Raw genomic sequence first — 72,089 nt, 5'->3', positions numbered from 1 at the left:
TGGAATGGGAGTGTGCTCTGCATTTTACTGATTCTAACCTGCACATCTGCTGCATGAGTTAGTGTGGAGTGCCAAGCAGAAATGAAGAAAGTGGCAGTAATTTGCCAGGCACATTTAACTGTAGACATTGGTGATAGCATTCACAAGTAATTATACATGAACAAAAAAAGCAAACTGCCGGATGAACTCCGCAGACCAGGCAGTATCTATGGAGGAAAATGGACAGACAACGCTTCTTCAAATAATGCAGTAGTGGTGAGAAAACTGGTACAGAGTGGTGAGAGGAAGGGTTGGGGAAGGCACTGTGAGATCAACTATAGCAGAAAGTAATGCAATAACCTCTGACCCCCACTTCCTCACCCAACCTCCATTTCAATGTCTTCATCGTTCTCCTCCTGCAGCAGAGCCAAAGGCAAAAGCTATTTCCTCATGATGCTAAGATTATACACGATCCATCTTACAAAAAGTAAGCTTCCAATCCTCTCTGGAGAACATTGCAGGAACCTCTCGTGGGGATCCCTGGGCTTATTTGTCCTGTCTCTTTCAAGTAATACACCTAACATGACCATCACTGTAGCAAAAGGGTAGTATTTCTAAAATTGCCTTCTCCTTATTTAGAGTCACAATGGAAGCTCGCAGCACCCTTCTGAATTTTTGACCAGCTGCAGGTTTGCCTGCAGCCGGGTGGAGAAGTGTAATATGGCTGAGCTTCCCCAGGGCTTTCTCCATCGCTGCTCCCACCCTCTGAAACTCACTACCCCAAACCGTCAGAGACTCCTCCTCACTCACCACATTTAAAACATCACTGAAGTCTCACTTGTTCAACACCGCCTTCAATCATTGACCGTCGCTCCACCTTATTCATCCTTTTCTGTTTGTTTATTTATTTATCTTTATGTTAGATCTAATATGTAAAGCGTCTTTGGATTTCTAGAAAAGCGCTATATAAATGTAATGCATTATTATTATTATTATTATTATTATTACATAGTGCAGCCGCGCTGCATGGCATGCAATAAATATGCAGCTGGCTGTGCACTCCAACAAGTTTTCTACTTCAAAGAAATGAAACCCTACTTAACCGATAACATTTGAAACAGCATTGCACAATGAATGATGTATGCCAAGCTATATCTTAACATTTGTAAGTGCTGGAACACTTTGTATTGGAGGCGCCAGATCTGATCTCCCAAACTTTGCGATTCTCACATAACGACAGTGCTTTCGCAATTTACTCACAACACATCAATGTTCAGATGATTGTGTTCAGAATCAAAATGCTACTCGATCCAACTTCTAGGGATTTGGCTCACAAATGTTCAAGGAAACTAACACTGCTTGTTCTTCAAGCAAAAATGTGGAGCAAATATATAGAAGGAAGCCAGCAGATTTCAGGTTTAGTTTTACACACAGCTCATACAAATGTAACTTGATTAATATACTACACATCTGAACAGACGTTGTCCATTGACTATGGCAATATTTAACATAAAATGTTTGTAATATTACTGTATGTATCAGACAACTGATTAATAAATTAATCATGAGCACACATGGTTGACTTTGTGTTGGTGGTTGTACAACTTTCCAATCCACCGTCCTTTTATTGCACAGGTTGTTTCTTCATGTGCTAAAGACATCACATTTGAACATCGACTAAATTACAGTGCATTCAGAAAGTATTCAAACCCTTTCACTTTTTCCACATTTTGTTATGTTACAGCCTTATTTTAAAATGGATTAAATTCTTTTTTTTATCATTAATCTACACACAATACCCCATAATAAAAAAGCAAAAACAGGTGTTTAGAAATTTTTGCTAAGTAATTAAAAAGAAATAACTGAAATATCACATTTACATAGGTATTCAGATCCTTTTCTCAGTACTTTGTTGAGGCACCTTTGGCAGTGATTACAGCTTCAAGTCTTCGTGGGTATGACACTACAAGATGGCACATCTGTATTTGGGTAATTTCTCCCATTCTTCTCTGCAGATCCTCTCAAGCTCTGTCAGGTTGGATGGGGAGTATCGATGCACAGCTATTTTCAGACCCCTCCAGAGATGTTCGATCAGTTCAAGTCCGGGCTCTGGCTGGGCCACTCAACGACATTCACAGACTTGTCACGAAGCCATTCCTGCATTGTCTTGGCTATGTGCTTAGGGTCATTGTCCTGTTCGAAGGTGAACCTCTGACCCAGTCTGAGGTCCAGAACGTTCTGGAGCAGGTTTTCATCAAGGATCTCTCTGTACTTTGCTCCGTTCATCTTTCCCTCAATCCTGACTAGTCTCCCAGTTCCTGTTGCTGAAAAACATGATGCTGCCACCACCGTGCTTCACCATATGTATGGTGCCTGGTTTCCTCCAGACCAGAGTTCAATCTTGGTTTCATCAGACCAGATAATCTTGTTTCTCATGGTCTGAGAATCCTTTAGGTGCCTTTTGGCAAACTCCAAGCGGGCTGTCATGTGGCATTTACTGAGGAGTGGCTTCCGTCTGGCTGCTCTACCATAAAGACCTGATTGGTGGAGTGCTGCAGATATAGTTGTCCTTCTGGAAGGTTCTCCCATCTGCGCAGAGGAACTCTGGGGCTCTGTCAGAGTGACCACCGGGTTCTTGGTCACCTCCCTGACCAAGGCCCTTCTCTTCCGATTGCTCAGTTTGGCAGGGCAGCCAGCTCTATGAAGAGTCCTGGTGGTTCCAAAGTTCTTCCATTTAGGAATCACGGAGGCCACTGTGCTCTTCTGGACCTGCAATGCTGAAGAAATTGTTTTATACCCTTCCCAGATCTGTGTCTCAACACAATCCTGTCTTGTACAATTCCTTCATCTTCATGGTTTGGTTTTTGCTCTGACCTGCCCTGTCAACTGTAGGACCTTGTATAGACAGGTGTGTGCCTTTCCAAATCATTTCCAATCAATTTAATTTACCACCAGTGGACTCCAATCAAGTTGTAGAAACATCTCAAGGATAATCAATGGAAACAGGATGGACCTAAACTCAATTTTGAGTGTCATAGCAAAGGGTCTGAAACTTATGTAAATGTGATATTTCAGTCATTTCTTTTTAATTACTTTGCAAAAATTTCTAAACACCTGTTTTCACTTCTTCATTCTGGGGTATTGTGTGTAGATTGATGATAAAAAAATGAATTTAATCCATTTAAATGATTAAAAAATGAACTTAATCCAACGACAGGAACACCAAAGGTTCTTAGGTGATCTAGGAAGAAGATTGCCACCCTTCCTGGCTCTCATGGCTGACTTAACAAAAAGGTGAAAAGACTGTTTTACTTCCTAGGTGTCTGCTGACATTGTTCTGTGATTTGTTAATGGAACCCTCAGCTGATAAAATGTATAACATGGTTCTGATGAGCCTGCTCCCTTCTCATCAAAAAGCACATATTGATCACTCCAGCAACTTTCAAACCCGCAGCTCAATTGTCAATTTCTCGAAAAACCAAAGTATTCCTCCCGCTATTGCTTTCCACAGGTTGATTAAGTTCATGGGGAAGACTGAGGTAACAGCTGGTTCGCTGCTCGACCATTTTCATCTTTCATCTCTCCCCCTCTTTCCCGAATTCCCAGAGTCACTGTTACCTGTTTTGCAGGCTCCTTTGAATTTCACTACCTTTATAAAAGCCATTTCTCAAAAATATGTGTCCTCTTCCTCCCTCTGCTGTTATTTTTGGATTAAGACTCGTTTGTATGAACATTTCTCCTAAAGCCCTCCTGGAATTTTCAAATGATGGCCTCCATTTTCAGATAATCTGTCCTGCTACAAACTATTATAATTGAAGCCTGAGCTTGGATTAACATAATTGCTGTTTCATATTTATTCCATCATATTTTCTATTTTTTTTAGTGTAATGCATATTTTGGATGGTTATAATAACACCATTTTAAAGATACTTAGACAGATACATGGATAAGAAAGGCTTGGAGGGTTATGAACCAGGCACAGGCAAGTGCAACTAACTCAATTAGGCAGAAAGTGCTGGAGTAACTCAGCAGGTCAGGCAGCATCTCTGGAGAAAAATGATGGGTGACGTTTTGGGTTGGAATCCATCTTCAGACTGAAAGTAGAGAGAGGGGTCTGGAGGTAGGAAAAGGCCAGAGCCTTCTCTTACATCCAGTCCCCCCCCCCCCCCCCCACCCAACCCCTCTACTTTTAGTCTGAAGAGGTGTTCCGACCCGAAATGTAACCCATCCTTTTCTCTCCCAGAGATGCTGCTTGATTCGTTGAGTTACTACAGTGCTTTGTATCTATCTTCAGTATAAACAAGCATCTGCAATTCCTTCCTACACATAGCTCAATTATACAACTTGCTCAGCATAGATGACTTGGGCTGAAGGGCCTGTTTCTGCATTGTATGATTCTATGACACTAACATACTGTATAGGAACCACCTAAAATAAATTATAAAGAGCTTTGGAGAACTGCTAAATGATGTGCATTGTATTCATCCCCTTTTCTCCCACTTCACTGTACATTTGTAGTTACATTATACAAATATATAATGCATTTATATGCACTTTATTTAACTTGGGTATTCTCTTCCATCATTACCCTTTGGATTACCCAAAGAAAAGCAGTAATGTATTGGTGGGAAGCAGCAGTTTTAAAAGACCAATTTGAATTGTAGTTCTTGATCACTGCAAATATTAAAATAATTTAGATAGTTCTCATTAATTTTGTTGTCAAATGAGGTACAAGATACTAAATTTATTCCAATTATTTTTATTAATGTTCTGAACCATATCTGCTTTTATGTTAATTTATTTCTATAGGACAAGTGATCTGATACCATCATATTATGTTTCAATCAATCCAATATATTTAAAAGTTTAAGAACATAAGGAATACAATTGGTAATTCAACTCTCAGAAGGTCATAAATGGTCATAAGTGATAGGAGTAGTATTAGACCATTCGGTCCATCAAGTCAACTCTGCCATTCAATCATGGCTGAACTATCTCTCCCTCCTAACCCCATTCTCCTGCTTTCTGCCCATAACCTAGGACACGTGTACTAATCAAAAATCTATCTATCTCTGCCTTAAAAATATCCACTGACTTGGCCTCTAAAGCCTTTTGTAGCAAATAATTCCACAGATTTACCACCCTCTGACTAAGGACTCTCCTGCTTATTCAGTAAGATCATGACTGATATTTTACCTCAGTGCTATTTTCCTGCACTGATGCCACATCCCTTGGTTCTCTTATTATCAAAAGATCTATTTATCTCTGTCTTGAATATCCTCTGGGTAGAAAATGCAAAATATTCACCACTATCTGGGTAAAGAAATTTCTTCTCAACTCTGTCCCTTACTTAGGGACTATGACCCCTGGTTCCAGACACCCCAGCCAAGGGAAACTCCAAATCCACGTCGACCCTGGAAAACCATTTCACCTTTCTGTAAGTCTCAATTATATCACGTGCTTTAATCCAGTTACTGACATTTACGTATTAGGTTAATGTGAATGGTATTAATGCATTAATTTATTGCCAGCGATCTCACTTCATCACACCATGACTATTTCAAAGATTGAAAGCTGCAATGTTCACAACTTCACTGGTATCTGGAAATCATTAATTCCACACATTTATTCCCGGAGGTTGGTTGAAATTAATCTCAGAAGTGTATTCCTTTGAAGCCATTAGATGAATCTTTTCACTGTTTTTCAGTGATTTTAATGAATGTGTAGAAATGGACATAGTCAATAAAAATATTTTTATTTGTGAAGAAATTAGATCTTGAGGGGTGATGTGGGGTGATCTTATCAAAACATATAAGATCCCTAGGTGGCAATGACAAGGTAGATGTCAATGTGTTTCCACTGGTAGGGGAATCTCGAACGAGAGGATGTAGTTACAAGGTCAGGAGGCAGTCACCGAACACAGGGTCGTCTTATAGAGGATGGAAAATCTCTGTACCCCAGAGATGTGGAAGCAAGACATTTAAAGATGAAATAAATACATCATTGCAATATCATGGTACATGGGAAACTGACAGGCTTGAGGAGTGGAAGCTTGGGACAGATCATTCATGCTTGGGACAGATCATATTGAAGAGCAACTCCCTGGTCCACTCGTTCCTTCCTACCCAAACCACCCTAACCCCGGGCACTTTCCCTTGCAACCGCACGAGATGCAACACCTGTCCCTTCACCTCCCCCCTCAACTCCATCAAAGGACCCAAACAGTCTTTCCAGGTGAGACAGAGGTTCACCTGCACCTCCTCCAACCTCATCTATTGCATCCGCTGCTCTAGATGTCAACTTATTTATATCGGCGAAACCAAGCGCAGGCTCGGCGATCGCTTCGCTGAACACCTGCGCTCGGTCCGCATTAACGCAACTGATCTCCCGGTGGCCCAGCACTTTAACTCCCCCTCCCATTCCCAGTCTGACATCTCTGTCATGGGCCTCCTCCAGTGCCATAGTGAGGCCCGCCGGAAATTGGAGGAGCAGCACCTCATATTTCGCCTGGGCAGTTTGCAGCCCGGTGGTATGAACGTCGACTTCTCCAACTTCAGATAGCTCCTCTGTCCCTCCCTTCCCCTCCTCCTTCCTAGATCTCCCTCTATCTTCCTGTCTCCACCTATATCCTTCCTTTGTCCCACTCCCGACATCAGTCTGAAGAAGGGTCTCGACCCAAAACGTCACCCATTCCTCCTCTCCCGAGATGCTGCCTGACCTGCTGAGTTACTCCAGCATTTTGTGAATAAATCAATTTGTACCAGCATCTGCAGTTATTTTCTTATAATATTGAAGAGCAGGGCAAGCCTGACTTCGTGCAAATCTAGTGACCTTCTACAGATTCCATTTTCTTAAGCCCATTTTCAATTTCTTTAGGCATAGAATTTTCGATGTACAGAGTAGTACAGCATTGAATAAGGCCCTTCGACCCAATTCATCCATACCAATTAAGTTGCCTATCTGAGCAAGACCCGTTTGCCTGTGTTTGGCCGATAAACCTCTAGACCTTTTCCATTTACATACATGCCCAAATGCCTTTTAGTCAATGTAATTAGAGCTTTTAGACATACAACGTGGGAACAGGATCTTCAGCCCACCAACCCCACACCGACCATCGATCATCCGTACACTAGTTCTAGCAAAAACGGGCAATTCACAGAAGCCAATTAACCTACAACCGTGCATTTCTTTGGGATGTGGGAGGGAACATGCGGTCATAGGGAGAAAGTACAAACTCTGCAAACACAGCACCATTAGTCAGGATCAAACCCGAGTATCTGCCGTTGTGAAGCGCAAACTCTACCGTTGTGCCACTGTGCCACCCCTAATTGTACCCACTTCTACCACTTCCTCTGGAAACTCATATCAAAACCCACCAGCATCTGTGTGAAAAGGTGCCCCTTTAAAATCTTTTCCCTCTTATTTTTAAACTTTCCTCACCAGTTTCAGACTTCCTACTTCAAAACCTTATTGATGCCCCTCCTAATTTAAAATACACTGTAAGGTCACTCCTCAGTCTCCTATGCTCCAGGGAAAAAAGCCCCAATGTATCCTCCTTATAATTCAAGCCCTGCAGTTCCAGTATCATCCTCATCAATCTTTTCTGCTTAATGACATCCGGCTTTTATCTAGGCAACCAGAACTGTAAACGGTACTCCCAAAGTCGTCCCATCAACATCTTGTACAGATGCAACATGACCTCCCAATTCCCGTACTTAGTACCCTGACCGATGAAAATAATCATGCCAAACGCCTTCTTCACCACCCTGTCTACCGGTATCGCCAATTTCAGGGAACTATGTGCATATATTTTAATAACACTCTACGAACATGAAACTGCAGATGCTGGTTTACAAAAAAAGACACAAAGTGGTGGAAAAACTTCAGTTTCATTTTCATTTGAAAAACATTCTTGATTTATATAAGAGTGGTCAAGTACAGTTTTATTAACCTGAATCTAAAATCAATCTGAAGAAGGTTCAGGACCATTGAACATTGAGAAAACTATTCAGTTTTATGAGTTTTCAAATTCTTTGGTAACATTTATGTGGAGAACCTTTACATGTTTGATGTAATAAAACTGTATACTTTAGGCTTATCATCACAAAGGATCTTTTATGTTCATTTGCATGTCTGGCTTCACTCTTAACTACATATAATTGAACTCTGGATACCAGAGATACTCATTTCCACTTTATCAAACAACAATGTTGGAATTGGTAAAAGAGAATACAATATGAGTTTTAGATGCAATACTTACTATTAACTCAATAGTTCTGTCCATTTTGGAGAACAGGGGATGGAGTTTCATTGCATATGTTCCAGATCACCTACTGGAATTAATCTGATTTGTATTCATACACAGACCCAAATTTTGTAGAATAAGATCAAGTTAAAGAGTCCAATATTTTGCAAGCTCTTCTGAGTGGTCATTGCCCTTTTAAATCTCGATTATTCTGGTACATTTGAGAGAACAGCATTTCTCCCATCCATAGAATTATTTGGTAGTTCTCCTGCATGCTATTCTCTGATTTAAATTATTACTTCCCTTCCCCAGTAAATTTCCTTAAGTATTGCTTTATTTCAATTGTCCCTTTACTTAACCCACACATAAACCTCTGGACCTCTGCACTTATATTCAGTAAACGAGCAGTTATTGTTCCCTTCAGCTAGCACAATATCGTCAAATGAAAAATAGATAGGAAAATAAATAATCTGTAAAGTAAGTTACAGTTGCAATATCAAATAAATAATTCTGGTTCATTCTAAGGTCATGTCAAATTAAAATATGGTATTTGAAGAAGCCAGCGGTTTTTATACATCAATGGCTCAGTAAATCAATGAGATGTATGAAAAGTTTGGATTTCTCAGCTCCATTGAGCATCTGTTCTCTGTCTGAAAATATAATGTCAGCCTTATTTGTCAATTTGTAGCAGAAGTAACTGTTGTCTTTAGATTTGAAAATATTTAAAAGTATTCAGGAACTTAACACATCCACGTGGACATCGTGGGGCCGCTGCCGCCTTATCGGGGTTTCACCTACCTCCTGACTATGGTGGACCGTTTCACGCGGTGGCCGGAGGCAGTTCCACTGCCGGACACGTGTGCCTCTACTTGTGCCCGTGCCTTGGCGGCACATTGGATTGCCAGGTTTGGGGTTCCGCTCGACATTACGTCCGACAGGGGGCCGCAATTCACCTCCGAGCTGTGGTCATCCATGGCCCAACTGCTGGGGGTTAACCTGCACCGCACCACAGCGTACCATCCGCAGGCGAACGGCCTGGTGGAGCGTTTCCACCGCCAGCTCAAGGCCGCTCTGAAGGCCCGGCTCGTTGGCCCGGACTGGGTTGACGCGTTGCCGTGGGTTTTACTGGGTGTCCGCAAGGAGGACTTGGCCACCTCCTTGGCGGAATTGGTGTACGGGGCTCCGCTGACGGTGCCCGGGGAGTTCGTTCCCTCCGCCCAGGGTCAGGCAGAACAGCCCTCGGCCGCCCTGCAACACCTTTGGGAGATGGTGGGCTCGCTGGCGCCAGTGCCGACGTCTCGCCATGGTTCGGTGCGGTCACATGTCCCTTCCGCCCTGCAGGACTGTCCTTTTGTTTTCCTGCGTCGGGATGCCCACCGGACACCCCTTCAGCGGCCTTATGAGGGACCGTTCAAAGTGCTTGAGCGGGGCTCTGCCACCTTCGTGTTGGACATGGGGGGTCGTCCTGAGACGGTCTCTCTTTCGCGGTTGAAGCCGGCGCACGTAGACGTTAGCCAGCCGGTTCTACTGGCGCGGCCTCACCCTCGGGGTCGTCCCGCGTCCCGGCCCTTACCCCCGGAGTTCCCGCGGGTGCTTTCCCCTGGCGGGGTGGTTCCGGTTCCTGCGCCCGCCGTGGCGCGCACGCGGGCTGGCCGTTTCGTCCGTGCCCCTGTCCGTTTCGTGCCTTCGGTTCTTGGGGGGGGGGGGGTTCTGTGGCGGCGCCCGGGGGCTAGGCCACTTCCTTGGTCATTCCACTCGGCATTCAGTGGACGGGAGGGATTAGGTCACTTCCTGGGTCAGTTCCCTTGGGTCAGGTGGTCTGGGACTATAAAAGGTTTTGGGTGTGTCGACTCACGAGTTCTTTAGTGCGGTGTATGTGTTTGTTGCGAAATAAAGTATAGCTACTACTCACCTGGCGTCTGGCCTGATTTCCGCGGCGACCATACCCACTACAATATCACAGTTCATCTACAGAATGAAAGTTGTGGGAATTTGTAAACCATCTGCACTTTGCAATTGATTGTTCAGAATGGAGTATTAACGTGTTGTCTCAATTTGTGTCATAGTCTAACTTTTAAAAAAATCTTCAGATCACATCATAATTTCTTAATGTTGTATTGACAAAAAGGACAATATTATTTTGCAATATATTCTTTCTATTTCCATTGCAAATACCACACCAAATAATTTACCCTTTATTGAAACCAGTTGCTTTTTTTGTCAACTACAAAGGGCTGTCTTATTTGATCACAGAATTTATCAAGTTGAGGAAATAATAATGATTCAACAGAATTGTCAAATTTGTTTTATTTTATTTTATCTGTAAACAAATCATTAAAAAAAAATGATTACACTTACAAGCTGTCTGATTCAAATGATGAATATGTGTGTGTAAATAATGACAGACTAATAAATATTCTAGGGCATGTGATGGAGGTCTGGGATCTGGGCTGTCAAATTCTGCTTTATGATTGTTCACCATAATACTGATGCAAGTGCCGAGCACTTCAATACTGGAAATATGGAGACACAAGGAACTGCAGATCCTGGAATCTTGAGCAAAAAACAAAGTATTGGAGCAACTCAGTGGGCCAGGCAGTACCAGTGAAGGGAATTGACGGACAATGGTTTGGGTCAAGACCCTTCTTCAGACTGATTAGACTAGGGGAGCGAAAGCTAAAGAGAGAGGTGAAAGTGAGACAAAACTTGAGAGGTTATAGTGGGTACAGGAGTGGTAGGAGGGGTGCTGATTGGCAAAAGAGTGGCTGATGGTTAGATTAAGTGACAGAGGGTGTCAGATAAGGAAGTATAAGGAGGAGTGAAATGTAAGGGTGGAGGGAGGGATATTTGTGGAAGGGGAGAGGGGATAGAAAAAATGTCAATTAAATATCCCAATCCCCACTTTTCATCGGCCTTCCTCAGCATGCATACATTTCTCTCACCATCTCCCACCATCTCGTCAAGCCTCGCCTTACCCGCTCCATCGGTTCGGTCAGCTCCCATCCACGAGTCCCACATTTCTCCTTTATTGTCCATTTTTTCCTCTCGCCCCCAGTGCGTGTTACCCTTTCCACCTGTTCTGGATTCTTCCACCCGACACTGATGATTCACCATCTGCAGGTCCTCCAAGTACGCTAAACTCCAACTCAGAGACACACACACCCAAAGTTTATAGCTGAGCCTCTGCCTGTGTGTGGTGAATCCAGTAATGGTTTACCTTAATCTTCACAATCTTCTTGCCCCTCTCCCGCATCTTGGCCAGGCTGCAGTGCAAAAGTGAAAGGCACAGGTGCAGAAAGGCAAAAAGAGATGGGATAAGAAGAAATACAAGCCAACATCACATTCAGCTTGTAAAACAAAAGAAGAGGGAAGAGGAGGAAGTTCCGGAAATTTCCGGAATGAGTGTCGGCCGCCGATGAGGGCAAAACTCTGACCTCTGCTCTCGTGTTCACGAGAAAATGCCGCCCCGTATGACGATCCCAGGTGTAGAGGCGGTGTAGAGGGGGCCAGTAGCCACTACTGGCGGCCGGCCAAGGTGTTTCCCGGAATGCGTGCAGGGTGGTCCACATCGGTGGGCCACGGAACGCCATCTTTGGTTGTAGTAGCACCACGTACCTTTGCTGGCATTGCTCGTGTCCAGCTTCACCGCCGCACCTTCAGTGGAGGCTGGGCCCGGTCACATGACCTGCCGAGGCATCGCCGCCACCCGTCTGATGGTGGCGCCGCCCTGCTTTTCGCATGACACAGCACGTCTGCATGGGCTGCTAGCCGTCGAGAGTCAGTGAAATCGTCATCCACGAGGAGCTGGCAAATGTCCTCAGGCATCTGCTCGAGGAAAACCTGTTCGAACAGGAGACAGGACTTGTGTCCGTCCATCAAGGCGAGCATTTCATCCATAAGGACGAACGGCTTGCAGGAGCCTAGGCCATTCATGTGCAAGTGTCTGGCTGCCCTGTCGCGGCGGCTGAGACCGAAAGTGCACATGTGGAGCGTTTTGAGGCCCTCGTACTTGCCGTCAGCTGGTGGCTGGCGAAGGTAATCGATTATGGGCCCGGCGGTGTCCCGGTCCAGCGCACTGACCATGTAGTAGTATTTGGTGACATCGGCAGTGATCTAGCAGATGTGGAACTGGGCTTCAGACAGTTGAAATCACACGTGGGGCAGTGATGTCCAGAAAACAGGCAGTTTGATCGTAACTGCGATCTGCTGGTTTGGGCTGTCGGCTGCAGACATGATACAATCCAAAATAAGCCGTTTTGGATCGTCGGGGCCACCAGGGTAGAAATCCTCGCGTGGTGTAAACACTCCGTTTAATCATTAACCAAATACACTTCCGTCGCTCACCCACGCGTGCCCGAGTTCAAATCCTAACTGCCAAATCCTTTGTTCTCCTGGCACACGACGGCCCACCCCCGTTTGATTGGTCGGCCCAGATCACGTCCGGTCCACGCAGGAGTTCGAGCCCGACAAACGAAAGTTCGATACCAAAGTGGCTCAGCCCGCCACAGAATATAAATCAAGTCTCTCATGCATTATAAAAGATAACCTATTATATTCTGCCTGGTTCCAGGGCAAACAGTAGCTCTTATCTTTATTTACACAGCTGCACAACAATTACAGATACTTTGCTGAGCATCTTTGAAGCCATCATATTTTGACACATTTGAATTATTATGTATGAAAAGGAGCATTTTTAATTGGAAGGCTTTGATTTATTTTCGATATCGTACATAAATAATTCTTAGCATGGGTTCACTGCATTTTCTGTGGGCTGTATTCAGTCACAAAGCCATTCAAATGCTGCCTTTGGGTCTTTCCGTTCAATGTTATGAGGAAATGATTCCTAATGTTGGCTCAAAGTGACAGTGGATTGGAATTTTTGAAGTACTGAGCTGTGGCTGTCACAAGACAAAATATCCCATTCTTGCAGGAGAACGTCAGCATCAACACAACTGTTTTACACAAAACATCTTCATTAAAAAGCTTCTATACTTCTCACTGTGACTATGTTGTTTGTACATTGCATTGATTTGTCTTTAATAAAAAGTGCACGAAGTTATGATGAGAAATTGGCTTTTATTTGGTACTAGACCAAGTGGACTCGTTGGGCCCAAACCTCTCCTGCATTCGTGCAGCACCTTTTCCTCCCCTACCCTCTCCCCCTCTCCCCCTCCCTCCCCCTCTCCCCCCCTCCCCCTCTTCCCCTTCCCCCCCTCCCCTCCCCCCTCTCCCTCCTCCCTCCCCTCCACTCAATCGCCCTCAACTCCCCTTATCCTCCCTCCTCCCCACTCCCTCCCTCTCCCCTCCCTCCATCCCCTCTCTCCCTCCCTCCCCTCCCTCCCTAGGAGATAGAATTAAACTTTAAAATGTGAATAACTTTAAAAATATAGCGCCGATATCAATGAAATTTCTTCCATTAGCACCAAAGGGACGACGGTGAGTAAGGTGGGCCTAAAATTGTAGTGGTATCGTGTACCGTTTTGGCTGTAGTTCAGGAACAAACAAACAAACAAACGAGAGTTTTAGTATATAGATGATATAGTAAATACATACAATTGTAAGATGCAAGGCAGCTTTGTTTGCTGCTTTCATTGAAACATACCAACTAATTATTTGGAAAAATGTAAATAAACAAACATAGTAAAATTAAGTATGGGCCATTACAATGGTAGCTAGTGAAATTATAGATCTTTTCACTTCTATCCCCTCTAAAATATGTCACAGTTGAACTGAAGCAAATACACCATTGCAAAAGGCACGATCAAAGGGCCTGCTGTAATTCAACAGGGACTCCTTTCCAGATCAGTGATCAGTGACTGGTGTTAAACTCCTGTGATCCACGGCTGTTGTTTTACCTTTTGTATCTTTCTTTGGAAATTGTTGACGGTTCATGGAAACTCTGGAGATCAGAGCTGCCCTCAACTTCAGGTAGTTCATCATCTAATCCATATTCAAGAGGATTCTTCAATAGACTAGTGAGATTGTAGCAGTACATCTGCAGTAAGAAGTGTTTTGCATCTACAACCTATTAAGTTCTGTACAGCCCTAGTTCCTGTTGGTTCACAGGGTGTATTGCACCAATCTATTAGAGCTATTAGTTCAGAAGCCTTTTAACCATTTTTTAGCATTTAACGCATATCTATTCAGTAGTGGACATATGATGATGTCACATGTTGGTGATTCCATGACTTGACAAACACAGGAAGATTTACGGACATATATGGAGTCCTCTTATCTCCCCCTGATAGTTGTTCCCCAATGTTAGTAACTAGGATGCCTGGTATTCCAAATCTAATAATTTTGCTAAGCATTTTATCTCTCATTCCCATTCTGACCTTCCAGTCTTGGGCCTCCTCTGCAGCCAGATTGAGGCCATGTGAAAAATTAAGGAATTGAACTACATGTTCCATTTGGGTAGCTTACAAACCTATTGGTATGAACATTGAATGCTCTAATTTGAGGTAACATCACCCACTTTTCTTCCCCTCTCTGTCCTGTGCCTTTTCCCCCCACCACAGTGAGCACCCACTATCCTGACCCCCCCCCCCACCGCCTCCCCCCCCTCCCATCCATCTACTTCTACCTATATTTTATTCACTCTGGCTATACATATCTCGTCTTCTTGTCTAATACCCTTTTGTCATCTTGCCTCCTTTTTGTCTTCATTTGTCCCCTTTTGTCTACTTTGTCCACCCATCTGTCAATCAAAACCCCCTTCACCTGTATCCATGTATCACTTGCCAGACTTTGTCCTATCCCCACCCCTTTTGCAGCTTTCTCTCCGATATTACCATCAGTCAAATAAAGGGTCCCAACCCAAAACCTTACCTTTCCATGTCCTCCAGAGATGTTGGCTGACCTGCCGAGTTACTCCAGTTCTACACAAGATTCCAGCATCTGCAGTTCCAAGATCTGCAGCATCTGCCTCTTCAAAAACTTTACTGTTATGATCACATGCAACCATGTACAGCCATGTAACTCAGTAAGATCAGCACAGCCCCTGTCTGCAGCTCAGCCACAATGCTGTGCTGAAGTAAAGGTACCTTTACTTGGCAAAGGTCAATTTGCCAAATAAATGTCACATTTTCAAAAGTTTTGTTTAAGCTCAGATCTCATCCACAGTCGATAAATGCAATCTCAAACTTCTGTGTCAATTTGTGTTAAACAAGCAAGCAGCAATCATTCTGAATGTGATACAGCTGGTGCCACAAGTTGTCTGAATGGTAGATTTTCTTGGACCGTTAATTAATCTAAAAAATCAACGTAATTTCCAACTTATTTTTCTCCCCTCCTGTTTTCATTAATTTTCTCCTATTCACATCTCTTCCAGACCGATCACTTGTGATTAACAAGCCCACACAATTCCTTTTCTCCAGAGATGCTGCCTGATATGCTGAGTTTCTCCTGCTTTCTGGGTCTATCTTCCACAAAATCTTCTCTCTGATGGCATCGTCGCCTTAAGGACAATTCAGACTCTCGGTCTCCAGGCTATCAGAGGAATTTTATTTCCCACAACTGCTCCCCATTTTGGCAACTTCAAATGTGCTTATTTTTCTCATTTTTCTCAGTTCATTGATTGTGTTCATCCCTTCAAATATTCTGCCAAACCCACTGAATATTTCAGTATTCTCTGTTAGTAAACATGTAGATTTTCAGACACCTTTGATCATGACGTTGGTGAAACTTGCTGATTTTTATCTCACAGTTGCTTGTGAACTGGATCATCTGCAGCTTGATGATTAAAATGGAGAAAAAATGAAAATGCAGATGCTGGAATATTGAGCAAAACACAAAGTACTGGAGTGACTCAACGAATCACGCAGTTTCTCTGGTGGACATGGACAGGTGATGTTTCGGGTCACGATCCTTCTTCAGACACTTTCTTCAGTTTGAAGAGGGATCTCAACTCAAAACATCACCTATCCATGTCCCTCATAGATGCTGCCTGACCTGCTCAGGTGCTCCAGCACTTTGTGTTTTGCACAATTAAACTGTTCCCAATGAGCATTTGCAACCAGAGGTGTTTCACTGCGATCAGTTTCTTAGTTTGTGTGTACCTTCACAGGTACAAATACTCAGAAGGTGAGCCCTGCTCATTATATCAATAACATATTTCACCCTTTTTTCAAAGAAACCCCTGTAATCTCAGCAGCATTCTTTAATGTCTCTTAGACACATTATTTAATGACTTGAAAACAATTGCTTTGAATGCTCAATAATCTGTTTCAACATTTACCAACTCCTGTTAATAAGTATACAGTTCAAGCTTGTTCCTGGCAAACACAATTACTGAGAGTTCTGACAAAGGGTCTTTAACAGTGCAGAGAAGATTTAAGAGGATATTGCCAGAACTTGAGGGCCTAAGCTGTAGGCAGGCTAGGACTTTATGCCTTAGAGCACAGGGGGCTGAGGGGGTGATCATATAGAGGTGCATAAAATCATGAGTGGAATAGTCTTTTACCCAAAGCAGGGGAATCAAGGACCAGGGGACATTAGATAGAAGTTGATAATGGAAAGATTTAATAGGAACCTGAGGGGCAACTTTTCACACAAGGGTGGTGGGTATATTGAAGAGGTAGTTGAAGTAGGTACTATAACAAAATTTGGACAGGCACATGGAAGGTTTTAGAGGGATATAGGCCAAATGCAGACAGGTGGGACTAGTGTAGAGGAGCATCTTGGTCGGCATGGGCAAGTTGGGATGAAGGACCTGTTTCCATGCTGTAAGACTCTATGACTCTACCACTCACCAACATATTAACCTTGTTTTTTTATCCACTGATGCCGTCTGACCTGACGTGTCTCCAGAATTTTCTGTATTTGCTTAAGAAGTCTTCTTCTTTCTTTGTTCATATTTTATCTGTACCTGCTAATACATTTTACACTTGGACAACTTGCTGTCCATTCTTCACGTTTCCTCCAAAAATCATTATATCTAAGTAATTATGTATTTGTAACAAATCATTTCAGCGCTACTTCTTGGCAGAATCACCACAAACTCTGATATTTTTTCATGAGTGCTATCAACATGTCTGAGAGGTGACAGAAAGGGACCAGGTCTCAAAATCATTTCACAAATTATATTTGGCATTTCCAAAATCGTTATAACCTTGGTTAGATCCACACAACATACCTTGGTCTTTACTGGTATGTCCAATGCACGCATATTCTTTGTCCCAGGTTTCACTCTCTCTTTGTTGACAGGAAGACTAGCTTCACGATAAGCTAAAATCACATTTCTAAGTTGTTCATCTTTTCAAGTTTAAAATCTCTTGCTGCTTCTTGAATAAGTGAAGAATTATATTACATTTAGCTCCTTTTTGAAAACTCAAGTAGTTGGCTGACTCTAATTCAAGCATTATCCAAAGCATTCGGGCTGACCTGACTAGCAATAGAAAATGTTGTTGCTGATTTTACATTCATTGTAACAATGGTTTATGTGAGGATAATGAGGATAATTCTTTTCCGGTGCGTTTCCTTAAAAAGTAATTTTTTTTCACATATTCCATATTTTACTAAAAACAAGAACAAATTCTCTCCTGTGGAATACAATTTTCCTGTTGCCATTCCAACACCCTTTTGTCCATTTCTTTGGCTTGATGTACAGCATTTTTTCTCTGCAAGCCCCAGGGATTGCCTTGCCCAATCTGGCCTGTTGACTTACTAATTACTCTATGCCGCTTAATAAACCTCATCTGTTGTCTCTAAATTTCTTGAAGCAATCTTTCTCTCACCCTTGAGTCTGCAATTACAATTAAAGTATGCCTCTGCCTGCAGTGTGATTCGATGAAATTCACAACCTTCAGAGAATGTACTCTGAAGCAGTGTGCACACTCAGAAGCATCTTGTCTTCTTCTGCTAAATATGTAACTCTCAAAGGGAATATTCTTTTCACAGTTGGCACCAGTGAGAAAATATCCTCAATTCTTTCCAAAAAGGTAATACTGGTAGTTTATGTTATTTGGGATGAGCTTTGTGTTAGAGGTTTTCCAAAGGCCAACTACCTTGCATCATTTTTTGATCCAGGCTGTCCAAGTGGAATACATATTACTGACACTTGACACAGTAAGAAATGTTCTTACCAAGTCCTACCCCTTTTCCTAATCCAAAGCAATAGCATAATTCTGCCAGGTTAACTTAATTGCCTTCCCCTGTATTTCACATCCTGAAAATAACACACTTACAAGTTACAATGAGTTACAATGAGATCAGTCACCAAAACAAAGCGTGAGTCATTTACAATGATTACACTCACTCATGCCACAGTATAAAGTTCCCCCTTCATAATAAACACACCAACAAAGAAAAATTGACCTTGATTTATAAAATGAAACTAGGAAAGCCAAGCATTTACCAGATTGATTTTTATGCTTCTTTTAGAAACACACCCAATGAAGAAAAAACAAATCTAGTGATGTGAGCTCATCAACATTGCAACATTGCAACTACAATTAGCACTCAGCATCACCCATTACCACAGATTTCCTGATATGATCAGATGGTAACTGTACTTCTTGGTAAATTTAATGTGTGTAAAGAGATCTATGACTTCACTAAGAAAATGCTGACTTCACTAAAACAAGTTTGTGGCTTCGTTCAACGCTTCTGATATTGACAGGAGTGTGTTTTCTGAGGGCCACCTAGATGTTGGAGAGTAACCAGGCAGGCGTGTTGATGCTTCGTTGCTGAATCTAAATGTGCTTGGGGAGTGTTAAAAGCAGTGTTACTTGCATCTGTTTCTCCAGTAATTTCAGTGCTTCGGTGGAAAGGCTGCAGTAACTGGCCAAAGGCGTTCGCTAGTACTGAGTTACCAGCCCACCGGCTATTCCCACTGCCACCAATTTGCAGGCTACGTTCCCACAAACAACAATGCACGAATGACCAGATGATGTGTTCTGTGACATTCATTGATATTTAAACATTATTTTACGATTGGGGATGAGTCTGCTGCTCTTCTTTATAATTGTGCCATAGCATCTTTGGTGTTAAGCTGAGGACTCAGTTTAAAATTCCTAGCTGAAATACTATGCAAACAAAAATCATGTTATTTTTTTAAGAGCAGGCTAAGTAATCACAATCTACAATTAACATCCGTTGCATCTGATATTTACAAAACACCAAACATTTGCTGGCTTCTGATTGATACAATTCTAGTATACAGGCGATAGACACATAAAGCTGGGGTAACTCAGCGGGACAGGCAGCATCTCTGGAGAGGAATGGGCGATGTTTCGGGTCAAGACCCTTCTTCAGACTGCTTTACTAGTATACAGGCAATACTGAACATCTTGCCTTAGCATGGCTTCTGATATTATGTCAGGACCAAGTCAACTCAAGTCAAGTCAAGTTTATTTGTCACATGCACATACACGATGTGCAGTGAAATGAAAGTGGCAATGCGTGCGGATTGTGCACAAAAAAGAATTACACTTACAGCATATAAATAAAGTTAATACAGTTAATACAGAGAAGACAACATTTAGTCCCTGGAGTTATAAAAGTTAACAGTCCTGATGGCCTGTGGGAAGAAACTCTGTCTCATCCTCTCTGTTTTCACAGCGTGACAGCGGAGGCGCTTGCCTGACCGTAGCATCTGGAACAGTCCATTGCTGGGGTGGAGATTTCAATAGGGTAAATCTCAAAAAGGTCATGCCCAACTTCTACCAACACATCACGTGTGTCACCAGGGGGGATAGAACTTTGGACCACTGCTACATGCCGTTCAGGAAGGGCTACAAGGCCGTTTCTCTCCCTCCTTTTGGAAAATCTGACCATGCTGCCATTTTCCTGCTGCCGAAGTATAAACAATGGATAGTGCGGGGAAACGACAGTGACAAGGGACGTAAAGAGGTGGTTTGACCATTCAGAGGCCATGCTGCAAGATGCACTGAGCGAAGTCGACTGGAACCACCAGTTAAAATAGCTACAATTTTTACATTGAGCTGCTGTCTCTTAAAATTTCAAAGCCCAACTTTAAGGTCAGTGAATGCATCTTCAGATGGTATATTTCAGTTAGTGAATCATTTGACCAAATGCCCAATGGGCCACACTCTATGACTCATTCACTACATCAATCTCTGTCAATCTAGACTCGCACCTAACATTGATAAGCCTCACTGCACCCTCACAAAAACGCAGCACCTAGCAGTCCCCAGTCCCTCCTCACACAACAGGTACAAAACCTTCTTGTCTTCAATCATAGAAACCATGTACCCAAGACACATGACCACTGAGGAAAATAAACAGTTACATCATCTCATTTTGAGTAGATGGCATGTCTGCCATCATTGGAACAGACATTAACACGCCTGTGGCCAACGGCAAATGAAACCATAGAAGATAACAACTTCCTTTATTCCATCTTCCACTTTCATCGCCCTCCCACTGATTTGCAAGGCCGCACTTGGAGTAAGCATTTAGAGTATGCATTTAACAATTTCTTCCCCTCACAAACCCTCACTGCATGAAAAATATTTGTGGATTTCTCTGACTCTTGCAGATCAGCATAATAAATCAACTGACAGCTGTCTTTATCAAACTTGATCGCTCTTTTAATTGACTGGTCTTGTCGGTAAAATAGGGAGGTCCAACTTTGGATTTGCAGCAGAATCTCAGCGACTACCATAACAGCAAGCAATGTTTTAAAATATTTATGTGTTAATTTTGCAAGAAGATACGAGATGGAGCTGAACTGACAAGTAGTATGAACACAAAATTTAGTGTGTTTCCCCGAGACTGAGTGCTGGCTTACAGAAACATGTCCTTAGAAACTCAGATAAGGATCTTTGATGCACATGCAGTTGTCATTTCCAAGTTAACCTTTGCTTCAAAGATGCTGCAACCTACCAGAAAATCCACTTAATGTCAACATCTTGCAGTGAAATGTTTGTGCCAGCTATGAAGAATAAGTGCCAGGAACTGTCAAGCTATTCCTCATAAAGCACTGACAACCACTCAGCCATTGCATGTTGTGACGAAAGGAGGCTACAATAGTTGGCTGTGCTGAGAGCAAAGAAAGGAAAGAATATGAGGGCCTATTAAATCACAACTCATTGAAAAACATCCAAGAAACAGGCCAAGAATAAAATGGCTGGATGTGGCAGTCAGTGATAGCAAGATTTCTGGGGAAACTATGAATTAATATATCTGGAGAAAGAAGATAGTAAGACTGTTAGGGAAACTCTAGACTAATGGATTGCAATTTTTATAGGCATCTGAAAACTCCAAGGAACATCAAATCCTGAAGGATAGAATAACATAGAATAACATAAAACTAAAAATACAGATATTAGTTATCCATAAATTTTATGACATTAGGTTTAGATTTCCAACCTTAAATAACCCAATAATAATTTTAAATTTAGATGGAGCATACCACTGTGCCATTGAGAACCATAGGCTGAGTTTTGAGTGTAAGGAACTTGTCTCTGACATCACAACTGTGCATTGGAAAGCAATGGTCAAGAAAGAGTTTTGGGGTGAGATGCTAGTACTACGTCCAGAGATGAAAGTTAAATACTCTGGGCTGAAGGGTCAGATAAGCTTTCAACCCACTCCTTCAGTTTTACGCAGGGCAGACATATTAACATCACACAAGAATCAGTTCACTGTCTTAGATTTAATTTTTTCTTTATACTACTTAATCTCAGTGTTTTTCATTAATTTATAGAAAGTAAAGGATATTAAATAAATATACTATTTTAATCCCTTTTTAATTATTTAAATATTTTGAAGCATTTCTAAATATCTCCATCTTCACAGCCATTTAAAGATAATTCAACAGCCACCTCAAAATACAATCATGTGGAAATTATTTACATACAATGGCTTTAGTAGGTTGAGATGGCATTGTGGATAGGGCCACATCATTGTGAATTATGCCCTTATCAGACGTGCCTACATGCCCTTATCAGACATGCCTACATCCCCATAAGCAACAAACAGCAGCAGAAACGAGGACTTGAATTAAAGGGGTTATCATCTCATTAATGTTAGTACAACTTTCTCAATTGTTTTCAACAACCAGGGAACTAAAGTATAAAACTTCTTGAAACCAAGCTTCTTTGAAATCCACACAGGTAGAATGGATGCAGTCTCCCTCTATGTAAGGACATTGTTGTACTGCCCAATTGTTCAGGGAGTCAATTCGGTAAAAAATAATCATTAAACTACTCCTAAGTTGTTCAAATACATATGGGGAAAAAAAATCATCCCCTTGAAATAGAATTGTTTATTTTTCATGGATCTTCTGTTTTGTTGAGACACCTGCTTTGGATGCTGAATTATTGAACTAGCCGTTAAAAACTGACAGTTTCTCTTTCTGGCAGACAGTATGTCAACACAATCCAAGAAATCTTTTTTCTACCTTCTGATCTGAAGGACAGTTTCTTGAGTAAAGCAAAAGTCCGCATATCATCTCCATTCAAGTCAATACAGTAAACAGCAACCCCAAGTTCAAAACAGCTATATTACACAGATAGGGATGTTCTAATTGGTCAGACATTCATAAACCACTATGTATTGACTTTGAAATGATTGATAGAGCGAAATCCTGAAAACAGTAAAAACATATTAATCAGGTTTATACTTGTCAGGTCTGTGGAACCATGATAAATGGCAGCACACTGTTGATGGATGCTGAATCAGCCAATAAATTGTTTGCAATAGTTTGTGTCCAGATATGCACTGACCTTCAGTGTGTTCTTGACAAGCTCAGTTATCACATTCCAGCAGTCTGGCCGCTCCGCACATTAATACAACTCTCAGACTGTGGTGACTTTCTGGATCCATAAGAAAGGGTAGTCGGATGTGTCAGTGCTACAGCTGCGGCTGTGATCTGTCAGCACGACTGCTGTGGCCCGTCTCAGGGAAGATTTCTGCCTGAACTTCAAGGGTTGTCTTTGAGGCTGGATGCAACTTCCACATCTTATCACATTGCACAGGCAGAGAGCCCAGCTCACTGTTTAGTATCATTTTAAGTAATGAATAGCACTGAAACAATTCATAAAATAACACTGAATTGGAAAAAAAACTGTTGCTAAATTTTATGGAAATTTTTTAGTTTCTGTAATTATCAATATGGAGATTTTAAAGAAATTACATGATTATTCCAGCGTTAACGGCCTGAGATGGGGCTTTTCAAGTTAAACAGAAGAAAAAGAATGAACCAGGTATTGTGCCTACCAATTAATCAAACAAAATGTTTATCACAATGATAATGTAAAGAATAGTTGATGTGCCATACAGTCATTATATATTTTATCCTTTGTGGTGAATTAGTTCTTGAATCAACATAATCTGTGAATGATTTTTAATCATCTAAAAAATGCATCTAGTATAAGCATCTGCCAGGCATTCTGCTGTTGTTATCAGGGTGCCATCAACTTTCAGTCAAGCTGCATGCTGAAATGTGCCATTATGGGGAAGAATACTGACAAGGCCAATCTGTTGAGCCATGGGTTTTTGACTTACTTCCCAGATGGAAAATTTATATGGATGTGCATAATTCTTCAGAGAAAGAAATAAACTAAACAAAGTTAAAACAAAATATGATGAGCCCATTCGTAACTCATGTCTCATCATTAACATTAAGCAAGACTGAAGTCTTTAGGTGGGGTGGAGTGATGATGAGGGAGAGAAACCTTCTTTAATGTAAATGATATGAGGTAGAAATCTTTTCTACTTGGCTAGTTGTGAGCTTTGAATCAGCACATATGCAGGGTACTTAAGGAGGTGGCTCTAGAAATAGTGGAAGCATTGGAGATCATTTTTCAATGTTCTATAGATTCAGGATCAGTTCCTGTGGATTGGAGGATAGCAAATGTTATCCCACTTTTTAAGAAAGGAGAGAGAGAGAAAACGGGTAATTATAGACCAGTTAGTCTGACATCAGTGGTGGGGAAGATGCTGGAGACAATTATAAAAGACGAAATTGCTGAGCATTTGGATAGCAGTAACAAGATCATTCCGAGTCAGCATGGATTTATAAAGGGGAAATCATGCTTGACAAATCTACTGGAATTTTTTGAGGATGTAACTAGGAAAATTGACAGGGGAGAGTCAGTGGATGTGGTGTACCTCGACTTCAGAAAGCCTTCGACACAAGGTCCCACATAGGAGATTAGTGGGCACAATTAGAGCACATGGTATTGGGGGTAGGGTACTGACATGGATAGAAAATTGGTTGACAGACAAAAAGCAAAGAGTGGGGATAAATGGGTCCCTTTCGGAATGGCAGGCAGTGACCAGTGGGGTACCGCAAGGTTCGGTGCTGGGACCCCAGCTATTTACGATATACATTAATGACAGATGAAGGGATTAAAAGTACCATTAGCAAATTTGCAGATGATACTAAGCTGGGGGGTAGTGTGAATTGTGAGGAAGATGCAATAAGGCTGCAGGGTGACTTGGACAGGTTGTGTGAGTGGGCGGATACATGGCAGATGCAGTTTAATGTAGATAAGTGTGAGGTTATTCACTTTGGAAGTAAGAATAGAAAGGCAGATTATTATCTGAATGGTGTCAAGTTAGGAAGAGGGGATGTTCAACGAGATCTGGGTGTCCTAGTGCATCAGTCACTGAAAGGTAGCATGCAGGTACAGCAGGCAGTGAAGAAAGCCAATGGAATGTTGGCCTTCGTAACAAGAGGAGTTGAGTATAGGAGCAAAGAGGTCCTTCTACAGTTGTACTGGGCCCTGGTGAGACCGCACCTGGAGTACTGTGTGCAGTTTTGGTCTCCAAATTTGAGGAAGGATATTCTTGCTATTGAGGGCGTGCAGCGTAGGTTCACTAGGTTAATTCCCGGAATGGCGGGACTGTCGTATGTTGAAAGGCTGGAGCAATTAGGCTTGTATACACTGGAATTTAGATGAGGGGGGATCTTCTTGAAACAATAAAGATAATTAGGGGATTGGACACATTAGAGGCAGGAAACATGTTCCCAATGTTGGGGGAGTCCAGAACAAGGGGCCATAGTTTAAGAATAAGGGGTAGGCCATTTAGAACGGAGATGAGGAAGAACTTTTTCAGTCAGAGAGTGGTGAAGGTGTGGAATTCTCTGCCTCAGAAGGCAGTGGAGGCCAGTTCGTTGGATGCTTTCAAGAGAGAGCTGGATAGAGCTCTTAAGGATAGCGGAGTGAGGGGGTATGGGGAGAAGGCAGGAACGGGGTACTGATTGAGAGTGATCAGCCATGATCGCATTGAATGGTGGTGCTGGCTCGAAGGGCTGAATGGCCTACTAAGGGCTGAATGGCCTACTACTGCACCTATTGTCATAGAGCCATAGAGTCATAGAGTTCTACAGCACAGAAAGAGACCCTTCGGCCCATCATGTCCGCGCCGCCCGTTACCAAACACAGTCTAATTTTAATCCCATTTTCCCGCATTTGGACCGTAGCCCTGAATGTTGTAGCATTTCAAGTGCCCATCCAAATGCCTCTTAAACGTTGTGAGTGTTCCCGCCTCCACCACCACCCCAGGCAGTGAGTTCCAGACTCCAACCACCCTCTGGGTGAAAAAGTTCTTTCTCACATCCCCCCGAAACCTCCCTCCCCTTACCCTGTATCTATGTCCCCTCGATGTTGAACCTTCCACCAGTGGAAGAAGTTCCCCGCCATCTACCTTATCTATGCCCCTCATGATCTTGTACACCTCGATCATGTCCCCTCTCAGCCTTCTCTGCTCCAGGGAAAACAACCCCAGTCTGCTCAGTCTCTCCTCATAGCCGAGGCCCTTCATCCCTGGCAGCATCCTGGTGAATCTCCTCTGCACCCTCTCCAAAGCTATCACATCCTTTCTACTGGAATTTTTTGAGGATGTAACTAGGAAAATTGACAGGGGAGAGTCAGTGGATGTGGTGTACCTCGACTTTCAGAAAGCCTTCGACACAAGGTCCCACATAGGAGATTAGTGGGCACAATTAGAGCACATGGTATTGGGGGTAGGGTACTGACATGGATAGAAAATTGGTTGACAGACAAAAAGCAAAGAGTGGGGATAAATGGGTCCCTTTCGGAATGGCAGGCAGTGACCAGTGGGGTACCGCAAGGTTCGGTGCTGGGACCCCAGCTATTTACGATATACATTAATGACAGATGAAGGGATTAAAAGTACCATTAGCAAATTTGCAGATGATACTAAGCTGGGGGGTAGTGTGAATTGTGAGGAAGATGCAATAAGGCTGCAGGGTGACTTGGACAGGTTGTGTGAGTGGGCGGATACATGGCAGATGCAGTTTAATGTAGATAAGTGTGAGGTTATTCACTTTGGAAGTAAGAATAGAAAGGCAGATTATTATCTGAATGGTGTCAAGTTAGGAAGAGGGGATGTTCAACGAGATCTGGGTGTCCTAGTGCATCAGTCACTGAAAGGTAGCATGCAGGTACAGCAGGCAGTGAAGAAAGCCAATGGAATGTTGGCCTTCGTAACAAGAGGAGTTGAGTATAGGAGCAAAGAGGTCCTTCTACAGTTGTACTGGGCCCTGGTGAGACCGCACCTGGAGTACTGTGTGCAGTTTTGGTCTCCAAATTTGAGGAAGGATATTCTTGCTATTGAGGGCGTGCAGCGTAGGTTCACTAGGTTAATTCCCGGAATGGCGGGACTGTCGTATGTTGAAAGGCTGGAGCAATTAGGCTTGTATACACTGGAATTTAGATGAGGGGGGATCTTCTTGAAACAATAAAGATAATTAGGGGATTGGACACATTAGAGGCAGGAAACATGTTCCCAATGTTGGGGGAGTCCAGAACAAGGGGCCATAGTTTAAGAATAAGGGGTAGGCCATTTAGAACGGAGATGAGGAAGAACTTTTTCAGTCAGAGAGTGGTGAAGGTGTGGAATTCTCTGCCTCAGAAGGCAGTGGAGGCCAGTTCGTTGGATGCTTTCAAGAGAGAGCTGGATAGAGCTCTTAAGGATAGCGGAGTGAGGGGGTATGGGGAGAAGGCAGGAACGGGGTACTGATTGAGAGTGATCAGCCATGATCGCATTGAATGGTGGTGCTGGCTCGAAGGGCTGAATGGCCTACTAAGGGCTGAATGGCCTACTACTGCACCTATTGTCATAGAGCCATAGAGTCATAGAGTTCTACAGCACAGAAAGAGGCCCTTCGGCCCATCATGTCCGCGCCGCCCGTTACCAAACACAGTCTAATTTTAATCCCATTTTCCCGCATTTGGACCGTAGCCCTGAATGTTGTAGCATTTCAAGTGCCCATCCAAATGCCTCTTAAACGTTGTGAGTGTTCCCGCCTCCACCACCACCCCAGGCAGTGAGTTCCAGACTCCAACCACCCTCTGGGTGAAAAAGTTCTTTCTCACATCCCCCCGAAACCTCCCTCCCCTTACCCTGTATCTATGTCCCCTCGATGTTGAACCTTCCACCAGTGGAAGAAGTTCCCCGCCATCTACCTTATCTATGCCCCTCATGATCTTGTACACCTCGATCATGTCCCCTCTCAGCCTTCTCTGCTCCAGGGAAAACAACCCCAGTCTGCTCAGTCTCTCCTCATAGCCGAGGCCCTTCATCCCTGGCAGCATCCTGGTGAATCTCCTCTGCACCCTCTCCAAAGCTATCACATCCTTTCTACTGGAATTTTTTGAGGATGTAACTAGGAAAATTGACAGGGGAGAGTCAGTGGATGTGGTGTACCTCGACTTTCAGAAAGCCTTCGACAAGGTCCCACATAGGAGATTAGTGGGCAAAATTAGAGCACATGGTATTGGGGGTAGGGTACTGACATGGATAGAAAATTGGTTGACAGACAGAAAGCAAAGAGTGGGGATAAATGGGTCCCTTTCGGAATGGCAGGCAGTGACCAGTGGGGTACCGCAAGGTTCGGTGCTGGGACCCCAGCTATTTACGATATACATTAATGACTTAGATGAAGGGATTAAAAGTACCATTAGCAAATTTGCAGATGATACTCAGCTGGGGGGTAGTGTGAATTGTGAGGAAGATGCAATAAGGCTGCAGGGTGACTTGGACAGGTTGTGTGAGTGGGCGGATACATGGCAGATGCAGTTTAATGTAGATAAGTGTGAGGTTATTCACTTTGGAAGTAACAATAGAAAGGCAGATTATTATCTGAATGGTGTCAAGTTAGGAAGAGGGGATGTTCAACGAGATCTGGGTGTCCTAGTGTATCAGTCACTGAAAGGAAGCATGCAGGTACAGCAGGCAGTGAAGAAAGCCAATGGAATGTTGGCCTTCGTAACAAAAGGAGTTGAGTATAGGAGCAAAGAGGTCCTTCTACAGTTGTACCGGGCCCTGGTGAGACCGCACCTGGAGTACTGTGTGCAGTTTTGTTCTCCAAATTTGAGGAAGGATATTCTTGCTATTGAGGGCGTGCAGCGTAGGTTCACTAGGTTGATTCCCGGAATGGCGGGACTGTCGTATGTTGAAAGGCTGGAGCGATTAGGCTTGTATACACTGGAATTTAGAAGGATGAGGGGGGATCTAATTGAAACATATAAGATAATTAGGGGATTGGACACATTAGAGGCAGGAAACATGTTCCCAATGTTGGGGGAGTCCAGAACAAGAGGCCACAGTTTAAGAATAAGGGGTATGCCATTTAGAACGGAGATGAGGAAGAACTTTTTCAGTCAGAGAGTGGTGAAGGTGTGGAATTCTCTGCCTCAGAAGGCAGTGGAGGCCAGTTCGTTGGATGCTTTCAAGAGAGAGCTGGATAGAGCTCTTAAGGATAGCGGAGTGAGGGGGTATGGGGAGAAGGCAGGAACAGGGTACTGATTGAGAGTGATCAGCCATGATCGCATTGAATGGCGGTGCTGGCTCGAAGGGCTGAATGGCCTACTCCTGCACCTATTGTCTATTGTCTATTGTCTATTGTCTATAATGTGGTGACAAGAACTGTACACAATACTCCAGCTGCGGCCTCACCAGTGTTCTGTATAATTCCATCATTACCCCCCTACTTTTATATTCGATGCCCCGGCTAATGAAGGCCAGTAACCCATATGCCTTTTTAACCACCCTGTCCACCTGTCCTGCTGCCTTCAAGGACTTGTGTACCTGTACTCCAAGGTCCCTCTGTACCCCTGTCTTCCCTAGGGTCCTTCCATTCATGGTGTACTCCCTCTCCAAGTTATTTCTGCCAAAGTGCATCACCTCGCACTTTTCAGGATTAAATTCCATCTGCCACTGCTCCGCCCATCTGACCATCTCATCTATATCTTCCTGCAGCTTGCAGATCCCTTCCTCGCTATTCACCACCCCCCCTACCTTTGTGTCATCTGCAAACTTGCTGATCATGCCCTGTACGTTGACATCCAGATCATTTATGTAGATTACAAACAGTAAGGGACCCAACACCGATCCCTGTGGCACCCCACTGGACACCGGCCTCCAGTCACAGAAGTTCCCTTCTACCATCACCCTCTGCCTTCTGTCACTAAGCCAGTTTTTTATCCATTTTGCCAAGGTGCCCTGGATCCCATGGGCTCTTACCTTCTTGACTAGTCTCCTGTGTGGGACCTTGTCAAAAGCCTTACTGAAATCCATGTATACCACATCCACTGCACTACCCCCATCTACCTCCTTGGTCACCCCTTCGAAAAATTCAATCAAGTTAGTCAGACACGACCTTCCCTTAACAAAGCCATGTTGACTATCCTTAATTAACCCTCGATCCTCCAAGTGAAGACTGATTCTGTCCCTCAGAATCTTTTCTAGCAGCTTCCCCACCACCGATGTCAGACTCACCGGCCTGTAGTTCCCAGGTTTATCCCTACTGCCCTTTTTAAATAATGGCACCACATTAGCTATCCTCCAGTCCTCCGGTACATCCCCTGTTGCAAGAGAGGCTCTGAAAATTTGTGCCAGAGCCCCCGCAATCTCCTCCCTTGCCTCTCTCAGCATCCTGGGATACATCTCGTCAGGGCCCGGAGACTTATCCACTTTTAAGCCTGCCAGAGCCTCCAGCACCGCCTCCCTGTCAATAGCAATATGCTCAAGAACATCACAACCCTCCTGCTCCATTTCTAAGTCCGCATCGCCCTCCTCCCTCGTAAAATCAGATGCAAAAAAATCATTTAAAACATCTCCTACATCCTCTGGCTCCACACACAGCTTTCCACTATGGTCCCTGATGGGCCCCACTCTTTCCCTCGTTATCCTCTTACCCTTGATATACTTATAGAACACTTTGGGATTTTCTTTTATTTTGCCCGCTAGTGCTATCTCATGGCCCCTTTTTGCTCTCCTAATTTCTTTTTTAAGAACCGCCCTACACCTTCTGTATTCCTCTAATGATGTCTGTGCCTTAAGTTCTTTATGCCTTCCAAAAGCCCCCCTTTTTTTTCGAATCAATCCTACTATATCGTTCGACATCCAAGGTTCTTTGGACTTGTTTGTCCCACCCTTAAACTTTAGGGGAACATGCTTCCTCTGTACTTTTACAATTATTCCTTTGAATAACTCCCACTGTTCTGATGCGGTCCTCCCCACGAGAAGCTGATCCCAGTACACCAGGGCCAACTTCTGCCTTATCAGATTAAAATCGGCCTTGCCCCAATTTAGAAATTTTCCTCTTTCCTCTGGTCCCTCTTTATCCTTTTCCATTACCACCTTAAATATCACTGAATTGTGATCACTGTCACCAAAATGCTCTGCCACTGACACTTCAGCCACCTGTCCGGCCTCATTTCCCAAGATTAAGTCCAATACTGCCCCCTCCCTTGTTGGACTTTCAACATATTGGCTCAAAAAGCTCTCCTGGATGACCCTTAGGAACTCTGCACCCTCAGGGCCCTTGACACTTTGGCTATCCCAATCAATATTCGGGAAGTTGAAATCCCCTACTATTACTACCCTGTTGTTTTCACACCCCCCCGAGATTTGCCTACAAATATGTTCTTCTATTTCCCTCTGACTGTTTGGGGGTCTGTAGTATACACCCAGTAAGGTGCATGTCCCTTTTCTATTTCTCAATTCCACCAAATAGCCTCATTTGAGGAACCCGCTAATATGTCATCCCTTCTTACAGCAGAAATAGATTCTTTGATTAATACTGCAACACCCCCTCCCCTTTTTCCCTGCTCTCTGTCTCTCCTGAAGATTCTATATCCTGGAATATTGAGCTGCCAGTCCTGCCCTTCCTTCAACCATGTTTCCGTAATGGCAACAATGTCGTACTCCCATGTGTTCAGTAACACCTTCAATTCATCCCCCTTGCTTCCAATACTCCTTGCATTAAAATAAATGGCGTTCAGACTTGCCCTACCCCATTGTGCTGGGGCATTCTTGTTCTGCCTCCCAATCTGACCATTTTTTTCCTCTATATTTTCCTTCTCCTCACCCCCTATACTAGCTCCATGCTGTATCCCAACCCCCTGCCAAATTAGTTTAAACCCTCCCCGCCAGGATATTGGTCCCCCTCTGGTTAAGGTGGAGACCGTCCGGCCTATACAGTTCCCACCTTTCCCAGAAACAGGCCCAATTATCCAGAAAAACGAATCCCTCCCCCCTGCTCCAACTCCTGAGCCACACATTAAACTGCTCTATCCTCCTATTTCTATACTCACTAGCTCGTGGCACAGGGAGTAATCCAGAGATTACAACCTTAGATGTCCTACACTTCAATCCTCTACCTAGTCCTTTTTTTAACTCTCTTCCTAGCCCCCTAAATTCACCTTTCAGGACCTCTTCCCTTATCCTACCTATATTGTTGGTACCTATATGTACCACGGCCTCTGGCTCCTCTCCCTCCCCTTTCAGGATATCCTGGACACACTCAGATACATCCCGGACACCGGCACCAGGGAGGCAAACCACCATCCGGGTCTCCCGACTGCGTCCACAGAATCGCCTATCTGACCCCCTCACTATAGAGTCCCCTATCACTATCGCTCTCCTCTTCCTTTCCCTACCCTTCTGAGCAACAGGGCCGGACTCCGTGCTATTGTCTATTGTCTATTGTCTATAAATTTCTAACTTGTTTTTTTTCTGTAAAATGCTGGGATATACCACAGTTAAATTCCAAAGCAGAAGTTATCATCATATTTTCGTAGGGAAACAAGCTTCTCAGCCCATCAATGCCACGCAAACCATCAACCACCTATTTATAATAATCCTAACTGAACCATTTCATTCTCCAAAGAATTCCCATCAACTCTAAAACTTTCTATTCATCTGCCAGCCCATTTATCTTTGAAATGGGTGGGGAAATCAAGCATCGAAGGAAAATCACACAGTCACAGGAAGAATATAAAAATTTCGTGGCGCAGTAGTAGAGTTGCTGCCTTACAGCGCTTGCAGTGCCAGAGACCCGGGTTCAATCCCGACTACGGGTGCTGTCTGTACGGAGTTTGTACATTTTCCCCGTGACTGCATGGGTTTTCTCCGAGATCTTCAGTTTCCTCCCACACTCCAAAGACGTACAGGTTTGTAGGTTAATTGGCTTTGTATAATTGTAAATTGTCCCTCGTGGGTGTAGGATAGTGTTAATGTGCGGGGATCACTGGTCAGTGCGGACTCGGTGGGCCGAAGGGCTTGTTTCCGCACTGTATTTCTAAACTAAACTAAATTCCACACAAACAGCACCTGAGGTCTGTAATGTCCACTGTAAGACCCTGTTGTGGCTAGCACAATGAATATACGCCTGACATCTTGTAAGAAGGTTTTAATAAAAATCCTTCACCAGGAAACTTCCGGAAGGTCACCTGACCTCAGTCACGAGGCACAAGCACATTGGCCAGCTTCTGCTATTGGCCTCAAGGGGGCACTGGCATTTATATTACATATACATCGCATCTCCCCCTTTACTTTACTTACATCACATCTCCCCCTTCAACGTTGGGGTCAAAACTAATAACTTGAAGCTTTAATCAATTTAATGTGGATGAAACACCACAAATAGCACAATGCTCTTCAAACTACAAAACTATCAATTTTACATAACATGCCGAGCCGGGGGTTTGGACAATCACCCACTTCTCGTGCAAGTTGTATTTCCAACCCGTTCTGTGTGGTATTTATGTTGTATGCGTGTGTGGCTTGGCACGCTTTGAGCCGGTTCCCCCACCACAGGACCTTGTGATGCGGCCTGTGATAGTTCTCTTGAATCTGGGAGACTAGCTCCTTCTAGGAGAGGGGCTCCTCCGTCTGGTTGACTCTCTGTCTAGTCTGGGAGACTAGCTCCTTCTAGGAGAGGGGCTCCTCTGTCTGGTTGACTCTCTGTCTAGTCTGGGAGACTAGCTCCTTCTGGGAGAGAGGGTCCTCCTTGTGGGAGATTGCTTGCGCTCGTCTGCTGCGTGTTGCCAGGGCATTGCTCAGCTGCTTCGTGCACAGGTCGTATTTCCTTCCTGTTTCTGCGGAACTCAGTATCGCTTGGTGTAGAGATGACGTAGCTCCGAAGGGATAGGTTTTCTCTTGCAATGCGGCCACGTTGCCACCTGGTTGGTTTGGCACAAAACCACACCTGTTGTTGTTGTTCCAGGCTCAGCAGCGGCTCGGCACTTGCCTTCTCATTGAAGTATGCTGCCTGTTTTTCTTGCCGGACCACCAGTTATGGTCCCATGGGAGGGACATGATGTGGCAGTAAGAGCGATAGAGGTGACGGCAATTTGCTTCTTAACAGTCTACTGTTCAGTAACTGTGAGGGGGCATAGCCGCTGTGATGTAATTAAAGTAAAGGGGGAGATGTGATGTAATTAAAGTAAAGGGGGAGATGTGATGCAATTAAAGTAAAGGGGGAGATGTGATGTATATGTAATATAAATGCCAGTGCCCCCTTGAGGCCAAGAGCAGAAGCTGGCCAATGTGCTTGTGCCTCGTGACTGAGGTCAGGTGACCTTCTGGAAATTTCCTGGTGAAGGATTTTTATTATATATACATCACATCTCCCCCTTTACTTTAATTACATCACATCTCCCCCTTTACTTTACTTACATCACAGTCAACATTGAACACAGGTCGCTGGAGCTGTGAGGCAGCAGCTCCATTAGCCATGCCACTGTATCACTCTTCAAGGAAGTTTAAAGGAAAAATATTGTAATTGGTTTAAACATATTTTATCCAAGAACACATGAATCACCGTTTCTCCATTCAACTAACTTTGGATGCCCATTGTACATAGGTGAAAGGTGAAAAATACTGCAGAAATGCAGATTATTATCTACTTTAGTCCTACATTCAAATAGTCTATACTTCGTAAACCTTTCACTGTGAATTGCAAACGTACATCTGCAATAATAAGATATAATAAATATGCCTAGATTGTCAAACCTACTGTTAAAATTCCAGCAAAAAATTTGTGTTGATTTTGTGATCAACAATAAACAAACAACACTCGCTCTTGCGAGAAGCAGGTTTAGGAGATGTCTTTTCCCTAGAACTATTATTTGGATGTGCTACTCTCTAATGCTGACATTTTAAAATTATTCTTTAAAGAAATGAGCATGTGTGCTCATCCATCTGGATGATCATCCATCTGGAACTGTTATAGTCCGTGATGCTGAAGGATAGTCTGAGCATGGAAAGTTCTAGAATTTTGGTTCAGCAACAAAGAAGGAATGACAACATTTATACGGTTCAAAGTGGCATGCGGCCTGGAGGAGTATTCAGAGTTTAGCTTTTTTACTCTTTTGCAGCAGTGATGACTTTCAGAAGTGCTGCTCAAATTGTCCTATGAGTAGCTGATGTAGATGGTAAGCATTATCCCCATGGTGGATGGAAAGATGGCACAGGAGTCGGGATTGCTGCCGCACAGCTCCAGTAGCCTGGGTTAACTCTTGACTTCTAATGTTATGTGAGTGAAGTTTGCACCTTCACTCTTTGATCATGTGGGATTTCACCCCCAGCCCCCCCCCCCCCCCCCCCCCCCATTCCTGCCAATTGCCGCTTGCCAAAAGCTTGTAATTTTGTGGGTTAATTGCCTACTTTAAATTGCCCTGAGCCTGTAGGTGGAACCTGGTGGAATGATTGGGCATAAAAACAGAAAATTCGGGAAACACTCAGTAGGTCAAGGCCACACCGTGGAAAGAGAAACAGTTAACCTTTCAGGTCCGGGATCCTTTGTCTGACTTGTAACGTCAACTGTTTCACTTTCCACAGACGCTGCCTAACCAGGAAGTATAATTAAGAATAATATATTCACTGCCAAGTCATGTACAGAAATAAAGAAAGAAGAGTCAGAAATAGAAAGCTGAAACATCTTTTTCAAAGATATTTACAAATTAAAATATGGAGTGCAAAAGCACCATTTTAAAATGGTAGCAAATATTAAAAACCACTGAAAAATTACCCACAAACACACTTTTCCTGTTCGGTTCAACTGAACCAACTGGGACTGTATTCTTTGGAGTTTAGAAGAATATGGGGTGTTCTTAATGTAACATAAAAGATGCTGTACTCATTAACAGCAGAAATCAAGAAATAGACTTATTTTTCTCATATTTTGGTTCTGATAAAGGCCTTCAATTTGAAACATTAACCATATTTTCTCCTTCTACAAATGTTGCTTGAGCCATTGAGTATTTCCAGCATTTTTACTTGGTGTTAAAAGTTGTCGTTAATCATCTCTTGGCACAATATATGCTCTCACCCACAGCAAGGATTCTAGGGTATTAACTTTAACCAGGTTGCCGAAGGAGGGAAGATAAAGAGTACAGAAATCCAGCCCAGGTGTTTGACTGTCCTCTGTGCAAAGTCATCCTGTTGTTATTTCATTAACTTTCATAATGCCCACTCATCATCCAGGTATTTAGGCAATATGTGAGCTTCACTTCGCTCATTTTCTTATATCTCATTCTAAATCGTAGTTACAGTTGGCTGATAAAGGGGACACGGATAAAATCCTGTTCACAATGCTCGTCCTCTGCTTTAACCACCCTGACCAGTAAGGATAGTTGCAACAAATATGACATTCTCTTCCAAAATCTGTAAGAAATCGGTAGATTTTTAGAAGGAGAGTTAAAAAGTGCTTAGATTGTCTAGTGAACTGGAAACAATTTTCAAACCAGATTTGTGACTGTAACAAATCTGCTCTCCTTGTTTCTAATTTTTCCAATGACATGGAAAGAGGCTTTTTGGCCTTTCCAGTCAGTGTACACTCGTAGCAATCATCCATCCCATGTCCCCATTTATTTCCCTGCAATGTATTCTCACTTACAGGTCCCATTATCCCTATCCTGATTCCCCTACCACCCATTTACACCACAAATAATTTGCAGTAACCGTTAAACATTCAACAGCATAGGAAGAAACTGTAGTTGCTGGTTTACACCGAAGATAGACACAAGATGATGGAGTAACTCAATGGGAAAGGCAGTATCTCTGGAGAGAAGGAATGGGTGAGGTTTTGGGTCGAGACTCTTCTTTAAACCCAAACATTCGGCAGTCTTTGGAATGTGGGATAATTCTCGTAAACTTCCTCTAGACCCTCTCCACACCAGCACATTCTTCCTCAGATATGGGGCCCAAAACTGTCCACAATATTCCAAATGCAGTCTGACCAGTGTCTTATAAAGCATCAGCATGACATCCCTGTTTTTATATTCTAGTCCTCTCAAAATAAATACTAGCATTGTATTTGCCTTCCTTACTACCAATTCAACTTGCAAATTGACCTTTTGGGAATCCTGCAGCAGCACTTCCAAGTCCCTTTGCACGTCCGATTTCTGAATTTGCCTTCTGCCATCCAGCCAACGTGCCATCAATGCTAATATTTTCCCTCTGATACCATGGGCTCTCATCTTCTTTAGCAGCTTCACATGTGACTGACTCTCCCTTGTGTATCCTGCTATTTACTTCCTCAAAAAATTCCAACAGGTTTGTCAGTCAAGATCTTCCCTTCACAAAACCATGCTGCTTCAGCCTTCTTGAACAACAGAGATATATTTGCAAGTTTCCAATTGACTGAAACCACTCTTGATCCTTGAAAGAACACTACTAATGTCTCCACAATCTCTAAAGCCACCTCTTTCAGAACATTGGGATCCAGGTGACATCCACCTTCAGACCTGTCAGCTCCCCAAGCACCTTCTCCTTAGTAATAGCCACTCCACTAACTTCTATCCACTGACTGTTTTGAATTTCAGGTACATTGCTGGTGTCTTCCATTGTGAAGACTGACGCAAAAAAACATATTTAATTTATCTGCCGTTTCTTTATTCCCCATTATCACTTCTCCAGCATTATATTCGAGCAGTCCAATGTCCATTCTTGCCTCTTTCTTACTCTTTATATATCTGAAGAAACTTTTGTTATCCTCTTTTATATTACTGGCTAGCTTTCTTGCATATTTCATCTCAAAGGTGTTTATTCACAAAATGCTCTAGTAACTCAGCAGGTTAGGCAGCATCTCAGGAGAGAAGGAATGGGTGATGTTTCGGGTCGTTCCCATTCCCAGTCTGACCTTTCTGTCATGGGCCTCCTCCAGTGCCATAGTGAGGCCCACTGGAAATTGGAGGAGCAGCACCTCATATATCGCCTGGGCAGCTTGCAGCCCAGTGGTATGAACATTGACTTCTCCAACTTCAGATAGCTCCTCTGTCCCTCTCTTTCCCTCCCCTTCCCAGATCTCCCTCTATCTTCCTGTCTTCACCTATATCCTTCCTTTGTCCCGCCCCTGACATCAGCCTGAAGAAGGGTCTCGACCCGAAACGTCACCCATTCCTTATCTCCTGAGATGCTGCCTGACCTGCTGAGTTACTCCAGCATTTTGTGAATAAACACCTTCGATTTGTACCAGCATCTGCAGTTATTTTCTTATACTGCATATTTCAACTTTTCTCCCATATTGCCTTTTTGTTACCTTCTGTTGTTTTTTTAAAAACTCCCCAGTCCTCTAGCTTCCTATTAATCTTTGCAATGTTTGTACACCTTCTCTTTTAGGTTTATGCTGCCTTTGACATCTCTTGTCAGCCACGGTCGCCTTATTCTCCCTAGAATCTTTCTTCCTCTTTGGAATGAAAAGATCCTGCGTCTTCCAAATTATTCCCAGATATTCCTGTCATTGCTGTTCCACCGCCATTCCTACCAGGGTCCCTTTCCAATCAATATTGACAATTGATGGTGACAAAGGATAGAGGTGAAAAGGGGGCAAACGTATATCAGAAAAGAAAAGAAGAGGAGTGAGAGATATGGGTGGAGGGGAACAGTAGGGAGGGGAACAGGGATGAAAGTGTTGTCTTCTAATCACCCTCAACCCCATTGTATCTACTGATCGCTTGCCAGGCTTCACCCCACCCCTTTTCTCTCTTTTCCAGCTTTCTCCCTACAACTTCATTAATCTGAAGAAGCATCTTGACCTGAGACGTTATCTGTCCTTCCCCTCCATAGATGCTGCCTGACCTTCTGATTACCTTGATTTTTCTTCATTTGTTGGATACTTTAATTAAATTTGAAACCAAGGGTAATTGCATTGGGCAATGTAATTGGGCAACATCTTAATCTGTTGTAATGGGATTTAACCCCACATTCTTGAGATGATTAGCTGGTGCCTCAGGTATTTCAGATACAGTAACACTACCACTGGAGCAGCATAATGACACAGAGTATGGAGCCACTGCCTCATAGCGCCAGAAATCCAGGTTTAATCCTAACCTCGAATGGTGTCTGTGTGGAGTTTGCACGTTCTCCCTGTGACAGCATTGAATTTTCTCTTGATGCTTCAGTTTGCTCCCATATCTCAAAGACAAGTGGGTTAGTAAATTAATTGGCCATTGTAAATAGTCCCTTTTGTATATAACCGTTGTGTATAGGTGATTGGTAGAAGTGGGGGGAATTGTTAAACAATATGGTGAGAATAAAGTTGGATTAGATTAGTGTAAATAGATCGTCAATGGTCAGCTTGAACTCGGTGGGCCAAAGGGTCTGTTTCTGTGCTATATCTTACTTAGAGACACAGCATGGAATCAGGCCCTTTGGCCCACCGAGTCCATGCCGACCATTGATCACCCATTCACCCTAGTTCTATATTATCCTAATTTTGCATCCACTCGCTACACACTAGGGCCAATTTACAGCAACCAATTAACCTACAAACCCGCACATCTTTGGGATGTGGTAGGAAACCGGATCACCCAGAGGAAATCCATGCAGTCACAGGGAGAATGTGCAAACTCCACACAGACAGTGCCTGAGGACACGATCAAACCCAAGTCTCTGATGCTGTGAAGCAGCATCTCGACCAGCTGTGCCACTATCTACCTCGGTCTAGCCAATGCACTACCATGTCCAATATCCTAACTATGGTATTAAAGGGAAAATGGAAGTCCCAAACAATGTTTGGTCCCCCAATAAATCATGTCAGCAATTTGAGCATGTTTTCAAACACAGTACAAGCCTTCGGGCAGTAATCCTCAGCAGCTCAGCTCCTGTGGTGGAACATTGATTTGGATTTAGCAGGGGAGCTGCCAGCTGATAATGATCATTGGTTATTAAGCTGTAGGACCTGTTTGATATTGGATTCCCTTTGTTTGAGTTGCATTTCCTGGGTGAGGTTCAGAGCTTGCAGAATCAATTGATGTGAGTTAAGTTACTTCAAAGGGCCAATTCAGAGGCCCTGTTATCAATCAATAAGTGTGGAAATGCCATGCTTGCATCAAAATAATATATTCCTTTATTCGTTCCACACCGGGGAAATTTGTTAATTAAGAATACATCTGGTTTCATGCCATGTAGTGATTACACAGTGGATCGTGTCACTTACTTCTGAGGGTCTGAAGTTCCTCAATTGGGTTCAAGCAAAGTGGAAGAATGAGAACTTAAATCTCCCTTTAGTTATGTGTCACTAACAAAAAGGTTGGCTGTGGAATGTGTGAATCCCCAGGCTATGACTCTGTTCTCTGGCTGTTCATTAGTGAGGCAGTGACGAGGTCATTATTTCAAATGCTACCTTCAAACAATGAGATTGAGATTTCTCATTGTGTAATGCTGCCGAATTACTTTTGAGTGTTTGGACCCACTAATATCAATCAGCATTTCTCCCTCAGAATGGGAGGATACTCATTGCTTGGCAGTGAAGAAATAATAAACATTAGACTGGGCCGCATCTCTGGAGAGCACAGCATTTGCACCTAAGATAGACATAAAATTGTGGCGTAACTCAATGGGACAGGTAGCATCTCTGAGAGAAGGAATGGGAGGTGACGGTTTTAGTGTCAAGACCCTTCTTCAAACTGAGATTCAGGAGAGAAGGAAACTAGAGATATGGAAGGATACAAAGAGCATGTATACTTGTCACCCTCCAAACGCCACATTCCACTTCCCCTCCCCCCACCTGGCGCCTTCTGCCCTTTTCACCCTTTCTTGTTTGTTTTCACCTACCACCCTTAGCCCCTGTCTCACCCCTTCCCCTCTCCTCTTCATATTGGCTATCCTTCCTCTACACTGTCATTGGTGGTGGAAGGTCTCAGCACAAAAGAGCAACCATTCCCTTCTCTCCACAGATGCTGTCTCACTCACGGAGTTCCTCCAGCAGCTTGCTTAATGATGCAGATATCCCAACATCTGACTGCTACCTAATAAGAATGAATCTGTTACTTACTACCAATCTGCAGCAGTCATAGAGTGATACAGTGTGGAAACAGGCCCTTTGGCCTAACTTGCCTCCACTGGTCAACATGTCCCACCTGCCTACGCTCGGTCCATATCCCTCCAAACGTCCTATCCATGTGATAGCAGTGGTGATCAGTAACCCATTTTTCCTCATTTATTTATCATTCAACTTTTTTTGGCTGAATTTTGTTTTGTAAAGTATGCCATACTAATTTATTAAACACTAATTGAAACACTGAGGAGTTTTTTTTTCTAGAAATGCAGTATTGAAATAGGCCCTTTGGCCCACTGAGTCCATACAAACCATTGAACTGCGCACACTAGTTAAATGTTATCCCACTTTCCCACTCCCAATTTACAGAGAATAATTAACTGACAATCCCACATATCTTTGGGATGGGAGAGGAAATTGGAGCACCCAGATGAAACCTGTGTAGTCACAGGGAGATTGTGCAAACTTTGCACAGACAGCACCCAAAGTCAGTATCAAACCTTGGTCTCTGGTGCAGTGAGGCAGCAGTTCTACCAGCTGCATTACTCTGCATGCAAGGAACAATCACTCAAATGCTAGTGAAAAATGCTAGTGTAGGACTTCAGTTGGATAAGACGAACCTCAACATTTTTTGAAATATTTTACTTTGGAATTTGTAAAAAGTATAATGCAGAGGAATTAACCTTTCATTGTTATATGGAAGAAAATCTTACAGCAATTTCTTGGTACATAAAATTAAACATAGAAATGTGGACGTTGTTGTCAGTGATTCAGTGTACCTCTAGAGAAAGTATTTATCAAAGAAATCAATGTAGATTCAATTAATCAAAATTTATTTTAGCATTTTATGACATAAATCACTCTAAAATAAACAATAAAACTTACAATCATACTTTTTAACCAATATATTGCAATATGGATATCCATATTTATGAATTACAAACTTCCCTGGCAAACAAAAATTAATGTAACATATGCAGCATTGTAGAGGTCCATGCGTTGTGTAAACACTCCGTTTAATGGTTAACAGATACAGCTCTAGAGAAGGGTCTCAACCCAAAACATTACCCATTCCTTCTCTCCTGAGATGCTGCCTGACCTGCTGAGTTACTCCAGCATTTTGTGAACAGATACAGCTCGGTTGCTGATGCATGCATCCGGTTAACTTTTAACTACAACCGCAATTCCTTTGTTCTCTGCTCACACCTGACGGCCTGCCCCCCAGACCGCGTGATAGGTCGCCCCAGATCACGCTCTGTTCACGCGAGAGTTCGAACCCGACAAATGACGGTTCGATACCTAAAATGGTTCAGCCCGCCACAGCATTTAATTTCCTTAGGATCGTTATTTCAAATTTCCACTAATTATAATATTTTTTTAATTCACTTTTTCTAATGTTTTAAAGGGTTTTTTTTAATCACCAAGCTTTAACTTAGTCCATATGTAAATCCATTTTGTTTTGTCAATTGCTATTAAATATTTAAAAAGCAATAGAATAAAGAGCTTTCTACTTTGTTAAATGTATGTTAAAAATCATGAATTTAAAAGATCCTATCTGATTTTGAAGAATGGATACCAACATATTTTTGCCTTTGTTTCAGAAGTAAATCCTAGACAATTTCTCAATGTTCTACTAAGATAACCGTAGACAGTATCAGAAAATTGCCAGGTCTGGAGGTCACCAGCTGACACAAAATTGAACATTGAATTCCCTTGTGCAGGAGCATCATATGGGGTTTCTGCTTCCGTTATGGTACAGTCAGTATCAGGGGAGTCCTAGGTTGCTCTTCGGATACTAAAGATGTCTCTCTGAATTTGGATTGATGGTTGAAAGGTCATTTTGTTACCAACTCTATTTGCAAATCCCAACAAACCTCTCTAGAAACCAGCATCGTTGGTTTTAAAATAGCATAAACCTAATCTAGAGTTGAGCTTTCTGATACAGTATTCCTTACAACGAAACTCTTAATGATGAAGCAACATCACCCATGATAATGATTTTCCTCATCTCTTTTGCCATCATCACCTTCCAGGCTACAACCATTGCATGTAAAATTAGCTATTGATTCGTAGGACTAGATGTTACAATCCCTAAGGTTTGCACTACAATTGACTGGTGTTGTTCTTGGGGGTGACCACTAGGTAATGTTGCTACCATTCAGACACATCTTCAGTTGTGTACCTCAACGTCACTGGGTGTTTCGGCCTTTTATCACAAGACACCCTCAGTCGATACTATGTTCTGCTTTCGCCTGTATAAAACAGATTGCTGATAATTTAAACAGTACTTACATCTTCTTTCCTATTTAATATCAATAGGATGGCTGCGTTCGCCAATACATTGTATAGGCAGAAGGCATGTTGCTATCTGAAATGTCACTGTCACAATCTCCTGAGATTGTTTCAGAGGCAGAGATGCCACCTCACTGCAGAACAAGAATACTGCAACTCAAATATACTACAGTGAAGAGCACCCAGTAATAACTAATTATGGGGGGGAAATACTTGCCTGCCAAACTATGCCATCGACTTTGTGTTGGAGTATATTATTAATATTTTGTTGATGGATTGGAATCTTGTGATGAAATCAATGCTGAAAGGACAATAGTTTGTGTTAAGAATTGGCTTAATATGCAATGAACACCAAAGCATACAAATTTATTTTGATATATTGAAACACAAGCAATATAGAAACTTAACTGTATTAATAGCTGAAATTGGAAAACATCAAATATACAAGGGTAGATGAGATGTACTGCCATCTAGTGGCATCTCAAGGTGACTAATGGTGCATGTATCCACCATTTCTGGCATATATTGTAGTACCAAGATGGTAGATGATCACATTACAGACTTACGAAGAGCTTACAAAAAACCTTACAATATCACTGATCAAGAACCCAAGAGCATGTCACGAAGCAAATGCTTTTTAGACAGAAAAGCTGCCAAGAACAATGCAATGCACCTTGATAAACTGGAAGCGAGGTTGTGAGTAATATATAAAAAAAGCTAATTGGAAGAATGGCTGGAAATGTTGAAACTCTTCAGCTATTAACAAAAGAACAGATGCAAAAGAATGACAACTTTCACAGACTCTCTGAAGATGAATACCTCGTAATATTCAGTAGATGCATAACATGTACAGGATAAGCCTGCAGTGATTTTAATGGTTCCAGTGCCATAGTGTAGTCAGGGGGTATGGGGAGAGGGTAGGAGCAGGGTACTGACTGTGAATGATCAGCCATGATCACATTGAATGGCAGTGCTGGCTCGAAGGGCCGAATGGCCTACTCCTGCACCTATTGTCGATTGTCTATTGTCTATTGTTTGAAACAGAAATAACTATGAGTTTAATTTTGGGATGAAAAAGATATCTTAACAAGAACATGCTCAATATTGAGGCAAAGCCATCCGGGTGAACAAACAATCAACATAAAGGCAAAAGCCACTGGGACTTATCACATAACTTCATTTAATTTCAGTACGTCTCATTAGCAACAGCATAGATAATCTTGAAAGGTTATTTTTTTACCTCAGATCTTTGAACAAATTGAAAAATTGTCAGGAAAGTAATTTGTTTGTGAAACTTTTCACAAAAGTCACTCCCACACATGCAGCAAAATAACTATTGCCGCATTAAGGCCTTCAAAAGCTGTAATGAGAAAGCAGTAGAGTCGGTAGGATCTGCTTCTTATTCAATATCCTGTGGTGCTCAGACATGATCAACCTTCATGTTCGCAGGCGATACCACTGTAGTGGGCTGGACATCAAATAATGATGGAGCAGAGTACAGAAAGGAGATTGAGAACTTTGTAACTTGGTGGCAAGCCAACGTCTTCCTCACTGTCAGCAAGGCAAAAGAGATTGGAATTGTCTTCAGGAAGCAAAGCTGTACTTATACCATGGTATACATTAATAACGCCAAAGTAGAGAGCTATCTCCTGTCGCCCTATTGCCCTCCTGATTTCCTTTTTTAGAGTATTGCTCATTTCCCAAAACTCCTCCAGAGTACACTTGACCCTAGCTGCCTATACCTGCCCCATACCTCCTCCTTATTCGTGACCAAAGCCACAATTTCTCTCACTTGCTTCCTTACCTGAAACTAAATTGTAGGGAAATACTTAAATATCATCTCCACTGTCATGTTTCAGGTCTCATCGGAAACAGCTTCATGAATCACATATCAAATTACTTTCAAATCTGTGCTGTGATTAGTACAAAAAGAAAAATACCAAGGTTTTACTAATCGCCTGGAAGATTGTTGCAATTAATGGCCAAGATGTGTCATTTATTACCGGGTTTTGTTGATTCCAAATAGAAATCTGGGACAACCTCTGTACTACTCACACAGGCAGAATTTCTGCCATTCAGAAAATTAATTGTACCTGTTGATATAATGAACGAAAAATCAGAAACAAGAAGGTCACCTGCTGGAAACTACCCACTTTTGCCTGTATTAGATGCTTGAAGAGGACTGTTCATTTCTTTATTATGCGGGGATTGCTGGCAAAGTCAGTGTGTATCAGCCATATTTAATTGCCCTTGATAAAGAGGTGGTGAGTATCGTAGTCATGAAGTTTGAATACAGTAATCATTTTGCTGAAAATCCACTTACAATGTTGGGGAGGTTCAGGACATAGACCCAGAGATGGTGATTAGTCAGGAGAATGTGAGATTACGAGGGGGAACCAGGCATGGTAATAATCACATTTGGCTGAAGTTCTTGCCCTTCCTGGTTGCAGATGCTAAGGGTTTAGGAAGTGCTAGTTTATTTTGAGCAGCCTAGATGAGTGACTGTAGGAGGCTGTGGGGTGACCTTATTGAGGAGTACAAGATCTCGAAGGGCATGAATAAAGTGAATGCTTACAGTCTTTTTCCCAGGGTATACAATTCTAAAACTAGAGTGCATAGACTTAAGGTGAGAGGAGAGAGGTTGAATTGGGGCCTCAGGGGCAACCTATTCACTTAAAGGGTAATCCACATCTGGAATGAGCTGCCAGAGGAGTTATAGAGGCAGATACAATTATGACTTCTAGTTTAGAAATACGGAAACAGGCCATTTGGCCCACTGAGTTCATGCCGACCAACGATCACTCATCTATTAGTTCTATCCTACATACACAACGGACAATTTAAAGAAGCCAATTAAACTACAAACTTGCACGTCTTTGAAATGTGGGAAGGAACTGGAGCACCCGGAGAGAACTCATGAGTTCAAAGGGAGAATAAACCCCATACAGACAGCACCGTAGTCAGGATCAAACCCGAGTCTCTAACACTGTAAAGCAGCGACTCCACCACTGTGCCACCAAATTTTAAAAGACATTTAGAGATATAAATGGTTAGGAAGGGTTTAGAGGGTTATTGGCCAAATTCAGACAAACAGGACTCGCTCAGTATGCTAACTTAATCAGCATGGACAAGGGGGCCAAAAGGTCTGTTTCTGTGCTGCATTACTCCACGACTCTATGACTCTATAACAGTAGTGCTCTTCGTACTGAGCACATACTGCAGAAATGGTGCTCTGTTGGTGGAGGGAATAAATATTTCAGGAGGTTGATAAGGTGCCAATCAAGTATACTCCTTTGTTCTTGGTGTCTCTACTTTAATAAAAATAGTCTTCGAAACTAGTTTTTTAACCTACTCCCTGCATTTTAACTTAATTCACACTTTAATCTGAAAATTACATACAGTATAAACAGTATATAATGCAAAAAAGATTGATGGTATTTTGTCTGAAAATATGCTGTTTACTCCTAATTTCATGGTCTGCCAGTTTTATTTTCAGCTCAGTTGCAGGGATGAAGTTAAGTGAGATAACCCTGTACGCTCCATCTCCATCGTGCTTTGTATTTGCCTTCGGGCTCCATGTGGATGAAAGGAAATAGGTCTCAGTGGTATTGAGATTTCAGTTAAATCTCAGAGCAGCTTTGACTCTTGCTCCTGAGTACGTGACACTGGCTTGTAGATGATAGATGATAAAGTAAAGCAGAAAAAGCAAACAACAACAAGATCTGTCAGCCACAAAGATGGGCATGCAGAGCGAGAGTGTGGTTCACCACAGCATGTTAAAAATGTGCATCAATGCAAACCGACTGATGTCTTTACGCTAAAGTTAGAAAAATTGATCCCCCACTGTGCTAATTTAATAGTCTTCATTGAGTTCATTAATAAAGTTCCCTGGGATTTTATTGGCGTTAATCAACAAAGAAATGAAAGTCAACAGAACAAAACAACACCTTTTGAATTGTGTAAGGAATGAGTGGAATACTATTAGATTTCTTAAAATCCAGACAAATCTTTGTATTCATTGCTCCTCTTTTAGCTACAAATGTATGAAGAATTGTATTCTGACATTAATCATGAATTATCTCTATTTACTGATAGCTGAACCTTTTGCTCTTCAGTTACAGTTTAATTGATATTTTAATATTTTTCTTAAGCAGAATGCAAAATTCTGGAGGAACTCAACGGGTTAGGCGGCATCTGTGGGAGGAATGAACAGATGATGTTTCGGGTCAAAAGATAGGTTTGCACGTCTTCTCCACTGTACGGTGAGGCCCATGGAAAATTAGAAGAACAACACCTCTTATTCTGCCTGGTTAGTCCATAACCTAAGCAGACAATAAAATTAGGTTCTTCCAATTTACAGCCTCTGTTTTACCTGGAAGGGCTATTTAGGTTGTGAGGGAGGTGAAATAGGGACAGGTATTATACTTCCTAAGTGCCTGGAGAGGGCTGGGTGGGGAGAAATGAATGGACCAGGCAGTTGCAAAGAGAATTGTCAATACTGAAATCTCTAACATAGAAAACATTACATTGGTGCCAAACACCATGAGACAAAAACTAGTTCATGGTACTTTAAGAGGTGTTTTGTTGTCGTGGTGGAATTAGGATTGTGCTGATTGGTTCAAGAACCAGATAGTTTAGGAAAGTAACTGTTTAGTTTGGAGATACAACGTGAAAACAGACCCTTCGGCTCACCAAGTCTTCACCGACCAATGATCCCCATACACCTGTCCTACACACTAGGGACAACATTTTACCAATGCAAATTAAGCTACAAACCTGTGTGTCTTTGGAGTGTGAGAGGAAACCAGAGCACCCAGGGAAAATCCATGTGGTCATGGGGAGAATGTACAAACTGCGTACAGACAGCACCCTTGGTCAGGATCGAACCCGGGTCTCTGGTGCTGTAAGACAGCAACTCTAACACTGCACCACCATGCCACCCTGTTCCTGAACCTGGTGTTGTGGGACTTCAGGCGGTAATATCCCTTGCTCGATGGTAGCTGTGAGAAGCAGGCATGGTCCAGATGGTTGGAATCCATGATGATTGATGCTGCATTCTTGAAACAGCATTTCATAGAGTTGCATTCCAAGAAGGGAAGGGCTGTGCTCCTGATAGAACAGGATGTGTCATAGAGTCACAGAGTAATTCAACACAGAACCATGCCCTTCAGCACAACTCGTCCATGCCAACCAAGATGCTGTATCTAAGCTTAACTTATTTACCTGCTTTTAGTGCCTATCCCTCTAAAGCTTACTTGTCCATGGACCTGTCCAAATATCTTACACCCATTGCCACTCCAGGTGCTATCTGACCCATAGAATTTTAGTTTTAATTTTAATTGCATCATGGATACAGGCCCTTTGGCCCACTGAGTCCACGTCACCTATCAATCACCCATTCACACTCATGCGGTATTTGACCCCTTTTCTCATCCTACACACTCGGGGCAATTTACAAAGGCCAATTTACCTACATATCCACATGCCTATGGAATGTGGGTGGAAACTGGAGCACCTGGAGGAAACCCATGCAGTCACAGGGAGAACTTGCAAATTCCACATAGACAGCAACCAAGGACAGCATCAAACCCAGATCTCTGACACTGTGAGACAGCAGCTTTACCACTGTGCTGCCCAGGTCTTCCAGTATTCTGTTTTTTGGTACCATATTCCAGCATTCACAGTCCTCACTATTGAGTACCATTCCCAAATGCTGCTTTTTTGATGAAAATTGACAAAGGGCATTAAATACTTAGCCAGAAACATCAATATTTTGAGAATGAATTAAATGAAAAGACAATGAATAGCTATAAGAGAAATAAATACTATTCCCTCAACACTTGATCCCTAACTACTGCCAGAGGGGTCCCTGAACAAGAGTAAGACTGCCACCTGTAATACTATGAATACCATCATCAGTTTGTCATAGCAATCTTTCCAATGCCTGTCCATCATAATGGTAACTTAATCAGAAGGTCACAAAAGCCATGCCCACTATCTGCTCTTCTCTTGCTCGGTCACTGCTGGGAGTTCTTGACTATCAGGAAGAATGCTGAAGAGTGGGCTTATGCCAGCACAAATAAAAGTTATTTCCAAAGTTTGTGAATGAGAAGATATTGGGAGATAAGAGAGAGTGAATGTAATAAGGTGGACCTGATGTAACCATTTTATTGCCTTAAATGGTCTATTTGTTACCACAAGCCATCTCCTCTGTCGTTGGTGCAATTAAAAATGATGTGCACTATCCTCCAGGCAAGTGAATCAGTAGATGTGGGATTGTCTTCTGCCACTCTGCTATTGGATTCATTGTTGATGTACCATTTCCTCCTTTAAGAGAACACACAGGAATGTGTTCATGTCTGGCAACTCACTGAAGGGATGTGCCTGCCATGATTGAATGGCATATAACGTGTGAACTGTTATAAGTGGTAGTGAGGCTTACAGCGGTAGACAAGATATGTCAATGTTACATTGGTAGACTAATTGATAGAGGGTCTTGATTGGTGAATGATGGAAGTACACAGTATATGTGAGATGTGTGAGATTAGTGCTGCTGGTTTCACTATCTTCTCTGACCTTAATGTGGAAAGTTGGAGTGTCAATGTGTTTTGAACTTCACTCGAGGCACTGTTTTGCAATACGACCTCTTCCCACTTACATTCTGCAAAGTCCCATAGCTCTTGGGCCCTTGTACAGAGGACTTTATTTCCTTTTCCCCAATTCAATGGGCAAAGAATCCATAGTCATAGTGGAAATTTGGGTATGCACTGTCATCCATGTTATCACCCATGTGGCTACTACCAGCTGTTGTAAAAAAAACTATGCATTTCCACCTTATCTGGTGCATGCTTCTTTCAGCATTACTTAGCTTCAGCTAGTGCCACCACTCATTAAATTGTGCTCAGTGTTCAGGCAACAAATGATGCAGCAAATGATGCCGTTAGTTCTGGCTGAAAGCTGCAGTCATGATGACGAGGCAAAATAATTATTTTGTAAGCATCCTACATTTGGCCAAATAGGGGCTGATTGTGCATCACATTCCAAGTGTCGGTTTTCTAGCATTAACTAATTTCTCTCCTGAAATATTGTTAATGTCACCTCACCATCCATTTTTATGATCTTCAGGGAACATTAAGGCCAATGTGATTATCAATTTTAACTCAATTCTATTCAAGTCCAGTCGTCCAGTTTGTTATCATATGCATAAGAATGGTAAGGTACTGGTGCTATGAAAATCTTGCTTAGAGCAGCATCACAACCACGTGGACAGACAATATTAAAATCATAAATCATACATAAATTGCATATAAATTACACATAAATTCCATAAGAAAAGACTATGCACAAAATTTTCCATTCAATTTCTTGTATTTCTTGCATCAAATGTTATGATCCATAATAAGCTACATGCGCAATTTAATATTTAAGACATCAGTACTAGAGCAGAATATGCTTCAAAACATGCTAAAGACAAAATTATAAACAGGACAAAATGCACAAAATAAAATACTAGAATTGATACTTCCGGTTGTATTAAACTATCGATGCTCGATTCCTCGATCGATATAAATATTACAGTACATACACTCACATTATAACAGGATGTAACCTGCCAGAGAACTTCATAACTACGTAATTATGATATGATCCATTTTTATATACTAGAGTCAACACATTATATTCTGTCTCGATAATACATTCCATTGACTTCATTTAGCTCTAGTGATTGAGTCAATTGTGCATCACAAGGAAGAGTGATCATCTCAAACTTGAAAACTTATAGTATTGATGCTCAAGGAGGCAAATACAATGAGGATTAATCTCTTTCTTCTGATTCCCTTTTTCATTTACTGCCACCCTGCACATTGACAGAACCCCAAAGTCCACAATCTCCATGGGATGGCAGCAATTATTTGGGATCACCATTACTTCCAAGTCTAAGCCAAGCTGACTTGGAAATAAACTTTCTGCCATTATTTGATCATTGGTGGGCCACAATATTAGAACTCCCCACCTAACAGTATTTCTAGAAGATTCTAGAGGATTACAGGATCTATATGGATTGCACCAGTTAAAAAAGGAGGCTTGCCATTTTCTTTTCAAGGACAATTAGGAAAGAACAATAAATGTTGGCCTTCCCCATGAAACTATCCGTGGACTAAATATTATGCAATATTATTCTAATATAAACTCAATTTTAGGTCAGATCTTGAAGCTAGAATTTAAACATCCATCTCCTTTTTTAGGCCTAAAAGAGCATTTACTGCCTTGGGCAATAAAATGCATTTCAATTTTATCCTCTAGAGGGTTCCAATGGATAATCTGCAATATGTTCATCAATTTTTTTGTAGTTTTCATCCCCAGATGCTAGTCTTTCCATCTTACACAAAATTTCATAAATAAGCCATTGTGATATCATGAGAGGTAGAGTCATAGAGGGGAGATACATTTCCTCCCGGTGGATGCAACAAGGACAACAAACCATTATGGCTGCCAGCAAAAGACTACAAAACCCATAGTCAGCAGGGCTGCCTGCCCTGCTGACACTGATTGCTGCTGACACTGATTGCTGCTGACACTGATTGCTGCTGACACTGATTGCTGCTGACACTGATTGCTGCTGACACTGATTGCTGCTTACACTGATTGCTGCTGACACTGATTGCTGCTGACACTGATTGCTGCTGACACTGATTGCTGCTGACACTGATTGCTGCTGACAATGATTGCTGCTGACAATGATTGCTGCTGACACTGATTGCTGCTGACACTGATTGCTGCCCAGCTGAATCAGTTGAGCTGATTGCCTCAGTGAGAGAGCTAAAAGGGAAGGGAAGCGAAGCAGTGTATTTAAAAGAGAGACAACGACTGGAGCAGAGAGAAGCAGTGTTTGAGTTATATTTTGTAAGAAGGCAGCAAGCTACAGTTTTGATTTAACTATCTGTTTTGGTTTTGTGTACCTGTCTGCAAGCAATTAAGTTTACCTGTTTTTGGAAAAGACTAAATATATGGAATTTAAGTTTGAAAACAAGAACTTTTCTGTCTTCATTTCCGGCACTCACAATTCCCAACCTTCAAGGGAAAAGCTCCCGACCTCTCAAGACATCACACCATATATAGTGATAACACATCTCGTTCACCACATGATTGTTTTTCCAATGCCACTGTACATTACAAATACTGAATTAGTGTAAAATTTGGTAATAGGGAATAAAATATAGAATCTATAAAATAAATTATACAATGAATCAATTTTTCGGAAACAAACTGGATATGAGCAAATAATTCAATGGCTTTGTGTTAACACCTTTAGCTTATTTTCCTTCATCCATCTATCCAATCTAATCCTGGGAACTAGCTTAGGTTTGGAAGGGAAGTGCAGAACTTCATGGCACTCTGATGTAGTTTCCTCTGCCCTGAATTCTAGATGTCCCATATTTGATAATGTCATCATGGCCTTTGTTCTTCACCTTGCAACATTTTCCTAATTCACTTCTAGGAATTGATAAGGATTGGGAAGACCAGCGTTTATCCTGAAAGTGCCTTCAACTGAAATGTCAGCCATATTGGTTTGTATGGAGTTACATTTTAGTTATAAGGTAAGGAATGGCAAAGTTTCATTCCACAGGATATCTGTGCACTAAATTAGGCTTTTACAAAAATTAAGCAGCTTTATAGTCACCAATGCCAATGTTTGTTTATAATCCAAATTTAGTTAATTATGATAACTAAAGAAAGCTGGAAAAAAGGAGGGGCAGGATAAACCTGGCATGGTATAGGTAGATACCAGTAAGGGTTTTATTTTATAGGCAGATGGCCAGAGATGAAAAAAACTAAAGGTATGAGATAAGGGTCGAAGAGTTTGATTTGTGAAGCCATGGGAAGGAATCCAGGTGGAAGGGGAGGGGAGGGGAGCAGAGAAGAGAAATGGGTGCAAATCCAGATGGAGTACAGGGAAGAGAGGGGGGGGGGGGAAGGGGGAGGGGGGGATTGGTTAGTTTTCTAAAATTGGAGAATTTTACCAGTTCCAGGCAGACCTGATTCACAAAGCCAATGAAACTACCAGGAGGACACGGAATACCTCAAATCTACACCACAAGTGAACACAGAGGCCAAGCACAAACAGCAGAAGGAACAAACAACCTCCTAAACAATCCAACCCAAACATCCTCGAATCACCTCCTGTATGTGTGTCAGAATCAACTGAGCTCACCCTGGTTCATCAGTCACAGAACTGGAGGTACAAGCGCTATTTTTGAGCCTCAGGAATTGCTTGATTTTAATAACAAGAAGGGCGGCACGGTGGCGCACCGGTAGAGTTGCTACTTTACAGAGCGAGAGACCAGGGTTCGATCCTGACTAAAGGTGCTGCCTGCATGGAGTTTGTACTGATTTATAACAGAAATTACATTGAACTCACTTGGGGCTACTGGCCACTAACAGCAAGTTCAGAACCTTGGTGTCAGCTTGCATTGAGGAGCTTGGTAAAGAGTTTGACATCCTGAAGAAAATTTGCTTTAAGTTAAATCTGAGTATTCCAGTTTCAACCACATTTACAGTTTTCACAAACAACTAATTAAATTGAACTCACTGTGCAAATTATTTCCTCAGGCTTTGTTATAAATCTATCATTGCAGTATTTTTAAGCACGTTTGATCAATTTCCTGCTTACTGATGCACTAACAAACCTCACCTGTTACGTTTCAAAATTCCCATGTAGATTTTTTAATATTGACTGTTCAACATTTGAAAATCACTGATCAATAACAGAACCAGATTTGTCAAAAGCACGGACAGGCCACTGCATGCACAGCATGCTAATTGCAACTCCACTGACATAGGTTCAACCTTGCTTTCTATGTGAAGTTTCCACATTCTCTATGATTGTGTGTGTTTCTTTTAGGTACTCCAGTTTCTACCTACATCCTGAAGATGTGCATGTTATTAGGTAAATTGGCCACTATAAATTATGTAAGTGAGCGGTAGATACTGATTGGGAGATGATGGGAATGTGGGGAGAATAAGATGGGTTGGTGCAGGAATAGTGTGAAATTGGGAAGTTGCATCCTGCACATGAAGTGGCGGGGCTGCGCAGCAGCTGCGGCTCGCCTGCAGTCCATTTGTCTTTTGTGTTTTTTGTTGTTTTTTGTCTTAATTGTAGTGTTTAGATGTGATGTAGTATTTTTTGTGGTTGTGTGCTATGTGGGAGGGGGGGGGGGGGAACTGAAAAAATTGTCTCTTCCATACGGAGACACGACCTTTATTCTGGGCCGTGTCTCCGTTCACGCTGCGGCCTACCATCGGTCAAACACCTGGAGCTGGCGGCCTCCAACTGGGACCACCTGGGGCTCAGGTTCACAGAGCCCGCAGACTGTACTTACCATCTGCGGAACTGGCTGTCCGGAGGCTGTGGTGGTGCTGCGAGTGCGACTGAGACTCGCCTTCAGAGGCTTCGGAGGCTTCGGCCATGGGCCGCGGGCCGTGTGGACATCGGCCATGGGGGCCGACCTCGGGAGCTCCGGCAGCGGCAGTGTCTTCGCCCACCCCGAATCGCGGGGCTTGGGTCGGCCTGCTGCCCGGATTTTTTCCGCCCGGCGCGGGCTTCAATGTCGGGTGTCCCGACGTGGCAAGTTCAACAGCCTGTCCGCGGGAGAAGATGGAAGGGAAGAGAAAATACATTCTGGCCTTCCATCACAGTGAGGAGGGACTGGAGGAGACTCACTGTGATGGATGTTTTTTTGTTTTGAGTTGGTTTTTGTGATTATGTGTGTTATTGCTTTATTTTTATTGCTTCTTATTGTTGGACTGTGGGTAATGGAATTTTGTCGAAAGGACATGTTTTTTCGATGACAATAAAGGCTATTCTGATTCTGATTCTGATTTTTGGTGGTCAGTATGGACTGAGTGATCAAAAGGACCTGTTGATGTTCTATTTATTGTACTACAGCATTAGTCCAGCATGGTGTGTTAATTAATAGGAGCAAGCAGAGATCTGACTTTCATGTATGACAATGGTTTTGTCTGAAGAGAAAATAAAGTTGATGCTTAGTGCCACAGAAGGCAGTTCTTATATCTGGAGCATGGCTCTACTGTGTCGCTATTGTGTTTTAATCATTTAAAAACCCCTTCCAAACGCCAACATTCCTAATCCTCGAGAGATTGTGTTCAGATAACATTTCATCTGCACAACCTGTAAAAGCTGCCAAGTAAAAGCTGCTAACAATTTAAACGCTTTAAGCAGTGGCACTGTTCAACTAATGTAAATGTGTACAGTGCAGATATCATCTCTGATGAACGTAGAAGATTGATCTACACTGCGTTGATTGTCCAGATGGCTGAAGAAATCACTTTTGTATATTTTTAAACTGTCCCAGATTTCCAGTAGAATTATCAGAGTAAGATATTAAAATCCCACAAATGAAGATACAAAAATAATTCAATTAAATTCAGCTAATGTGCTTGTCCAAACCAACAATACTCTTATTAATCTTCAGAATTTAGATTTGGTGACACGCTCCAAAAACAGTAGATGACTTCAAGACAACTAGCATCAATTCAAATGCCTCTAAAGGCTACAACACTTTGTAAAATAAAAATCTTAAATTATTAAGCACATGGAATGGAACAGCTTGCCATGGGTGATTATTGAGCTTGTGTCCAATGGCCACTTGCAAAATAAATAACCAAATATGTTTTTCTTCAGTTTCTAAATCATTAAAAAAGTGCAAAATAAATTTCCATCTCTCTTTATATGTTGATTTTTTTACTCAATAGTTTCAGAGTAATATACATCAGAAAGAATAGAGTTACTCACATGGGTCATGACAATTATGCATTTGCACAAATATTATAATTAGATACACACAATGTAGCTGTGGGTGAATAAACTATTATCTATCTTACCAGAAAAAAAAGGGCCAACAATACAGGTCAAAGGAAAATGCTAGTTAATTGCAATCTGAAACTGCTTACTGAAACTATTACTTTATTCAAATTATGACTGCTTGCTTTGGCCTTAGTGGGGAAACATTTGGATAATGTAATGGAGCCGAAGGATTTTGCTTTTGAACAATTCACTGGATGAGCAATATTCATGGTGGGGGGAGTAGTTTTGTTTGGCATTATGTTCGACATAAACACAGTGTTCTGAAGGACCTGTTTCTGTGCAATACTAGATTCTGTGTTCTGAAAAGCTTCCTTGATGTGAATAAGTTTTGTATAGTCTATTACTGTACAATTATTCATTATTGCCTATTTTCTTCTAATCAACAAAGTAAGTCCAACAATTTTTTTTATTTATAGCTTTGACTCTCCTCATGTAATCATAATGTTCATAAAATTGTAGTAATAGTCTTGCAAGTGGCAGACCAGTTTTATGGTGATTTTATTGCAAAATTATTCAACATGCATTTTCCTCCAAGGAAAACTACATCAGTAAACTATTATGGAGCATCTATAGATTCTTGTGTAATGATGTTTAGCGTGGCAAATAACTAGAACTAAGCTTTCAACCAAAAATCCTTCAATGAAGACAAACAACACTGAATAGTTATGTTGGATATAGTGATGTATCAACAGTCAAATCAGCTCTTACACTTTGGCTTAAGGATAAATAAACACTTAATATATACTCTGGGGTTTTCATTTTAAAATAAAGTAATAAACCCACAACAATAACTTTATAGATATATTAATCTATTCCATCAATTAACCACTTATGTACATGGGTCTGAGATACGGAAAGGAAGGGACAGGAGTAGCGGCTTAATATTTCATTATGGCAGGATAGAGGTAGAAAGAGAAAAGGTGGGATTACATTTCTGATGAAAGGAGAACATCACAGTAGCATTTGAGATAAAATTACTGGCGGATCATCCAGTGAGACTTTAGGAATGGAGCTGAGAAATAAGAAAGGAGTAATCACCTTGTTAGAATTGTACGGTAAGCCCCAAATACTCATGGAATAAATATGCAGGGCGATTGCAGAGAGTTGTATGAATAATAGGATTGTCATAATGAGGGATTAGGAAATATTAATTTTCCTAATATAGACTGCGACTGCCATAGTGCTAAGGACTTTGAATGGGGTGGAATTTGTTATGCGTGTTCAGAAAAGGTTCCTCAGGCAATATATCAAGGGAAAGGTTCACCTACTCTTTGGAAATAAGGCAGGACAAGTGAGTGATGTGCGAGTGGACGAGCACTTTAGGAGTATTGACTATGGTTCTAATAGTTTTTAAATAGTTATGGCAAAAGACAGAATATGTCCACAAGTTAAAGTTCAAAATTGGGGCAAGACAAATTTTGACGGTATTAGAAAGGAGCTTGTAAAACTTGTTTGGATTAGATTGTTTGCAGGCAAAAGGATGTCCAACAAGCGGAAGACTTTTAAACATGAAAAAATGAGAGCACAAGATCTGCATTGGAGTGAAGGGCAAGGGGTAGTAACCCTGGCTGAAAAGATATATAGAGGGTCTGTTCACAAAATATAAAGAAGGCAGGCAACTGGGATCAAGTGAAGTGAATCCCTGGGGGAGTAGGAATAAAATTAAGAATCCAAAATGTGGGTATGAGATAACTTTGAGAGGATTAAGGAGAATCCACAGAGATGTGTAAGTATATTAAGGGGAAAAGAGCAATCAGGGAGAGAATAGGGTCCCTCAAAGACCAAAGTGAACATCCATGTGTGTAGCTGCAGATGATGGCCAAGTTCCTCAATGAATATTTGTCCTTTGTTTTTACCATGGTGAAGACGAGGAAATTCTGGAAGGTTAATGGGGATGTCTTTCAGATAGTTTGTATTACAATAGAGGAGGTGCTGGATGTCTTATGAGGGTAGATAAATCTCTGGGATGTGATCAGGTATAACCAAGAACACTATGGTATGCGAGTGAAGAAATTGCACAAACACTAGCTGAGGAATAGGCATCATTGTCAGCCATAATCCTAACACAATTGTTAATTTAACAATGGTTATTCTGAAAATTCTATTCAAATTTAGGGATCATTTTAAACTGACTGCTGCGAGTATAAATGGCTTTTCCTGAAAATGTTTTTTCCTCCTTTCCAATGAAATGAATCTTCATGCCAAGGATTTTAAGCATTAATCTTTCTCCTTTTTGCACAGGCACTTTCACTGACGTGTCAATGGCCTCATTTTGATTATCTGCAGTAAATTCATTCGTTCCCGCACACTATTTGCATTGCAGAGCTTTACTTCTGAAAAAAATTACAGCAATGTACAAAAAAATCATTAAAAGTTACTTAACCCCTTGTAATACTCCAATTAAGATCTGTTATTCATTTTAAACCTTAAGCCAAATGTTCATCTTCCCAATCATATCTCTTTTAAAGGACAGTACACCTGGAGACATAATCAAGTGCTCAAATGCTGGCAGCGACTCTGGAAAGCAGGAGAACAACCAACAATGCCTTGTCGCCCAGACAACCAACCCAGTTATGCCAATTGCCTTTGTTCAGAAAGGGGAACAAAGGCAACGGAAAATTCCACCAAGGACCAGGTTTAGACAGCTGGAGGCAGCCCAGGACTGGCAGATGCTGGTGGACGTGGACCAACAGCTTACGGTTCCATCAGAGATAGCCATCACCAACTTGAGGCCTGATCTTGTCCTCTGGTCCAACTCTCAGCGCATAGTGTATCTTGCGGAGCTCACAGTCCCTTGGGAGGATGCTGTGCACGAAGCCTTCGAAAGAATGAAACTGCAATATACAGAGCTTGCAGCGGAGGCAGAACAGCAGGTTGGAGAGCAAAGATCTGCCCAGTTGAAGTTGGATGTCGGGGCTTCATGGCAGCATCAACTGTAAGACTGATGAAGGACCTGGGGATCAGCAGACAAGCCCTACACCAGGCTATCAAGGAAACATCAGGGGTGGCAGAGAGGAGTAGCCAGTGGCTCTGGCTGAAGCGGTTTGACCCCATCTGGTCTCCCAAATAAGCCGGCTAGGCAGATGAAGAGGGGGCTGGTTCCGGGACACCAGAACGCACCGCTGAGTCTACAGGAGACGTCGTGAGGCCAGTCAGTGAAACGTTGATGAAAGTTGGAGCCCATTTGATAATCCCAATGACGTGTCTGCCCAGCCTTTCTCAACATCGGAGGAGCGTAGGTGAGTGCTTAATCCTTCCATCACTACCAGGAGCAAGTTAAGTCATCATGTCACGATATAGATCAGAATAAAGATAAAACATTGATGCAATAAAATATCATTTAATAAAAAAGTATGGAGAAGGATTGCATTTATTATTAAATGATAAATGGGTGCCTGGGGCAATTTAAATTTATTTTTAATTCCTTTTCTTTACAAGGATATATCTGTATAGATCTGTAATTTATTGATTACTCACAACTATTCAAATGAAATCCAATTCTGTTAGTTAGGTAATGTATCAACTGAAATAATACAAAGTAAACCTCACTCAAAATAACTTGGAACTTGAAAATAAATTATTAAAAGTATTAAGTGCTGAGCAAATAAAGTATATATTTATATTTTGTATACAAAAGCAGAAAGTGTATTATTATAAAGCTCTTGGATTTGTGTGGGTCACTGTCTTCTGTATTGCATTTTTATTTTTAGTTCATGTCAACCGGTCACCTTCAAGAACATTGATATTAAGAAGTAAAATTATATTGGGGAGAGACAGTAGGTGAGACATAACACTTGCAGCATTTTGCCAATAAATCAGGAAGAAAATGTTTTTTTTGCTTTTACTAAAAAGCAATATTTTACGGTAGTGGAGTACAACCATTACACAATGGCCTCCCACTCACTAATTCCTTGCACCTTTTGCATAAACTACTGCTAGGAGTGCAGTATATTGAAGGTCTATCAGACTTGCAATGAGGCACCATCAATGCACACATGAATCATTTGACACATTGTATCCTGGCTGTTGACCAGCTTGATGTTTTCTTCAGTAATAAAAACAGAAAATGCTGGAAATACCCCAAGAATCAGACAGCATATGTTGATATGGAAAGAGTTCACATTTCTTTCAATAAGTTGCTGTTCTGAAAGTTTAGCTCTGTTTTTCTCACTGCTGATGCTCAAGTATTTTTAGCATTTTCTGCCTTTTAATATATATTTTGGGCAGTGCACAATAAAAATTTGCAGAAGTTTCCCTTCCCATTATTATTATTATTTTCATTCTGATTGCTACGTTAACTGGGATACACACTGAAGGAACATTCAGATCAAATGATGGATTTGACTCTGCTTGATAATAAATTACAATATTTGTTGATCTATGGAGTTCTGTATGAAAGTTATTTATATGTTGAGAATTGTATGCAGCACAGTAGTGATTCAGTTAGTATGGTCCTCGAAAGTTATGATGGTAGATTCATTGGCTATATTGAATGTGGGACATAGACGTTTAAGCTACAGATGAATCAAGGGATATATATATATATTTTTTTAGATTTAGAGATACAACGCAGAAACAGGCCCTTCGGCCCACCGGGTCCGCTCCACCCAGCAATCCCCGCACACTAACACTATCCTACACCCACTAGGGACAATTTTTACATTTGCCCAGCCAATTAACCCACATACCTGTACGTCTTTGGAGTGTGGGAGGAAACCGAAGATCTCGGAGAAAACCCACGCAGGTCACGGGGAGAACGTACAAACTCCGTACAGACGGCGTCCGTAGTCAGGATCGAACCTAGTCTCCGGCGCTGCATTCGCTGTAAGGCAGCAACTCTACCGCTGTGCCACCGTCCCGCCCACGGATATGGGGAGAGACGGAAAATGGTGTGAAAGGCAAGATTAGATCAATTACGAAATTACTGAAAGACAAAGTATGAGATGACCATCCATCTCCTTCAGTGAGTCCCCCAGCAATAATTTCCTCCAAGAAGTCAAGAAGCCCCTGATAATTGCCGGTATGGACCTTAAATACCACCAGTGTTTTTGCCAGTAGGTTAAAGCATACTCTCAGGAAGAACTGACGGTCAAAGCTGTCATGGACCTTGTATCTGTGAATGTCTAGAGCATTGATATATGTTCAAAAGCCTTCAAGAACACCTAAAAAAGTAACACTGTCCAAATGTTAAAAAGTATTTGATAAATATAAAGAACAAAACAACGCTTAAACCTTTAGAAAACATTAGGAACCAATCAAATAACTTAAATTGCTAATTTAAAATATGCTTTCTCTACTCAAAGCCACCCCTCTCTATAGAAATGAGTGGGGGTGAATGAACATGCAGTTTCAGTGGGCAGATTTCCCAGTGTTATTGGTGAGAACATGTGGAACTTCAGATTCTGTTACTGGACTTCAGGACGAGTTTGCCATAGAAATGCAGTCAAAAAGACAGAGATAACCACATTGGCTCATGAATCCCAACCTTTGTATTGTAATGAATGATGTTGCCAGTTCTACAAGAAATTTGCCAGCTTTTTTTAGCAGAAATATAGGATGATTCATTTTTCCCCTTTATTTAACCATTGGAGCATTCCTCTGCCAACATTCAGAATTATTCATATAATAACATTGCACAAGTTTACAGAGCAACAGTGAGTATTGAATGGTACTTATAAAGCAGTAAATGTAGGTTGCTGACCAGTTATATATGAAACTATAACTTGTAACAAGAGAATCTAGCATTAATTTAGTTTCATTAATTTAATTATTAATTTAGCATAATTTAGTGTAATGTATCTAGACTTTCAGAAAGCCTTTGATAAGGTCCCACACAGGAGGTTGGTGAGCAAAACCACAGCACATGGTATTAGGGGTAGGGTATTGACATGGATAGAGAATTGGTTGGCCGACAGGAAGCAAAGAGTAGAAAAATAAACGGGTCCTTTTCAGAATGGCAGGCAGCCTCCAATCATGTGACAACCAATGAAGTACATTGGTCCTAAATGTAGTCACCACTATAATTTACTCACTATAATATACAGCTTTAGAATTCCTTGCCCCAGATTTTATGGGTGTTCAGCTAGCAAGTATACTGAAGTCTGAGATCAATGGATTTTTGGACACTTTTGAAGTAAGGTGTATGAGAATCAGAAAGGAAAGTGGATGAGTTTTAGTTTCATCATGATCTAATTGATCGGTGTTTTTTCTTTGAGCTACCTCAAGGTTTACTCATGCTCTTGCATAAGATAAGAAATGGGGCAGCTAACTTGATTGGAGTAGGATCCCAGATAAACTGTTTCAATGTTGTTGAATGTGGGATAAATGATGAAAAAGATGCTGTGCTGCATTCTCCTGTTCTTCACGATAATGCTGCAGGACCTTTCATATTTGCTATGGAAAGAGGACATTGCATTAACATTTCTTCCAATGGTGCTACCCTCCCTAGATACTGCAGTGGAGTGTCAGCCAAGGTTATTTTTATGCAAAGGCAAGAGTTAATTGCTGAAATTAATGCATGCTGCTGTTAATTGGAAATCTACTCAATGAGATGGGTTTTGTCGGGGTTAGCAGAAGACTGGGGCTAAACGGCAATCACAGACTCAATGGGTTGAATCACCTCTTCGATGCTGTGTGATTGTTTGATATTTTTTGTGCTTAAATGCAATACTGCGAAAGCTGTTCAGTTGATTGTAGTTCAGCAATGGCACAAAGTGGCACATTGACAAAAGTAGTAAGGCAGCCATCTCAGAGATGGGTTCTATCCTGACCTCCAGTACTATCCGTGTGCAAAGTTTGTAAACTCTCCCAGTGATCACCTAGATTTCCTCCAAGTGCTCTGGTTTCCTTCCATATCCTAAAGAGGTCATTGTTGATAGGTTTGGTCTCTGTAAATTGTCTCTGGTGTGTAGGTTAGTAACAGAAACTGGAGAGGCGCTTGATGAGAATGTGAGAAGAATTTAAAAAAACTAAATTACATCAACGCAGGAATAGTGTTAACATGCAATTGATTGTACATGCGTAAATGGTGGTTGAAGAGCCTGTTTTCAAGTTATCTATTTTTATGATTGACTTTTTAAAAATAACGATGAAGCCTTATCGGGTGCATTAAAGGTGCAAGAATTGATTGAAATTGCCAATGTATGTTCTTCTTAATAGGTAGTACGTATTCTGTTCTGCATAGTTACAGCATGAAGAATGTTAACCTAAAGGTTTGTGAATCTGATAAAGATTCTGATGATAGACAGTTTTAATTGTGGTTTGAATCATACATATTTAGAGGTTGTGAGTTGGATTTTCTCGTCTCTAAAGTAAGTCTCATGATATAACTCAACCAATTGGGCATTACGGGGCTGGCAAAGAAGAGGGCCATTCAATCCGCAAGCGAAGCCGCAGAGAAAGCCACTAGATGGCTTTGGATTAAGAGGGCTGATCTGTGGGCAGTTGCTGCTGAGACGCAAGTCGGGGCCTGATCAACCCCGGCTGGGTCGCCTGGGCGAGGGTGTCTGATGTTGTGAGACCCGAAACACCCGATGACCCCAGATCACATCACTGAGGATGCGTCCCAGTGCATCCAGAAGATGTATCTTGCACATAATGTAAACTTTTATCAAATACAGGATTCAGTACACACACAGTAAACCTAATTGCTGGGAGATGACACCATCATTGGTTTCTCATTGAAGTTGGACCTGTTAAAATAAATTGAATAGTTTTGTTAGTTAACTGAAGCAGCTGGTAGGAGCTTTGTTCATTCAGGGTTAATAATAGGGAAAAGGGTGAAATACAAAAATCATCATGCCCTTAGACTTCTGAATTGTTCAGCAAATGAAGCATGAGCACAGTTGCATTATTTGGTATGATACTGTCTAGGGGAGTGGGGGGGGGGGGTGTTTCAATTCTTAAGAGGCAGTTATCAGGGGAAAGGAAATTGAATCTATTGAAAATGGAACAAAGCAACACAATTGAGCTGTGAAAGAAATGCCTTGTTGAAAAAGAGTTGGAGTGAAATTACCTTCAAAGTATCTTTATTTTAAAGGGCAAATTAGCCCTCAGTCACAGGAAGTCAGTCAAACAGCCACCATTAACTCAAGAAAGGTAAGCACTTTTATTTAATTTGCTTCTTTCAAATGAAATGTTCTTTGGTATGTCTTCATGATGTTCAACTTCAATATGTTGGTTGTACTTGTCAGTTTCCAGCTGGAATCCAAATAAGTTGTTACTAATAAAATCGAATTGAGGACTTTGCTCATTTCATACCATTCTCATGCAATTACGATCAATCAGTTGCTGATCAGGACTGGCAAATGAAGCTGAGGTCACAGAGGAAGCTCTTATTTCCCTTGAACATGCTGCTGCCTGTCAAATCCAGTTCCATGTTTCCTGAGTGCCAGGATTTATTCTCTCCAAACAGGTTTCTGTCCCTGACCCAGCTCTTATCATAATCATTATGAGATTATTTTTATAAGAATTGAGAGCTATGGAAACTGGCAATGAAGAGGAGATGATCTAAGTTGGAACATGCTTATGAATCATCTTGATTTTATCTCCATCTGATACTCCAGTGAAATGTTACTGATGTTTCCATACCTTACAGGTGCTACATGAATACAAGATGTTCTGCCAAAATGTCAATACAAGTATTAAGAAAAAAAATAGAGAAATCAGAAGCAAAGCAGGTGGAAGAAATATTAATTCCTCAGAATTTTTAAGATTCTCAACTTATACTATGGTATTATTATTTTGTATAGCATGTGCTGAAATCAGTCATGTTTTCAAGAACATTTGGAGAAAATACTGCCCATAGTAAAAATTACATCTCTGATTAGACTGTAGAGTCAAATATTGACTTTGGAGTTCCTATAGCTGACCAATCTGCCCTGTTGGCCTTTGGAGAAATGGATAATATTGCACCCCAGTGAGATTAAATACTAAGGCAAAAAGATGCTTCAGCGGTCAAACTGATAACGAACGCACAAAAACTTGCATTTTGTTAATGTGCCTTCAAAAACTCAGCAAAATTGTCTTATGCCAATTCATAGGGACTTTATCAAACAAAATAAAAGAACACTGAGATAAGTAAGTGGATATTGGAAGATGTGATTACATGCTTCGTCAATAGAGGTATGTTTTGTCTTAAAACAGGAACTAGAGTTGAAGAGACAGAAAGGTTTAATGAGGGAATTCCAGCCTAAAGTCTCAACAACCGAAGGCATATCTGCAAATGCTTTAGTATGCAGTCTCAAGGATGATCAAGTGGTCAGAAAAGGAGGACTACACATATATTGGTAGGTCATAGGATTCAGCGAGAAAAAAGAAAGTTAAGGCCACAGAGAGATTTGAAAGTAGCCGTGAGAATTTTAAACTGCAAAGTGTTAAATGTAGTCATTCTACCACTCCGAACAAAAGTGACAAGCATTTTAATTGTGCATTTTGTAACAAATACTCTTCACCAGAGATAGAGTACATGGGGTAAATTAGACGTCAAAACGACTCAAATTTGAAAATTAAATAAATCAATAAAGCATACTTGCGTCAACTCACCATTCCATCATGTTTTTGTCTTACAAAGCAGCATTCTTGTTTGAACATAGAACAGTACAGAAACAGGTCCTTCCAGACCACAATGTCCATGCCAATAGACAATAGACAATAGGTGCAGGAGTAGGCCATTCGGCCCCTCGAGCCAGCACCGCCATTCAACGTGATCATGGCTGATCACTCTCAATCAGTACCCCGTTACAGCCCTCTCCCCGTTCCTGCCCTCTCCGCTATCCCTAAGAGCTCTATCTGGCTCTCTCTTGAATGCATTCAGAGAATTGGACTCCACTGCCTTCTGAGGCAGAATTCCACAGATTCACAACTCTCTGACTGAAAACGTTTTTCCTCATCTCCGTTCTAAATGGCCTATTCCTTATTCTTAAACTATGGCCTCTGATTCTGGACTCCCCCAACATTGGGAACATGTTTCCTGCCTCTAACGTGTCCAACCCCTTAATAATCTTATATGTTTCGATAAGATCCCCTTTCATCCGTCTAAATTCCAGTGTATACAAGCCTAGTCGCTCCAGTCTTTCAACATACAACAGTCCCGCCATTCCGGGAATTAACCTAGTAAACCTCAATAGCAAGAATATCCTTCCTCAAATTTGGAGACCAAAACTGTACACAGTACTCCAGGTGCGGTCTCACTAGGGCCCTGTACAACTACAGAAGGGCCTCTTTGCTCCTATACTCTACTCCTCTTGTTATGAAGGCCAACATTCCATTGCCTGCTGTACCTGCATGCTTCATTTCAGTGACTGATGCACTAGGACACCCAGATCTCGTTGTACGTCCCCTTTTCCTAACTTGACACCATTCAGATAATAAACTGCCTTCCTATTCTTACCACCAAAGTGGATAACCTCACACTTATCCACATTAAACTGCATCTGGCATGCGTCCGTCCACTCACACAACCTGTCCAAGTCACCCTGCAACCTTATAGCATCTTCCTCACAGTTCACACTACCACCCAGCTTTGTATCATCTGCAAATTTGCTAATGGTACTTTTAATCCCTTCATCCAAGTCATTAATGTATATTGTAAATAGCTGCGGTCCCAGCACCGAGCCTTGCGGTACCCCACTAGTCACTGCCTGCCATTCTGAAAGGGACCCATTTATCCCCACTCTTTGCTTTCTGTCTGTCAACCAATTTTCTATCCATGTCAGAACCCTACCCCCAATACCATGTGCTCTAATTTTGCCCACTAATCTCCTATGTGGGACCTTGTCGAAGGCTTTCTGAAAGTTGAGGTACACCACATCCACCGGCTCTCCCCTGTCAATTTTCCTAGTTACATCCTCAAAAAATTCCAGAAGATTAGTCAAGCATGATTTCCCCTTCGTAAATACATGCTGACTCGGAACGATCCTGTTACTGCTATCCAAATGCTCCGCAATTTTGTCTTTTATAATTGACTCCAGCATCTTCCCCACCATTTCCGAACATGATGCCAAGTTAAACTAATCTCCTCTGCCTGCATATTATCCATGTTCCTCCATTTCCTGCATATCCACGTGTCTATCTAAAAGCCTTATAAACACCACTGTCATATTTACTTCCACAACCACCCCTGGCAACACCATTCCTAACATCTCCTTAAAATTATTCCCTCTGATCCTAAAGCTACATTTCCTCTCTGGGGGAAAAAGGTCTGACTATCTACTCTGTCTATTCCTCTCATAATTTTACATACTTCTATCAGGTCTCCTTCAACTTCTGATGTTTCAGACAAAACCGTCCAAGTTTGTCCAACCTTATAGATATTGCCCTCTATTCTAGGCAGCATCCTCCTAAACCTCTTCTGCACCCTCTCCAAAATCTCAGCATCGTTCCTGCAGTGGGGTGACCAGAATTCACACAAAGCAGCCGAACCAAAGTTTTATAAAGCTGCATCCATATATGCTGCATCCATTGTGTTTTTCTCCTCTGAAGACGAGCTGGAACATTCTGCGGTTTGGGCTACTGATTACTACTAGCTTTAGCAAGTTCAGCATTTTTGTGATTACGTAGCCTCAAGCAGGTGTGAGAGAAAGAGAGAGAGCCTCAAGCATGTGCTTTAACCTAGCACACAATGCTGCAAAGCCCATGCGGAGTCCAGTGGCCGAAGCAAACAAAAAGGACAGATCTGGCTCTGCGTTCCTCATCTCCACATTGATATGTGACAGAATGACTGGTGGTCTAATGTTATTATTAGCATGAAATGTAATTGTTCAATGTAAGATTTGATCACTATTCATTGCAAAATTCATGCTAGTGCTTGTAATATCTACCACAAAGTGGCTTCTTGGCAGTGCAAGGACTGGATTTGTTTCAAACAATAACCAATCGGATATGGCAGAAAACCACATCACAAATAAAGTGGGAAGCACGATTGATGTGGAGTGAGCTGACGAGTTCCCTTGGGCATTTTCATTACATTCAGCAGCAACAGTGGTTTTGTATCAGCTCATTTGATGCATGATCTGCAGACTCGGCTGGCTGGTTGCTTTTTTCATAAGGCAGCTTTTTCAACATGTTGTGCAAAAAGAGGCTCCATGAGTTTCATTTACGAGGTCACAAATTTGTCATGATTCTTTCCGTTCAAAATATTTAACATTTGTAAGCAGAATTCATTTGAACTCTTATGTATAATCATTGCGGAGGAAAGGAAAATGTCAAATCGAAGAAATGTTATGGAATCCTTCACTCCGTCCATCTATTGAAATGATCTGGTTCAGGATACCTGTTTTAGGAAGTGTTAAATATTTAAATCTATCCTACATTCTTTCAGAAGTGCATTTTGTTTTGTCAGAGAGATCATAATTTTCCATAGACTTGAGTGTAAAAATAGTGGTAGAAGCTTCAGCAGAGTGTCACAAGAGTGTTGTCTTGTCAGAGGTATCAGTTTCCAGATGGCGGATTATCATAAAGCCCTATTTCCCTCTCAGTGAATTAAAACAAAATTCCCATTGTACATTTCAATGGAGAATGATGGTGTTGTCACCAGTCTTCTTACCAATCTTTCCCCCTTGATCAATGATGCCAAGACAAATCATCTGATTATTGTAATTTGTAGGATCTTGTAGTAAATTAACTGTCACCTTTACAACATTGCATCAGTGACTTCACCACAAGTGTTCATCAGCTGTAAAGCATCTGTGATGTGCTGAAGTTATGAAAGACACCAAATAAAGTGTTTCATTTTTATCCAAAATTTGTTTTTTTGTGGTACACTGCAGAAAGGCGCTATTTAGATTTCCTCGTCAATTAGATATTACATGACGAGGAGAATGCTATAAATCTCCATATGTCATTATGGGGGAGGTATTTTGAGAGGCTGGTCATATTCCACACAGCTCCAGCTTTCCAGATAGCCTTAACACTGCTAAATGAATTTACCAGTGAGTCAAAGGGCCTATTTCCGCACTGTATCTCTAAATTAAACTAAATGTAATATGTTGTCTAAAAGAGGAGTTAAGTGTCCAAACTTTTTTTCAGAAATAATTCAAGCTTGTGGGGTTACATAACATGGATGACGCAAATTAAACAAACACAAACCCAGCACTCACTCAGATCTTATTGAATGCCTAAGGAGTGTTGTTAGCTGTTTGATCGCTCAGTTTTCAAAACCAGTGTGAAATCCAACAGTATGAGATCCAGTATGAGAGTCTGCTGGGCTGAACAGAGATCAGGTGATAAAAGATATAATTACCTTCTATCTGTTGCAGATAAAATAAATGAAGAAGAAGAAAGAGAAACAACACTAAATCCTGGCTGATCACTTGGTGGAACTGCTAAACAATCCTTCAGTAGTCCAGAAGAAGCTGTTAAGTTTGTCAATAAATTCTGAGAAACATCATGTCATCTGATGGGAATGAATTGCTGAAATGGATCAGAATGCATGGTTTTCTAGCCATTGTACGTGATGGTGCTTTACAGGATTCAAGCTGCTAAAGATCTGGTCTTGCATTTGTAAAAAAGTATCAACCAAATGTGAATTATTCAGTTTATTAGAATAAAATATACTTAAACTAAGTTCATTATTTCAAACAAAAAGCATCATGCGCTATTGGAATATCTGCTGAGTCCCTGAAATAAATCCAGAAGATGTATTTAGAGTAGCTTTCAAATAAACATTTTTTAGCTCCAGACCCATCAAATAATCAGCACATTCTATCGGGTGAAATGAAGAAGCAGCAGCTTTTTGCTACAGTAGATCTGAGGGGCAGGTGTTTCACGCCGACAATGGTGGTTATCTGGAACAAGCTGCCAGAGGAGGTGGTAGAGGTAGAGGAAGAGACAACTACAATGTTTAATAGGCATTTGGACAGTTAATCAGATTGGGAAGGAATAGAAGGATATGGGCCTAAATGGGACTAACGTAGGTGGGCACAAAAGCAAATGGGACTAACGTAGGTGGGCACTTCAATTGGCATGGATGAGGTGAGCTGGAGAGGCTCATTTTCTTTGCTGCACGATACTGTGAATGATTGTGGCAATTCCTGCAGTTTCAATTCAGATTCATTGCTTTGTTGAATTGTGATATGGAATGGTCTCCATCTGTTCATATTGACCCAGTTTTTAACTCATTAGAACATATTCCAAGGTACTAATATTTTTGATGCAATATATTTGTCCATTGCAAACATAACAAGTATCATGACTTACCACGTTTGTTTAAAACAAACAGCATTCAAAAATGATTGCTTAACTAATCTTAATGGAAGAATTAAACAAGCAAATCTTGACTACTGTTTTGCAGATACTTTATGATGAAGTTAAAATGAAAAAGAAACATCTCGTAAGAAGCATGTGTTCAGAATATACCAATAATTAAATATTCTTCAGGGAGACAGAATTTCAAACAATACCAAAGAAAAATGCATTGCAGGAAGAACACACGCTTGCAGAAAGCAAATCAGCACCGTCCTTCTCAACGCAACATATTAGTACATTAATAAAACTTAATACAGACATCAAAGAGGAAAATATGTTCTCACCTTGTGGTACAACAGTTTGTTTGCACAATGAAAGTAAATAGTTTCCATTTGGAACACTTTAAAAAAGATCAACCTCCACCTCAGATGCAAGTAATCATCATTTTTCAATTTCGGGTATGTCTTCAGAAAGTAGAAGTAACAAACTAAATATCCAGGCACTGAAGACAAGTATGTTATACTATGACTATTGAAATTTTCTGTTGTAAAGGTTGAGTAAAACCAATCCACATTTAGTGTCGTAGTTTGTCACTCTTTCTTGAGTGAGACCATGACACCTAGTTTGTTGTGGTGTAATAGAGCGAAATTGTTAACAAGCTTTGAGGCTGCCCAGCAAATACAAATGGCCTGAACTTAGTAGTTCCACGTGGAGTTCGGTAGTGACCTTTCTGAGATTGCCCAACATTTAAACTGGAGAGTTTGCTTTCTGATCTCGCACCAGACCAGAAAAATGTTTCATCCAAGTCTATTCCTTTGAATACAGTTCAGCAGACTGTGGGTATAGTGGAAAAAGTATGCTAAACTTCTTGTTTTGTTCTTTGTGCTTAGTTTAATAGTTTAAACCATCCAAACGCATTGTTATGTTTCTTTTCATTAATCTTATTTTTGTATTTAATGAAGATTTTTATTTTATTTTAGTTTGATGTTTATTTTATTCGTATTTGTTTTTCAAGTTTCTGAATGGGCTTGTACTGTGCCACTCACATTATTGACTGTGTCAATGAAGTTCCTGTTACTGCTCTGTTGTAGGACCTTCTGAACCTGTAAGTCTGGCTTTCTCAGTCTGGAGACATAGGCTCAGGCAAATAGGGAATGTAGCAAGACAATTTGAGCCTTTATTTGCTCAAATCAGAATAGGAAAATAATTGGTTGCACTATTGCCTTCTCTTTCCCTTTCTTGAGAATGATAAAAGTGTGTAAGAAGAACAATGCTTCTAAAATGAGGATAGAAAAACAGAATATGTTTCGGCAAAGACAGACACAAAAGGCTGGTGTAACTCAGCAGACCAGGCAGCATCTCTGGAGAGAAGGAATAGGTAACGTTTCGGGTCGAGACCCTTCTTCAGACTGAATATTTCAACGTCAGACACCTGACTGAAAGAGAAACCATTAATATCTCAGATCAATGGCTGATCATTAGTATACCGATGAAATGTTATTTTCCTGGAACGTTGCATGTCCTAAGTTTGCTAGTCTTCGTGTCTTTCTTCACCATACATTACTCTAATTTTTAATTTTTATTTCTGATTTCCATCATGCTCAGAATTTTCCTTGTGTACTTCTGACACAGCAGCTGCCTTGACCAACTGTCAAATAAAAGCTTCATTTCAGAACATGTATCCTGCTTTTTCTATACAAGAGATCACTTACCTCAGGGGAAGATATGCTGGTTATTAAAGAAAGTGCTGTTGAAACCGATGCTCAAAGAAAAATATATTAGCACAGAAATCCATTTAACAGTGGGGATTGTTCTAGCCAGTGCAAACAATACCTGGAAGATGTACACAGCTGTGAGTGAATTCACTTCAGAAATTAATCAGCTAATCAGAGGTAGTTGATTGTTAGCATTGGATGCATCATTCAGTGCAACCGTTATAACACAGCACAGTGTCTAGAATTCGATGGCACAGCAAGGTTTTTTTAAAATTTCAGTTC

The sequence above is a fragment of the Rhinoraja longicauda genome, chromosome 15 (assembly GCF_053455715.1).
Source record: "Rhinoraja longicauda isolate Sanriku21f chromosome 15, sRhiLon1.1, whole genome shotgun sequence".
NCBI classification, from domain to species: Eukaryota; Metazoa; Chordata; class Chondrichthyes; order Rajiformes; family Arhynchobatidae; genus Rhinoraja; species Rhinoraja longicauda.
Note: the sequence above shows the minus strand (reverse complement) of the source record.